Source organism: Odocoileus virginianus, chromosome 5 (assembly GCF_023699985.2).
Source record: "Odocoileus virginianus isolate 20LAN1187 ecotype Illinois chromosome 5, Ovbor_1.2, whole genome shotgun sequence".
Lineage (NCBI taxonomy): Eukaryota > Metazoa > Chordata > Mammalia > Artiodactyla > Cervidae > Odocoileus > Odocoileus virginianus.
The window spans coordinates 12500672-12568444 of NC_069678.1; the positions used below are offsets into that span (position 1 = coordinate 12500672).

The 67773-nt window shown below is 49.9% G+C and overlaps 3 protein-coding genes across 14 annotated transcripts; 1 reads left to right on the forward strand and 2 right to left on the reverse strand.

Moving 5' to 3' along the window:
* Positions 1 to 3734: 3734 nt before the first annotated feature.
* Positions 3735 to 5142, forward strand: RXFP4 (relaxin family peptide/INSL5 receptor 4). The gene has a single exon (XM_020912538.2). It carries the CDS (start codon positions 3846 to 3848, stop codon positions 4965 to 4967), a length of 1122 nt encoding a protein of 373 aa, XP_020768197.2. The 5' UTR covers positions 3735 to 3845; the 3' UTR covers positions 4968 to 5142.
* Positions 5143 to 8350: 3208 nt separating this feature from the next.
* On the reverse strand, positions 8351 to 49001 carry ARHGEF2 (Rho/Rac guanine nucleotide exchange factor 2). Of its 11 annotated transcripts, none has more exons than XM_020912448.2 (27): positions 48702 to 49001; positions 47209 to 47326; positions 41149 to 41187; positions 39485 to 39602; positions 38848 to 38887; positions 37597 to 37690; positions 23970 to 24114; positions 21775 to 21842; positions 21372 to 21435; positions 20599 to 20725; positions 20263 to 20372; positions 19967 to 20113; positions 19237 to 19487; positions 18905 to 19030; positions 18478 to 18595; positions 18032 to 18280; positions 16398 to 16474; positions 15756 to 15925; positions 13988 to 14055; positions 12653 to 12853; positions 12146 to 12265; positions 11948 to 12015; positions 11773 to 11808; positions 11517 to 11567; positions 10873 to 11319; positions 10446 to 10629; positions 8351 to 9811 (listed from the first exon to the last, which is right to left on the reverse strand). In XM_020912448.2, exons 1-27 carry the CDS (start codon positions 48851 to 48853, stop codon positions 9738 to 9740), a joined length of 3462 nt encoding a protein of 1153 aa, XP_020768107.2. In that variant the 5' UTR covers positions 48854 to 49001; the 3' UTR covers positions 8351 to 9737. The 11 variants fall into 11 exon arrangements, with proteins under 11 accessions (XP_020768107.2, XP_020768106.2, XP_020768117.1 ...); XM_020912447.2 differs by having other exon boundaries at positions 11948 to 12018; XM_020912458.2 differs by lacking the exon at positions 48702 to 49001 and adding an exon at positions 47906 to 47988 and having other exon boundaries at positions 11948 to 12018.
* Positions 49002 to 60521: 11520 nt separating this feature from the next.
* SSR2 (signal sequence receptor subunit 2) lies at positions 60522 to 67257 on the reverse strand. Of its 2 annotated transcripts, none has more exons than XM_020912459.2 (6): positions 67151 to 67257; positions 66403 to 66557; positions 65349 to 65447; positions 64123 to 64231; positions 62215 to 62292; positions 60522 to 61099 (listed from the first exon to the last, which is right to left on the reverse strand). In XM_020912459.2, the coding sequence occupies exons 1-6, from the start codon at positions 67181 to 67183 to the stop codon at positions 60989 to 60991; spliced, it is 585 nt and encodes a 194-aa protein (XP_020768118.2). In that variant the 5' UTR covers positions 67184 to 67257; the 3' UTR covers positions 60522 to 60988. The 2 variants fall into 2 exon arrangements, with proteins under 2 accessions (XP_020768118.2, XP_020768119.1); XM_020912460.2 differs by lacking the exon at positions 67151 to 67257 and adding an exon at positions 67063 to 67128.
* Between the last annotated feature and the right edge of the window lie 516 nt (positions 67258 to 67773).

Genomic DNA, 67773 nt, shown 5'->3' on the forward strand with positions numbered 1-67773 from the left:
TTGTCTTGACTACTGCAGCTTTATAGTAAGCCTTGGAATTGGGTACATGAGTACTTCAACTTTATTATCTTTTTACTAAATTGTTTTGGCTCTTTTACAAAATCATTTGGTTATTTGCTTTTTCACATGAATTTTAGAATCAACTTGTCAGTTTCTCTTTGAAAAAGCTGCTAGAATTTTGACTAGAATTGCATTGAATCTACAGACCCATTATGAGGAGAACTGACATCTTATTATTGAGTCTTCAAACTCATGAACACGGTATGCCTCTCTATCCATTTATTAAAATCTAGATTTCTCTCAGCAGTCATTTGTAGTTTTCAATATACCAGTACTGTACATCTCTTGTCAGATTTACCTCTAAGATTTTTATTTTTCAGTTTTGATGCTCTAGCAGCTTCATCTTAATATGGAAAATAAGAGATGGATCACCATCTCTGCTTTTGTAATTTTTCTGTAAATATAAAGCTATGCCAAAATACAAAGTTGAGAGAAAAAATAATTCCTTGCCTTGGGGAAAAAAAAATAAAGTTGAGAGAGAGCAACAGAGATTAGTTCAGAAGTTTGGTAAAGAACCCACCTGCCAATGCAGGAGACAGAGACGTGGGCTCAATCCCTGGGTTGGGGAGATGCCCTGGAGGAGGGCATGGCACCCCATTTCAGTCCCCTTGCCTGGAAAATCCCATGGACAGAGGAGCCTGGCGGGCTGCAGCCACAGGGTTGCAGAGTCGGACATGAGGGAAGTGACTTAGACACGCGCTCCTGCTTCCGCCACTTGGCAGTCCTCCAGGCAGCTCGTCTCTGTGCTTCAGTTCAGTCGCTAAGTCTCTGTCTCCACCACAAATACAGAGGCAAAGATTCCTTCTCTTTATGTTTTGTGGGCAAAGATCCATTCTCTTTATGCTCTGTGGAGGGATAACGCAGTCCTGTCCTCCTCCAATTCCTCTTTCCTAGGCTTTGGAGTGCAGGACAGGGATGTGGGGTTGAAAAGACATGTGGACTGCACAAGGGGAGGGTGTTCAGGTGACTAAGGGGGAGGCCCTTAGTTACAAGTCCCTTTTATGGAAGGGAGACTCTGTGATCTACCACTGCAGGTCCTTGGATTCTGGGATCGAAAAGGAGGCTGGAAAAGAATGGGTCTGGAAGGTAATATGAACATGCTGCTGCTGCTGCTAAGTCACTTCAGTCGTGTCCGACTCTGTGCGACCCCAGAGACGGCAGCCACCAGGCTCCCCCGTCCCTGGGATTCTCCAGGCAAGAACACTGGAGTGGGTTGTCATTTCCTCTCCAACGCATGAAAGTGAAAAGTGAAAGTGAAGTTGCTCAGTCTTGTCCGACTCTTTGCGACCCCACAGACTGCAGCCTACCAGGCTCCTCCATCCATGGGATTTTCCAGGCAAGAGTACTGGAGTGGGGTGCCAGTGCCTTCTCCGAATATGAACATGAGAGATGGAAAAATAATTTTTACTGAATCCAGTTCCTCCTCCTCTCTCAGCAGTTGTGGGTGAAGACCACTGAAAGTGGAGTTGTCACTATCCATCTGTGCATATCCTGCTGCTGTTTTCCTTGGGACTTCCCAGGGGCAGGGTCTGGCACTCTAGAAAGGGAAGAGGTTAGAGATGGAAAGAAATGCCCAAAGGGTTTTGTGATGTATTGGAAAGAGCTAGAGTCTAGCAGTCAGAAGATTTTATCTCAAATCCTGACTCTGACACTACTTCCTGGTACCCTTGGTCAAGTCACTTTCACTCTCTATAAAAAGAGGAGTTGAACAAGATGATGTAAAAGATCCCACTCACCTCAAAGAGCTTACTGTATTTCATGAGGAGAGGGACCATGTAATGTTTTTGTCTCCCCAGCGTCTAGCACAATGCCTGGCACATAATAAGTGTTCAAGAAATGCTGTGATTAGTGAATGAGTGGATGGGTCAAGGAGTGAACTAACCAGATACTAAAATGAAAGGGCCCAAAGGGAAGTTCTTAAACTCAGTCAGTTGGTGGCACCACCTCTCTATATAACCACAAGGGAGTGTTGCTAGTCTCAGATCAAGGGAAAGGATTTAGATTAGAAACACACAAAGGTTAAAAAAAAAAAAAAAGAAAGAAAGAAATGATCAGAGGACCGGATATTTAAAATGGAAAGCAGAGCCCTGAAATTGACCCAGCTTCTGTTTTCCAAATCGAGGGACAATAGGCCCCACGCATTGAAAGACATTGTAGCTGCCAGATCAGCAAGGTGATGCTGGATGGCTGAAAAGCAAACTCAGTCCTGAGAGAGGGAGTGATTAACACAAGTCACACAGGGGCAGTCCCTGAGGCTGGGAGGCAGCCCCTGGGGCTCACCTGAACTTGGGCTGGGCACCCTCTTCACACCCATCCCTTGCCAGAGAACCCAAACATCTGGACACCCATTCTGAATGTCTTTCACTCCTGGGTCTCTCCTATAGGGTTTCATCAAACCCACTGCTGATTGTCCTGAAAGGGTCCCTCTCCTCCCCCAGCACTCAAGGGAACTGAACGTCAAACATCTCAATTTGCAGGCAGAGGGCAAGAAGGTGGTTGAATATTTTTGAAAAAGCCTTTCTCCCTACCCTTCACCCCCATCACAGCAAATTCTGCAACGGGTAAGGATACAGGCACAAAAGGCGAGGACCCACTGAAGCACAGATCATGGGGAGACAGGACGAGGCATGGTGAGAGTATATCTCAGCATCCACAGCTCTGAAAAGGGGTTTGGGGTTTGGAGGAGACAGTGGGGGTTATCGCTGACCTCTGCCTCCACAGATTAGAGCAGGGAAGGGTGAAATGGCCGTGGGAGTGAAAGAGGTTAGCAGGACTTCTCAGCAGGAAGAGAACTGAGGGCATGCCCCAGGCATGCTCAGGTCCTCATAGGCTCCAGTCGGGAGGGAACAGGAAGCTGTGACTTCCTCTCCCCTTTTCCTCCCTGCCCTTAACCTCAAGGTCACTGGCTGCTGCAGTGAATTCCAACCTGTTTTAGTTGGCATTGTTCCCCAGGCACGATGATCATGGCTGCTCAACATAAGAAGGGAGTAACTTGCTCCCTCCTGCCACAGATGCCCCCAACTTTTCCTTTGAAATAATAATCATATTCATGCAAATAGTCATGTACAAGGGGCTTTTTCACAGATGTTACCTCATTTTGTCACACCCATTCTGTAAAGCAGAGACTTTTATCTGAAAATTTTAAGCAAGGAAACTGAGGCTCAGGAGAGTAAAGTAATTCACCCACAGTCACACAGCGAGCAGGAAGCAGCCCTGGGACTCCAGAACCTTTCCTCTTTCTCTCAGATACTATTCTGAATCTCTGCCTGTGTGCACACTCCCAGGCCCCTTCCTCCAGGCCCCCAGGGAACACTTTCTGCAGAGAAGGGGGCCCCTGAACACCAGAAGTAGAGGGGGTCTCCAGTTTGGTTCCTGTCACCCCTGAGATGGGGTATTTGTGGCCTCTCCCTGAAGTGGAGGTGTGGGACTGCCCTCCATAGCAGGATCATTCTCCCTTCCCCCTTCCCTCTCTTCCACACGGGGCTCTACACACACAGAGACGCACAGATGCATGCACACACACGTTTGTGCCAATGTTCACTTCTCCCTCACCTGCCCCACCCACCACCAAGACCGACAGAGAAGAGGAAGGCTGTCCTGTCCGGCCACAGCCCGCCCCTGAGGTGTGGGCGTGGGCTGGCTCTCCAGGCAGCCAGCAGCCCTGAGAGCAGCAGACAAGCGCTCTGACCCACAGTGTCCTGCTGAGCGCCTTAGGTGCCTCCTGCCAGTCTGGTAGGCACTCGCTGGCCCCTCCGCCCAGCACCACTGACGTCGGATGCCCTGCGATGCCCACGCCCAACACCTCTGCCCCCCTGCCCGCTTTCTGGGTCAACGCCTCTGGAGGCAGCATGCTGAGTGCTGCTGATGCCACGATGCCTGTTGGATTCCTAGCCCTGAGGGTCTCAGTGGCCCTGGCCTATGGGCTTGTGGGGGCTGTCGGCTTGCTGGGAAATTTGGCCGTGCTGTGGGTGCTGGGTAAATGTGCTCGGCGAGCCCCTTGCCCACCTTCTGACACTTTTGTCTTCAATCTGGCTCTGGCAGACCTGGGGCTGGCACTCACCCTCCCCTTCTGGGCAGCCGAGTCGGCACTGGACTTCCACTGGCCCTTCGGAGGTGCCCTCTGCAAGATAGTCCTAACGGCCACCGTCCTCAACATCTACGCCAGCATCTTCTTCATCACAGCATTGAGTGTCGCCCGGTACTGGGTGGTGGCCCTGGCTGCAGGACCAGGCACACACCTCTCACTCTTCTGGGCCCGCGTGGCCGCCCTGGCCACGTGGGTGGCGGCTGCTCTGGTGACGGTGCCCACAGCTGTCTTTGGGGCCGAGGGCGAGGTGAGTGGCGTGCGCCTGTGCCTGCTGCGTTTCCCCAGCAGGTATTGGCTGGGGGCCTACCAGCTGCAGAGGGTGGTCCTGGCCTTCATGGTGCCACTGGGCATCATCACCACCAGCTACCTGCTGCTGCTGGCTTTCCTGCGGCGACGGCACCGGCGATGGCGGGACAGCAGGGGCGTGGCCCACTCCATCCGCATCCTTCTGGCCTCCTTCTTCCTCTGCTGGTCCCCCAACCATGTGGTCACCCTCTGGGGTGTCCTGGTGAAGTTTGAGCTGGTGCCCTGGGACAGCACTTTCTACACTGTCCACACCTATGTCTCTCCCGTCACCACCTGCCTGGCGCACGCCAACAGCTGCCTCAACCCCGTGCTGTACTGCCTTCTCAGGCGGGAGCCCCGGCAGGCCCTGGCAGACGCCTTCAGGGAGCTGCGAGCAAGGCTGTGGCCCCAGGGTCGGGGCTGGGTGGAACAGGTGGCCCTAAAGGAAATGGGCAGGCGGTGGATGGAGAGCACCCCTCAGGAGGGTGGCCTTTCTACCATGCTCACCAACCTGGACAAAGGGACACCTGGGTGAAGGGAGCAAGTTAAACCCCCTCCTTTTTCTGGTTATCTGCCAAGTGCAGGATCCATGCATCCTAGGGAAAGAGAGGTTGGCCTCTCTGCCTTGATACAATGCCCTCAGGGAAAGTCTGATCTTTGATCCCCAGCTCCGCTTGTGGGGAAAGGCGGGCGGCCAGGGCCCAGGTCAGGACTGGGTACAACCAAGCCCAAGTCTCCACGTGGCAATGGGAATCTAAGAATAAACCTCTGGATTATCCACAAAATGTCTGCACCTTTCATCTCAGTTCCACCTCCAGGTCAGTGAGGCCAAAGGATTCTTTTCCCCTTTTCTGCCTTCTGTGAGAATTCCCAGGAAAATTTCCCTATGGGTTCTAGACTAATTGAGTCATAGGTCAGTAACTATGACCCTCTGTCCTCTCCATCTTCCCTCCACCTCAAATGGGGTGTACCCTTGTCCTTCTCTGGTGCTGAGGCCAAAAATGCCCTTCTCCCTTAGCCATCTCTACCTTCTTACCATCTCGTAGCACCCACAGAAACTTGGTGCCCACAGACACCTCCGAGGCAAAAGAGTGGTTCCCCTGCTGTCTGCAGGATCTTGCCGGATCCCTATCTCCAGCCAAGCCTGGAGTGCAAACCCCTGCTGCTGGCTGGGAGTACCTTGTCTCTCCTTAAATCAGGATTTGGAGGAAGTGAAGATAAGGACAAGCTAAGGACATGGGTGGGACATAGGGAGGTGAGATTCAGAAAGGGGTTGGGAGAAGAGGAGGCTGAAGGTTCGGATGTGTGCATGCTCAGTTGGGTCCAACTCTGCGACCCCATGGACTGCAGCCCACCAGGCTCCTCTGTTTATGGGATTTTCCAGGTAATAATACTGGAGTGGGTAGCCACTTTCTTCTCCAGGGGATCTCCCTGACCCAGGGATCAAAACCGTGGATTCTTCACCACTGCACCACCAGGATACCAGGATGGAAGTGCAGAAGGAGGTGTTAGTCTTCCTGCTGTCCCACGATCTTAGCTCAGAGCATCAACTCAGGTGTCAGAACACCTGGATTCACCTCCTAGGTCTGACACTATCCAGCTGGGGGACCTCAGTAAGTTAAATACTTCTCTGTACCTGTCTTCTCAACTTAAGTTGGGCTGCTAAGGATTTAATGGTGCCTGGAATAGCTATTCTTACACTCCATGTGGGCTTACCAGGTGGTACTAGTGGTAAAGAACCCACCTGCCAAAGCAGGAAACTTAAAAGATGCGAGTTCGATCCCTGGGTCGGGAAGGTCCCCTGGAGGAGGGCATGGCCACCCACTCCAGTGTTCTTGCCTGGAGAATCCCATGGACAGAGGAGCCTGGCGGGCTACAGTCCATAGGGTCACAAAGTGTCGAACATGGCTGAAGCAACTTGGCACGCACGCACACCCCATGTAAAATGGAAACAGAGATAAGAAAAAGGAGGAAATGAGAGGGGTAACTGGAAGACAGGGATTGGGAACCATAAAGATCTTTTTACACGTTCTGGAGTGAAATTAAAGTCACAAAAGGAAATGAGTGAGGGGGTGGTCCCTATTAAAGGTGTGCACTAAAGGGAGAGGGGTTCCCCTTTGGTTTCTATATCCACACATCCATAGATTTACAGCAAAGATAACAGTCAGCCATCAGAAGGGACTTTCGAGGTTGGGGGCAGCCCTTGGAAAGGAGGGAGGTGGCAGAGGGGACATGGAGTGGAGTTCCCACTGCCACTGCCCCACCGGACGCTCTAACAGGTCTTGTAACCCAGGACTCTGGCCACTCAAGATCCCAGGGCAATAGCTGGGCACAGCGCCTTCCGAGTGTGTGGAGCTACCTCTGGAAGCGGCACCCCCCTGCACCAGCTCCATCCAGTTGCTGAACAGAAAAGGCTCTAAAGTCACCCAATTCACATATTAAGCCATGCTAAAGAGATTTAATTAGCCTCTTGATGTTTAATTTCCTCTCTTTGATAATGTTTAAACTGGTATCAAAACTCCAGATCTGTTCCCAGCCAATTCTGGATGGAAAATCCTCCCCCACTCAAGTGCCCCTCTTCCCACCCCCTGCAGCTCCTCCAATGGCCCTGCTGGGGCTCCGGATATTGGCTCCTCTGGGGGCATCAGTGCTTTATGGGTTTTATGGGACCCGGAGGTAAATATTGACAAAGTTTAAACAGGTCCAAGTCAGAGGTGAATGAATGCATGCAGACTCCGCCCCCCCAAGGATGGGAGATGGAGGGGACGGTGCAATGGAAGGGAGGCACTACCGTGGCAAGAAGCTGGGATCTGCAGCACAAGCCTGACAGCTTTGAAACTGCCAGCAGGACCGACAGTAAGACTGTTTCCAAAAATGGGAACAGAGAGGGGACAACTGACAGATTGGCGAGAGATGTGACACAGGGATTAATCTTGGAGGAACTGTCGTGTCAGAGAAATTCGTGTCATGTTTTGGGATGGAGGCTGAGGAGGGGGTGTCAGTCCAGGGACAGCAGAGTTGTCCTGTGAGCCGAGGGCTTCTCCGAACTCAAGCTCTGGGCTCTGTGCCTCCAGGTTCCGGTTTCCTTCCGACCAGCACCCCTCACTGGACCTGTGAGAACACTGCAGGAGCCTGCATTCCCTTTCTGGTGGTCTTTGGATGCTAACATCCCCTTGCTCTGCCTTCACCGCGCGGGGTCCCAGCTGCTGAGCCATGGGCTAGTGTGTTGGAAACTTGGCGCCCTGGTGTGTTTCGGCAGAGCAACTGAGGAGGGGAAGTGGGGGACTGCGGCTGGGACTGGCCCTTCCCTGACTGCCCTCCTGGCCGGGCAACCCTTTGCAGCCTGGTTTCCTTGTCTCTAAAATGAGAACAATTGTTACCTCACAGATTCTGTGATGGATGAGAAAGCACCTTGTCAAGGCCAGATGCCAATAGAGGAGAATTACAGGAGTGGAGGGTGCTGGCTGCTCCCCCAAGCCTGCCCACACCCCATGTGATTTAATTCCTCTTTCCAGCTGAGATTGTGAGCCCCATTCTTCTCATCTTACTCCATGGGCTCCAACAGAGGTCTCTGCACTCTGCCAGCATTTACACAACGCTAGGCTCTCTTAGCCCCCCTCCCCCACAGCCCCAGAGCAGGCTATTAACCAAAAACAGGAAGCAAAAAATTAACCAAAAATAAGAACCGAAACCTACCTAATCTCTCACTGCCTCTCAAAATGCAAAGGGCAAGTGAGCAGCTCCTATGAGGGGAGAGGGGAACTGTCTTAAAGAGGTTACCCCAGGATTCTGACACTGTGAAGAACAAGGGTACAGTGAGGGCTGAATCTGAGGGAAGATGCTAAGCGGAACTGCAACTGTGCAGAAGGGGAGGGACGGGGGCAAGAGGCTGATGTAATTCTGAGCACGGCATGCAAATGAGATGAAAACAGGTTTTTTAATATTGGAACCCCCCAACAGCCACTGGGACCTAAGTGCCCCTTCATTTTTATCCTTGTGTTTGTGAGTATCACAGACGACAACAAAAACAGTTGGCACCATTTCTTCTGTTAGTGCCCTGGGTCTTCAGGGAGGCAGTTGCCCCTCCTGGGAGAGGAAGAGGCTCCTTTCGGAGGAACACAGGGCCCTCCCTGGCTGTCCTCATCACCAGCATCCTCAGAACTTGCAGATATTAACAGACAGCACTTCCTGGGGTTCCAGACTTTAATTTTCCCTGCTTTATCCCCCCACCCCCAACTTTCTATTTTTTTCCTTTTTTTAAAATAATCAAATTGGCAGAAAACTGGCTGGGGCTGGTGGCCACTGGGCAGGAGGTGGGGGATCCATTGAAAAACTCCCAAATTCACACTGAGGTTTCAGGTCATGGTTGCTGAGGTGGGGGGTGAGGTCAGGGTTTGGAGAGATTTCCCAACTCACCCTAAAACTGTTTTTCCAAATGACTGGGGAAGAGGTCAGAATTGGGGTCCCCCCATTACTATGGATGAGTGGAGAAGTCAATGCTCCCCCCATCCCTCAAGTTCTTCAGAGATTTAGAGATAGAAGGCTGCAATTTCTAATTGCCTACAATCTTCTCTTAAAAATATAAAACACGTGCAGTTGGCTTTGGTACAAAAAAAAGAAAACAACAACAAAAAAATCCATTCTGGTCCCTGTGAGTTTTTCCCTTCACCCTCAACAAACCATTATGGCCAACTCAACCTCTATTCCATCAACTCTAGGAAGCCAGGTTAAGTCCCTGGGGTTTCCATAGAAGACAGAGAGAAGGGAGAACAGCAGTAAGAGGTTGAGGGGAAGGGGAGAGGGACATGGCCCTGACCACAGCCCTTCCTGATGGGGCAGTAGGGTCTTATGGCTGCAGCCTCTCCTCAAAGATGGGTGTTGCTCAGGAGGGGTGTCAGGGCTAGAACCCAGCAGCTGCAAGGTTAAGCCTGAATAAACCCCAGTAGTGTTAAAGGACAAGGCCCCCTGATCCCTATGGCTTGGTTCCCATGTCCCTGGTCCTCTAAATCTCCCCTCTCCCTCCGTAACTAATAAACAATAAATAAATAAATTTTCCTAAAGTAGAGGGAAGAAGGCATGAAAAATCGGCATCTGCAGTGTAGCTACTGCATGCCACCAGGGGGCACTGTGGCCTAATTCCCCCAGCTTCCTAAATGGCCCCCACGTATCCAAGGATACCAAGAGCTGGCAAGGACAGTAAGCAGTTCTTTCAAATGTTCTCTCATCATTGGCAGATTGGAGTCCCCAAGGTTTGCCTCCCTCAGTAATGTTCTTCAGGGGACACCGGGTGGGGGGAGGGGCCCCCTTAGCTCTCGGAAGCTACAGGCTCCCCATCTCGGCTCTCAGTCTCTTCCGGGATGTCCTGCATTCGGGTGAAATCTGAAGGAGGAAGGGGCAAAGTCAGTGAGTGAACAGAGGCTCCTATGATCAGCTGAACCCCTACACAGATGCCTCCCTGTCTGTGGGCTGAGCAGCTCAAAGAGCTGGGAGGGGTGGCAGAGGTCTGTAATCCCTGGGTGATGGGAAAACTGTTCACAAAATGATGGATCCATACCTAGGTACCTTGTTAAATATAAATATATAAGATACAATGTGGTTAATAAGATACAAAATATTAAAATATATATATATTTTAAGATGAGTATTATATGAAGTCACAGTAGCTTTGGGTTATTTTGTATTTCCTGAGCCAACTATAAGAACTTGGAGGTCTTCGACATTTTTTCACTCTGAAAGTCTATTTCTGCTTGAAAAGGTTGGGAATCATGGACCTCCTGGAGCAGAGGCCCCTATGTTTTCTGCTTCTGAGAGATCCACTCCCTGTTTACCAGGAGGCAAGACAGGAAGCACCCTGGGCCCATCTCAAGAGTGACTGTGGACCTCAGTGGTTGGTTAGGGACCATCCTAAACATTCCTGGGCTTTCCGATGCAGGCTCCATTTAGAAACTACAGCCCAAAGGTCTGTGCCCAGGTTGCACCCCATTTCTAAGCCATGTCTCCGCCAGGACCTCACCTCGCGGACTATGGGGTGGAGACAGACGGCTGCTACCCTCCTCTTCGCTGCCAGTGTCAGGGTCACTGCTATCTTGCAGCCGTTCGTCGGGGCTGCCCAGCTCCTGCCTCTCTCGATCCTCAAAGGGTCGATGGACGGAGCGAATAGTCACAGGCAAATCCAGGCGGTCGTGGCCTCGGCTGGGCTATGGACAGCAGGCGGAAAAAGCAGGAGGTCCAGGAATGAGCACTGTGAAAACCTGACCCTCAGTACATCTACCACTGACTGATTTCTTTCTGTACCCGTCAAAATTGTTCAGCCCTCCCATCAGTATCCTAATATCCTTCAAGTCTAATGCCTGACCTCATTTGGCCTCTAATTCCACTCAGATTCTCTCCTGGACCCTGATGTCCACCCCAGGTTAGCTCACTACTTCAAGCGTCCTTACTTGTGGGGGTGTGAAACTCAAGTACAGGGCATCGCCAGCAGGGAGGCTCCGACGCCGCGGATCCAGAGGCCGGCGGGCCCAGGGGGCCTCAGCCACGAGTGGGGGTTCTGTGTGGCCCAAGGCGGCCAGCTGCCTGCGAGCCTCCTCAGCCTCCCGCTCCAGCAGGGCGCGGGCCTGCTCGCTCTCCCGGAGCCGGGCTTCTAGGCTGCCGGCCTCGGTCGCACGCTCCTCGCCGAGCCGCCGGCAGCGCCGCAGCTCCTCCTGCAACAGCGCGTGCTGCCGCTGCAGGAGTGCCAGTTCCGTAGCCTGCTTTTCAGGAGCCGCAGGGACACCCCCGACTCTGCCAGCCTCCCCATCCCGGGAATTGGCTCTGGTCAGCTTCTCCCGCCGCTCGGGGCCCTCAGGGAACCGGGCTTCCATCAAAGTGTCCTGCTGGGCCACAGCCGCCTGGGGGTGAAATGGAGATGAAGGGGTGTATCAGAATCCCATTTCTTCTGTCCCTCACTCCCCAGGGCCCAGGCTGTGAGTCCCATAGAACTCGAATCAGAGGAAGGCTTAGGCCTGTTAGGATGGTTCTGCTCTAGCTAAGTGGGCAGCTCTGGCCTGGCTTTTCCCATTCCCATTGGAGCGCCTGGCTCACTGACCTGTAGGCCATGCAGAAGTCCATAGAGATTGACCAATCGTTGCAATGCTTCCTGAGGACAGAGGAGGGGCGGGGGAACAGAGTCCAAGCTTCAGGATGGGAGAACTGACCAGAAGTTGAATAAGTGTGGGTGTGGGGACAATAAGACTGCAGGTATTTTGAGGTGTATACAGCACCCCCCTTCAAACTGGGCTCCAGTTTCTCAGCTGAGAGTAACCCCTCTTTCAGTCTCCCATACCATCGCAAGCCCATCTCACCTCCTGGGGAGATCTCAGCTGATTTCCATTTCGATCCTGCAGAAATGGGCAAGGATGGGGCATCAGCGGACACACGAGTCCCTGATGCCTGTCCCTGATAGCTGTGTCAAGGGTCTATAGGCCAGCAGTCCATTTCCCACCCTCTAGCTAAGTCCTGACACCTCCCGAAACCCACCTTCTGGCTGGAGTCTGAGTCGGCTCTGCAGAGCTCAATGGATCCATTGAAGGTTCTGGCCTCACCATCTACTGAGAAGGGGAAAATGATGCACTGGCCTCGCTCCCCCAGCGCCCTGACACCACTCAGACCTTGGTACCACCCCATTATCTTTAACTCCTCCCACGTGCTGCCGCGGCCCCCTACCCTGGCACTCACTGGCAGTGACTCCAGGACTCGTGTTACCACCGCTATCTGGTTCCACAGGCAAGGATGGTTCCCGGGGTGTCAAGAGCAGCTCCACTCCAGCCCCTACCAGCAGGTCTTTCAGGCCCTCCACTGTGCAGAAAGAAGAAGAGATGAGGACAGAAGGGACGGAATTCTGCAGGGGGTGGGAGGGGCTGCCATTCACTCAGTGCACAGGACATGCAGGCGTCTAGGGAAATGCCCTCTGCACAGGTAATGGGGTCTCAGTGTCACCACCACATACGAGGAAAAGGTCACTAAAGTGCCCAAGGGTGTGCAGGATGTGCAAGGACACGCAGGATGAGAGGTGGCAAACAGCAGCAAGGGCCATCTTCCCCCGCCATTCCTGGCATCCGGTACCCAACAGGCACTCGGGGGAGTTACGGACTGTGGGATGGACATCCCCCTTGTCTAGCCACGTGTCCCTGCTGTGTGATGGTGAAGAGGTGAGTCCAGATTCTTCCCCAGAAGCTCCCTCACCTTCACGGATGGCGTCCTGCAGTAGCCGCTCACCACGAGGGGATTCAAGGGACTCAGAGCGGAAGAGGCCCCTGGGCAGGGTGGGCAGGGGCAACCCGCTGCCGCCATCCTCTTCCACCTGGAAGTGGGTCATCTCGGCAAATAGCCCAACCTTCTCCTGCAGCAGCTCCACCAGCGCCCGGTCTTTCTGCTGCAGCTCCACTGTGGATAAGAAACAGGTGAGCACCCGGAAGAGCCACTAATAGTGGAGGGGCAGCCCCAGGGATGAGGAGCCAGGTATGGGCAGAGCGGCAGGACTGCATTTTGGGTTTTTTTTGGGCATTTATGAAAAAGAAAAGAACTTTTGTGGGGGAGGGAGGAACACATGCACTGTTGTTTTCAAAATGAAAGTAAAACAATGTGTGGCAGGGATTGCAGGCTGTCCACCAGTTTTCATCTCCCCACTTTTCTTTAATTAGTGAAGGTGTGCAAGTTTCATCTGGGCATGTGGCTGCCCAGTTACACACCATTTCCCAACCTGCCTTGCAGTTAGGCATTGCCACATGACTAAATTCTGACCAATGGATGGGAATGTCTTCCTGATCCGGCCTTAAAAGAAATGAGTATAAACTCTCCTTGTCCTCGACCCCTCCTTGCCAGCTGGGATGCAGATGTGAGAGTGGAAGCTGGAGGAGTGATGTGGACATAGAGATGGGGAATCTTCATGACAAAGAGGGCAGAGCCGCAGTACCGCCCTGCACTTCCCGCTTCTGGACAGTTACATAGAAATAAACTACCTCATGTGACCAATGAGTTTTTGTTGATTTTTTGTATAGCAGTTGGATCATACCCCCAATTAACATACGGATCTATGGTAAAAAAGTCAGTATCCTAACCCAGTTATTCCTAGTTTCCCTTCCCAGAGAAACCATAGTAATAATATCCTCCTAGAGATACTCCACACATATACACAAAACACACGGCACATATCTATCCCCAATATTTTCACACTAGTGACAGCATATACTTCACAGTGTTTTAAACCTTGCTCTTCTCACTTAACTACATGTTTTGGTTGTGGATCTGTATCAGCCCTCATACAGCCACCTCATTTTAAGATAGTATTCCCCTGTGTGGATATATCATATTGATAAATCATTTAAACAAGCTCTGTGGGTAGACTTATTGTTTTTTGTTTGTTTTTTGAAAATGTCATGTAATTTTTTTTATTAAACTTTTTATTTGGTATTGGAATTTAGCCGATTAACAATGCTGTGATAGTTTCAGATAGACCGCTAAGGGACTCAGCCATACGTATACATGCATCCATTCTCCCCCAAACTCCCCTGGACTTACTCTTGATACGTCGGAGGTAAGCCTCATCCTCTGTCTCAATCAGGGGGAAGTCCTCCCTGGATGGGCATCTGGAGGGATCACAGGTTGGGTGGGGTTTGGGGAAGGAAACTAGGTTACACACCAGGAATCTGCCTTCCCTCCTTCCCAGACGTGCTCTATACTTCCCTGATAAGACTTCGTCAGCTCCACACCCTGGCTTCATCCACTCTTGACCCTCTCCTTTTCCTAACACTGATGACCTGAATCTACTGGCCAGTACCTCTCCGAACGTCACCCAGAGAGGCAGAAGGACTACAGGTTTTGGCATTAAGTACACTGGACTGATTCTGGCTCCACAATTTACCAGGTGGTAACCTCTCTATTTCTTCATATGAGAAACAGGGATGATATCTTCCTCACAGTTTGTTTTTTGTGTAAGGATTAAATGAAATAATGTACTAGTGCTTTGAACATGGCATAAGCTCAATAAAACAATTATCATAAATAATGTTTTCACAACTACAAATATTAACATTATTAATAAAGAGGCCACTATAGATCTACTGTCAATGAGATAGGAACTTTGGTCTTGTTTTCCCAGAACAGGTAATTTCATATTTTTGCACAAATTTCTGAAAAATTTGTTCAAAAGTCTAAATTGCAGAAGTGAAAATATATATATACATAGGTTTATATATTATAAAGTAGAGAAGAATGCATTCCATGAAAAGTAAAAGAAAAAAAAAATCATAAACATCCTAATTGAGTTTATTTTTCAGGCATTATTCTTGAGAATGCACTTTCTTTTCTTTTTTCAAGTTTTATTTATTTGTTTTTGGCCGTGCTGGGTCTTCGCTGCTGCACAGGCTTTTTCTCTAGGTGTGGCAAGCGGGGGCTATTCCCTAGTCACGGTGTACAGGCTTCTCACTGTGGTGGCTTTTGCTACTGTGGAGCATGGGCTCTAGGGCGTCAGGCTTCAGTAGCTGCAGCACGTGGTCTCAATAGTTGCAGTTCCTGGGCTCTAGAGCACAGACTCAATAGTTGTGGTGCTCGGGGTTAGCTGCTCCAAGGCATGCGGGATCTTCCCAGATCAGGGATTGAACCTGTGTCTCCTGCATTGGCAGGAGGATTCTTTACCACTGAGCTACCAGGGAAGCCTGAGAATCCATTTTCAACATTTTATATGCACTTTACTTTTTTTCAGTATTGAAGGCAGCTCTTCATCTGAGCCACCAAGGAAGCCCCTTGACTTTTTTTTATCACAACAGACACATACTCAGATCTGATGTGTGTCCAACAGAAGCCAAAGATTTGTTGCTTTAGCACACAAAATGATTTCTTGCTAGCCTCTATCGTATGGAGTTTGAGTCTTGTTCCTTTGATCACTAGTATCAATGCTTTCATTATCCTCTTTTTCTTTTTTTTCATTATTCTCTTTTTCATTCATTTTTAGAAAATGAAGGTAAAAGACAATACAATCCAAATAATGGCCCACTGCCTACAGACTAAGATGTTAATGGAGGTGAAACTGTACTGCTGGTTGGTAGGCATGCCGGCACGCACCAACTTAAAGTATTCCTCTGGCTTGTCAGCTCAAGGTGCACTCAGAAGGCGGTTGGGGTCGTCATTGTGTACTGGGCAAGACAGCATAGATGACCCTGCCTGCCTTGGGCCATCTTGTCTCTCTCCTGGCCTCTCCTTCACTTCTGAACCCTGGGTTTTGTTCCCTGGGAGTGCCGTGGTCCGGGGCCCCAAACTGCAGGAACCACAAGTCCATGCACACACTCACACTCGCACACTCTGCTGAATGACGCGGATCCAGGTGCTCCGGTCATCCCGGGATGCCGTGTGGACCTCGTACATCTCCGGGGGTGCCGCACTGATCAGAAACATCCCTTTCTCCTGGTTGGCGATGTCCCGGACGATGAGATTCTGCAGTGACACCACCGAGGGCTTGTCCTGCCAATTGGGGCACAGGAAAGGATTAAAGCTGGGAATCCTGACCCCTGAATATTTGAGTCTTTAGTCCTTCTGGAGTACCCAAAGGACTGAAGAGTCCGCTGAGAATACAAGTTAAGAGTCCAGGCTCTGGTGCCAGCCAGAGTGGACTTAGAAATGCTTGTGACCCTTGATAATTTAATTAACTTTAAGCTTTACTTTTCTCATCTACAAAAAGAGGATAATCATGTGCCTTCCTGACATGTGTAAAAAAAGTCACTGCATATAGTAACAATATGCATTGGCTCTTTTTATTTCTTCTGATCTGATCACATTTATAGGTGTTGGCTCTTCTTATTTTTCCTGATTATATTACAGTAACGGTTACAATAATAGCTATTTGATCTTGGAGGATTTCCTGGCCGGGGTAGGAAAGTAAGAAGGGTCTGAAACACCTGTCTGTGCTGAGAAAGAAGAAGGTGGAAGGTCTCACCAGGACAGGAAAGATGTACTTCTGGTCCTTCTCTTGGAGAAACACCAGCACATCTGTCATCAGCAGCATGAGCACATCTGGCAGGAGGATGAAGGCAGGAGAAGAGTCAGCATTAGAGGATACGAGCAGCTGTTTCCCTTTCCCCAGCCTCTCTCCCTCTGGTTGTTTCCTCCACCTTTGCAGACCTCCCGCCTCTCCCCATGCTTACAGCTCAGAAATGGTGGGGGGTGGGGGGGAAGGCATGTGTCATTAGATAAAACAGTTTCTTGGGCTAGAGATGCCTATAAGCCATCACCCAGTGGCCTTGAGTAAAAGCCTCTTTATCCAATGGATGCAGGTTCCTTAACCTGTGGTCTGCAGACACCTAGGGTGTCTGCTATCAGGTTTCAGAGGCTCTGTAGATCCTCTGAAGTTCCATAAGCAATTTTTACATATTAATCTACCACATGTGTGCTTTTCTGTGTGAAAGGGTCCAGAATTCTTGTGAGGGTAAAACGATTCCCAGAGCCTTTCAGTTTCATGTTGAACAACTATCATAAGATCTTTTTGGATATTTGGTCTAAGAGTCTCCCCACCCCAGCATATTCCCCACTTCTTATTTTGTGCTCCATGGGGAGGGGAACAGTTGGGTTCCTTATTCATTTCTCCCACCATTGAACAATCCCAATCTCCTTCAACAAAAGCAGGCCCTGCTTTCATTTGCCTTTTCTGCCCCACCTTCCAGGCTCTCACATTCTACAGGGTCCTGTGCTTTAAGACTTGGGGGAGACAAAGGTCAACCCGTGAAAGTCAGATGTCACAATCAAGAAAACACATGCATCCTCTGCCCTTGGAGATCTAAGTTGTGGGCACACAGAAGGGGAGGGATTTTGCTAAAGGTTTCAGAAATAAAGCTCTTCAGCCTTGCTATTTTTAACCCCCCCATGGTTTATATTCTTAGCTGCTGCGTGGGAGGGATGGGAAGGAGAGAAAGGGATGGAGGAAAGGGGCTGGCAAAGCCTGCAATACTCAAGCCTCTGGAGTGGGGACTTCATGACACGGGACAGAGGTGCAGGCAAACTCTGCCCTCAGGCAGCACTCCTCACACCTAAAGCTGAGGTCTGCAACTCTTCTGCTTTGATTTAGGTAGGCGAGCCTCGGCCAGTACAGTCTGGGAAGAGAGGCTGGGACAGCGTGCCCCGCCCCAACACACCTTCCCGGCAGTCTTTTCTCTGCTCCACTTGGCCCGCCCTTCCCTGGGCTCCGCCCCCTCCAAGGGCCTTCCTCGCTGTGTTCCCAAAGTGCCTGCCCATTCCCCAGCCCTAGTGGCTGGGACGCCAGCTGCTAGAACCAACTACCCGGATCTAGTCCTCCAAGCCTGGAATTTCTCTGTTTTTCTCATCAAAATCGGTAGCTTTCTGGGCACACAAGGACTAAAGGAATGAACAAATCCTGACAACGAAGTTTTTGTGTCGCCCATGAAGTTAAATCCAGAATTCTGACTTTTGTTACAACAGAGCTCACATATTTTCCTCCCACTGGGTCTCACCCTGGGGTCTCGGGCTACATTAAAAAAGGTCCTTCAGGCTTGGAGGCTTCTCCCTCTTTATATCTGGCCATGGACTCTCGCCCGGTCTGCCAAGCTGTCCACTGACCTTTGAAGCGTCCGGTCGCCGTCTTCCAGAGCAGGCAACCATCGTGGATGAGCTTGCGCCGCAGGAGCTCCTCTCGGCCAAAGGGGCCCTTGCCAGGAACCGGGGCCTGGGCCCGAGGGTCCATGCGGTTGTAGATCTCCTGCAGGCGGGCCCCTTTCTCCAGCTCATGCACATCCTGATCTACGTTGGACAGCAGCTCCTTCACCAGCCCCAGGGCCGTGGTCAGGTCCTGGCGCTCCTCCTCCATCCCTGACACCGAGGTCGGCGTGAGGAAGGGGTGGCCCAGCCAGCTTCACACCAGCCCCCATCCCACTGATCTCAATCCCGCCTTCAGAGGCTGCGCAGGCTTCCATATCCGACCCTCTTCCTCCCGGTGGTTGTCCAGGGTCTTCCTCACCCCTGACAGCCCTCTCGAGTCCTCCTCCCTCCCGGACTTGCCCTCTCACCGTGGGAATGCTGCAGGATGCGGTTGATGAGCACCGGGTACTTGGTGATGCGCTGAGTCACTAGCAGAATGCACTCTTGCACCCCATGCCGCTTCAGCACCGCCGAGCGGGTCACTTTCTACAAAGCAAGAGTCAGGGCTCAGGGCCAGAGGGGAACCCGAGGGGAGGGCAACAGAAAGGACGCTGGGCTTGGAGCCTAAGCCCTGTGCCGGCCTGCACTTGGTCATTTACCTCATGCCGGCTGGCGTAGGTTAATGTCTCTGGAAAACGGGGCTGACAAGGTCACAGGTTTACTGTGAGGACCCAAGGAGTGAAAGCACTCGCTCTACCACTCCGAGGGGCTACAGACGGAAACACGAGCAGCTGGGTCCACTAGGGCTGGGGCACTAGAGGAGGCGGAGGGCGGGTCTTGGAGAGGTCTGCTCACCCGGATGAACTGCTGGAAGCGTTTGTCTCGGGCATACAGCTCCTTATAGAGTTTTAAGGCCTTGGTGTGGCGGCTACAGAATTCTGAGTAGGTCTTCCGCATCTGCTCTGCACTGGGACCTGAGAACTAGAAGTTGGGGGAGCAAGGCTGGGTCAGCATGTCCCCCAAAGTCACATATCATCCCCAGTGCCCTCTTGCCGCCTGACAAATAGGCTGGCTTCCTGCCTCTCCAGCTCTCTCTGCCCCAACCCCCAGAGTCTGGAGATGAGAAATGCCCACTCTAGTCACACCCCTGCCCAGGACTGCTGCCCAGGGGTCCTGGCTTTTCTCACCTGGCTGATGAGTAGGTCCCCCAAGCGATGGATGACGAAGTTCCGGGTGCTGCCGGGGCACAGGGCCTGGCGCCGGCGATCCAGCAGCTGGCTGAGGAAGCGTGTGTGGATGTCAGTGAGCTCGTCCACACAGGGGAACAGGCCCTGGACCACTGCCGGCTCCAGCTGCAGCTCTTCCAGCATGCCCGTGCGGAAGAGGCGGGTCATGATCTTCAGTGTCCGCACGTGGTGTAGCTCTGTCTGGATCAGCTCTGTGGGGACGGTGGAATACCCGGCTTGGCCACAACTGGTGGGGCCGAGGCTAGAGACCTCAGGCTCATTAGAGGTTTTCAGTTTCCCTTCCAGGCTAATATTCTGCATTATTATGATGATCTTAGCTCATTTTTCTAATCTTTTATCTTTATGCCTTGCCATCTCAAGGCATAAAGGCAACAACTATGTGTTCCCTACATGTCTAGACTTCTCACAGTCCCCAGCACAGAGTTGCGCATGGAATGGGCAGAGAGGAAAGACTAAGAATTGATTGGAAAGAACTGATTAAGAAGGGCCTTAGAGGTCAACAGCCCCAAAAGGTGGGGACCTTGTAGCTACTTATGGGATCCCTGGCAGGATCTTGAAGGCCAATGGGATAAGAGGAAAGTGTCTTGAGAGGTAGGGGCTGGCAGAGGAAGGACACAGAGAAACAGGACCGGTGACAAAAGAGAAGTCCAGGGTGGTCTTCCTGGCTCACCATAGATGACATCCTGCTGCTTCATCACCTCCTTTTTATGCTGCTGCAAGAAGCTGCTATCCACCGCAAGGCTCCAGGAATCAGCTGAAAAGTCCTTCTCATCCATCTCAAAGTCACTCATCAGCTCGTTGTAGATCACCTCAGCACCTGGATGCAAGTGGGGGAAACGACTCGGACCCCAAATCTCTTCCCTGGGTCCTGGGCCCTTCCCCGGATCCCTTTCCACCCTGCCTTTCCCAGGCCAGCTCCCACCCGCCCCTCACGCCTGGGTCCCCCCCAGGTCCAGGCACGGTCACCTTCGTCGATGAGGGACTCCACCGACAGTGTCCGGTTCCGCATGTTGAGGGAGTCCGTGGACTGTGAGAGGATCCGGCGCAGCCCCAGGGGAGACTCGTCATTGAAGTGTCTGAGGGGAATGGAGCCTGGCTGCATCACCCGACTGACTCGGGTGAGAGATGCCTTCCCAGGTGGGGGAACCAAGACGGGATCCCAGAGGCAGTCACCCAAGTTCTCCTTACCTGCCTATCATTCTGGACTCAGGGACGGGAAGGACCTCTCAGCCGTTCCCTCCCACCTGTGTCCACCGCCTCACTCTGCCTGCCTGGTTCCCACGTCCCCAAGTAGAGGCTCACCCAGCAATGTTGGTGGTGGAGACGCTTTTGGCTAAAGACAACGAGGAGCGGCCACGGCGGGAGCCGAGCAGGGACTGCCGGATGTCGGAGGGGTAGATGGCTGAGCTGGGCCGCTCCCGAGTGGTAGCTGTCGGAGGGGATACCAAGCAAGCAAGCCTCAAACCTGCTGCCTTCCCAGGATTCAGGCCTCCCAGGCTCCTTGATTAGAAGGAAGGCCTCCTCTCCCACCCCACCTTTAGCCCAGTTCTAGTCAGAGAAAGGATAATAATGCTACCCATACACTTGGGCAATACTTTTAATGGTTACAAAGAGCTTTTCTTATCTCTTCCCCGCCACAAGCCTATAAGCAAACTGCAGCTCAGGATGGTGAAAAGACTTGTCTGGGGTGACTCAGCTGGTGGCTGAGCACAGACTCACTCTAGTCTTCCTGTCTAAGCACCCCACTCTTTCTGTCACACCAAATCTTTCTGAATTGGCCCTTAACAACTTCTGCCAACATCCCCAAGTGCCATGTAAATAGCTAATCATAATAATATAAAGTGTGAGCAGACTCAGATGACCAGTCATCCCAAGCCTTCAACCTCATTTGAATTCTGCTGTTCTGCCCCCAGGCCCACAGGTCTAGATCTCCCCTGTGGCCCTGCCATCAGCTTCCAATTGAAGGGAGGAAGGTGCTGTGCCAGGGAACGACCTCAGGGGCACAGCAGAGCCCATGGGCCGAGAGGCCTGGGGGTCCAGGGTCCTACGGCGGCTCCTGCACCCTCACTACTCACTCTTACTGCGAAGTGAGACGGACTGCAAGGCAGTGTTGTTCTTCAGCAGGGCAGCTTTCTGTTGCTGGGAGACAGAGAGCAAGAGAGACACCAAGAACAGCTGTCACCCAAGGGTCACCTCTGTAGGCCCAGGACAGGAGCTGGGTGGCTGGCCCCCTTGGGAGAAAGCTGGCTCGATGGCTAAGGGCATCAGGCTGGCTGAACCTGGTGCCAAGGGGATGTATCTAGAGCAACAGGCTGGCCCCCTCTGGGGGGGCCTGAGGCCTAGGGCGGAGGGTCTGGGCTGCCCCGTGGTGAGGAGAGGGGTTGAGGAACACAGGGTGAAGAATGAATGGAATAGGCGTGAGGGTACCACACACTCACTACCCTCTCCCCCCGCCCTCTGCCCTCCCTGCCAGCTCACCTTCTGCTTGACCTTGGTACAGTTGGCGAGGGTGTCTTTACAGCGGTTGTGGATAGTCACATTGCAGGCTGGGAGGGTGGGGTAGAGAGGGTGACGGGAGGGCCGGGTGGTGCAGGACAGGACACCCACATGCAGACACCCATGTCCCCTTGGCCATGCCGCCAGAGACTCGCCCCCTCCCCAAACCACATCCCAGTCCCTCTCCTCCCACCTCCCCCTTCCTTCAAGCAGGAGATGAAGGGAGGGGGGATAGGTGTGGACCACAATTAAGCCACAGGAGGGGGACAATCCTGAATCAAAGGTGACCTGTGAAGTGGACTATAGGGAAGAAGGGGTTACTGGCTGCCAGAGATGAGCTCAAGAGGCACAAAGGTGGTTGAGAATGACAGATGGCAGAAAGGACGCCCACGGAGCAGAAGGTGGTATAGGAGCAGCTGGGATGGGGGCTAGGGGCAGGGGGGGTGAACATCCCCCGGGCAGGAGGGAACATGCCACATCTAGTGGATCCTAGCAGACGCAACGATCCTCACCGGACAGATGAGGAACCTGTCTCCTGGAGAGCTTAAATCATTTGCCAGAGGTCACTTGGCAGAGCTGGGGTTTAACTCAGGGGTGTCTGGGCTCTACCCGTGGAGCCACGTGTCTGCCCGTGAACCCTGGCTAGGCCTAAGCAATGCAGAGGCTGATGGATCCAGCAGCAGAGTGGGGACTGACCATGCCTTGCCCCTGCCGGCCACGCCTGCCTGCCTTCTGTACTGCTCAGCTATGCTTGCTATGACTCCAGTCTCCCTTCCGGGCCCGGGGAGTCTTGTTCTCCAAGTAAGGCAAACCCACAGCTCCCACACTCCATCTGCTTCTCCCTCATCACCCACCCCACCTTGCCGTGGGATAGGAGAGGAGAGGAGAGGGGGGTAGCCATGCCTGGGCGCTGGGACTACCGGCTGTCCTGTCCCTCTCCCCGATGTGCCCTCAGCCCTTGGCTGGCTCCAGCTTCCCCTCCCCCGTCCAACAACACCGGAAACTCTGCTAACTCCTTCAGACAATACCCAGCATCAGGCTTACTTCCACAAATACAAGGCGAGCAGGGTGGGGCAGAGGGGCAGACAGAAGTGGGGGCCGGGGGCTGCGCCCACCCCACTGGAGCTCTCCTCTACCTTCCAGCACCCAGTGTCTCTGGATCGAACCTCCGCTTTCCACCTGCTCTCAAAATAGCACTTGCTGCCCGCCTCCCCAGTTCCCCTGGCAACAAGCTTCCAGATTGGGAATTTTGTCAGGTCTCTAGAGGGATCTAGATTGGGGTTCCCTCCTCACCCTCATAAACTCAAGTTGAACAGTGAAGAAGGAGGGAGGCCTCACTGGTTCTGTCTGGGGTTCCCTGCCAGGTTCCACAGAGATTTAGAAGCTAAAGCTTTTGCTCCTCTGTTCCGCAGTGGGCCCCAACACGTCTCATCCTGCTCAAATCAGAAGCAGCTTTTTGCCATAAATCTGGGGGTGGATGGGTGGTCAGCGTGGGAGCCCTCTGTATAGGCATTTTGGGGAAGGAAGAAATCTCGGCTTGTACTTAATACAGGGCTATCCTGAGATGTGGCTGAAGGTCAGGAGTTCTAACCGCTATTCCCTCAATATACACATTGCTGCCATATCCTCTCTTTCTCACTACATATCAGTCGGGCTAGAAATTTGAGATGGGTGTTCTTATCCCTAAGCCTTCAGAGATTTAGAGATTTCAGCCTCCACCCACTCAACAGAAATGTAGGGGGCAAGGGGACTCTGAAGTCCTGAACACCCAGTTCGGCCCAGGAAGATCGGCAGAGCAGCTGCAAGGCTGGCAGCCTCCCATCCAGTTCCCCATCCACCCCCCCTCCCCAGACACACAACATTTCTGTTCCTTCTCCAATCAGTTCTCTGACCCTCAGCAGCTGTTCGGGGAGCTGAGGGAGACCCAGTGGACGACAGCTGCAAGGAGAGCCACCCTGGCCTTCCCTCTCACATTCCCCCCGAGTCCTGCTCTTGCCATATTCTGACCGCCACTACTCCTAGACGTAAGGAAAGGGAGAAAGGGATCCAGCATCCAGCCCTAGCATTTGGGGCTCAGAGAGAGTGAGCCTTATGGATCCAGGGTAGAAAGGACAGACAGAAGGATCAGGGTCAGAAGGCACTGAGGCACAGTGACATTCAGGGTCCAAAGAACTTACTTGGACAGATGAGGGCTTCCTTGGCTGTGATGCTCTTGTTACAGGCATAGCACATGGTCATGCCCGAAACGGAGATGGTGGTGAAGAGGTGCCCATTGGTGTAGCGGGCGTCCTTGGCTTCCTTCATCTTCTCCTTTTCCCGGGTCTGCAGGAGGGGCGAGAGAGACAGGAAGTGAGGCTGGAGGATGCCAGGGTGCCTGAGAAGTCCAGAGAGGCAGGCGAGGGCAGAGGTGAGTGAGCAACACCTTCCTGGGGTTGCCAGAAACACACCACTTCCTGAGGCAGAGGCTGCCACGGCGTGTCAGAGGTAGCTGTCCAGGAATGACTGGCCATCCCCAAGGGCCGAGCCGGCCCCTGACCTACCTGGCCCCTGCGGCTGGGTTGCCTCCTGTTGCCGCTCATCTCCACGGCTCTAGACCTCCGCGTCCTCACTCCACCTCCCGGCTCTAGCTCTGCTCGCCCCCAAGCTGCTGTACTCTCTTCTCTGTGCCGGGGGAAGATGCGCAGAGAGGAGGGGAGAGCAGGCAAAGCAGAAGGTGCCAGCTCACCAGCGCTTTCAAATCTATGGGAGTGAGCTCCTCTTATAACCATGACAACCGGTGGTGGCGCCACTGTCTCCGTGGCAGTGGCAGTCACAGTGGGGGGGCAGGAGATCCCCTGATCAGATTGGCTGAAGGGGGCAGGATGCCGCCGCTGCCCCCCTCAACAGGAGGTCAGGATCCCAAACCTCAGAGGCCTCCCCGTCTGCTCAGCCCAGGGACACAGGGCCTCTGCGGGAGGCAGCATGTCCCCTGCTAACCTCAAGGAGGAGGAGCCTGTTTCACTCTCTTCACTTGTCCTCTCTGGGATCTTTAAGAAAGGAAACTTGGCCATCAAGGTCTCATTCCTGGCAGGAAGTCTCTTCTGCAGTTTAACTTTTATCCTTCTCACACTCCCCTCCAAATCCTAGGATCACTCCCTTCTTCCTCCTCACCCAGTTAGTCTAGGAAGTCCTTTCTGGCATCCGCCCTCCATCCCAGCTGCAGCGTCAGTTCCTCCTGCTCTGCTCTGTCGAGATGGGGCACTCTCTGGGCTCTCTGCAGAACCTCAGAAGTGGGCATTTCCCACCAGCTTTCTCATCTCCTGCTTCACCCCCCTGACACCCACCTCTGCAGGTCAAGTCCTTCTCCCTGACCCCTTTCTGTCCTTCCTCAAGGCCTCTGAGCTTTCCCTGAACCTGAGGAGATGAGAAGACGGGACACCGTGCTTTACACCCATTCCAGGATCCTCCTCAGTAGTCACCTCAGATCCCTGGATTTTCCCTCCACTTAGAGAACTGAGAGCAGCAAGCAGAGATGACAAGGCCACTCCTTGCAAGGCTTCCCTGCCTCTCTCAGAAACCAAAGAGTGAGATCTTGATGGCCGAGGGTAATGAGCCCCAAGTCAGATGATGCTGTCTGGGGCCCTGGGACAGCCAATCAAAACTCAGAGAAGAAGCCGCAGTCTGGACTTGGGGGTGGGGGGCCCAGTCCTGACTCTCAGCTGAAGTCCCTCTAGCAGCGAGGAGGTGGGGGAGGGGAAGAGACGCACTGGCCAGGGGTGAGGATGGAAAAGGGAAGTGTGGAGGGACAGGATGAGTCAACAGCGCGGGGGCCAGAGGGCACTGGGCCGTGGTGCCCGAGGGTCTCAGGGCTTCCTCGTGCCCCAGGATCCCTCTCTCTCCCGCCGACCCTCAGAAGTACCAAGTGTGTCTGATAGTGAGCAGAGCCTAGAGGTCTTGAGGTCACGCCCCACCAATCACCCACTTTCCCTTTCTCCTCCCCTGCCAGCCTCCCGTTCTCCCTCTAACACCCTCTCCTTCCCATCCCCTGGCCTCCCACCCCTTCCCCACTCTTGCTTCTCCTCGGCTGCCCTTGGCCTCGCCCTCCCCTCCTCCTATCGTCAGGGGAGCTCACCAACCTCTCACTCTAACCTCCCTTTTTCTATTCTGGTACCTACCTATCTGGACCACTAGAAAATTCTCTCTTTGGTCTAACCGCCATATGCCCAGCTCCAAATTATAGCTCTTTAGGAAATCTAATCCTCCTCTGAGTAAAATGGCCTTATAGAACCTGGGAGACTCCCCTCATAGCTCAGTCGGTAAAGAGTCTGCCTGCAATGCAGGAGACCCAGGTTCGATTCCTGGGTTGGGAAGATCCCCTGGAGAAGGAAATGGCAACCCACTCCAGTATTCTTGCCTGGGAAATCCCCTGGACAGAGGAGCCTGCGAGGCCATAGTCCATGGGGTTGCTCAGACAAGACTTAGTGACTAAACCACCACCACCACCATAGAACCTCAAAGTCCAAGTCCAGACAGCTCACTGCCCTACACGCTGCCTTCTCTTCTCCTCGCCTACCCTCCCAACCTTCTCCATGACACAAACAGAGAAGTCTAGGGAAGTGTTATGTTTGAATTAAAAGTAAGCAAACAAAAATCCATGACCATGTTAAAAAAAGCAACATGGGGAGGGGAAAATTAGGGGTATGGGATTAAGAGATACAAACTACTGTGTATAAAATAGATAAGCAGGGAATTCCCTGCTGTCCAGTAGTTACAACTCTGCAATCTCATTGCTGAGGGTTCAGTCCCTGGTTGGGGAACTAAAATCCACACAGCATGACCAAAAAAACAAAAACAAACAGATAAGAAGCGAGGATGTATTGTATAGCACAGGGAGTTATAGCCATTATCTTGTAATAACTTTAATGGAGCATACATAATCTGTAAAAATACTAAAACTAATATAATATGGTAAATCAACTATATTTTTTAAAACAGTGACATGTCTGAATCAGAGTCAACTCCAAAATGGGCAGTCCTGCAGATCTGCTGTAGTGCTGCCACGACAGCGGCCCCCTCTCCTCCCCCGACCTCTGCCCTCTGCCTTCCACCCTGAGGCCTCCAGGAGCACTCACCGGGGAAAGAGGCGGGGAAAGAGGGCGAGAGGGCTGGGGCAGCCAGAGGACAGGGTCTCCTGTGGACCTCCCCTCTCTGGCTACAAGGGCCCAGCCTCCTCCACCTCCCAACACTCACCCGCTCTCCAAGGGACCCTCTGTCTAGGTGGGCCAGCAGCGGGCAGCAGCCACAGCAGCAGCACATCCCAACACAGACGCTGCCCAGCAGCGAGCGGCCCTGGCACTGCCTAGTGCTATTGTCCTGGAGGCAGTCTGCACCCTCCCCAAGGAGGACAGAGGGCCGGCACCCCGGGGCTGCCTGCTCCAGGGTGAGGGCCGTGTGTGCTTCTCTGTCCTACTCTTTCCAAGTATTCTTAAGATCACCCCTGTTACCTGCCTGCCCACCAGCCAGCAGGACAGCCCTTCACCTCATGACCCCATCTAGCCACCAAGAAAAGGGCCCATCACCCCCCAGCCCACAACACCCACTCGCAGCCTCAGAGGCCCTTCCTGCTTGCTTCAGCCCTCTACTGTCCAGTGTCCAGACTCCTGCTTTCTTAAAACCCTCACAGAAAGCCTTGCTACACAGCCTGCATCTCCGCCACTGCTGCATCAAGGATGAAATGCATAAAGCACGGGAAAGTACAAGAACAACAGCTGGAACATAATAGGCACTCAACATGTGTTAGCAAAGAAAGGAAGTAAAGGATGGATGGATGGCCAGACACCAGGACAAGGGGTCCTAGCAGCACCCTCACCCCTGCTCTAGGAATCCCCTCATTCTTTATCACAGCTTTGGAGCTTTCAGTCTCCCCTTCCACCTCCTCTCTTTCTCTCTCTTTGGCTGAGTCATGCACTTGCGAAATCTTAGTTCCCTGACCAGGAATTGAACCTGTACCCTGGGCCCTGGAAGCATGCAGTCTTAACCACTGGGCCACCAGGGAACTCTGGTCTCCTCCTCTCCTGTTATTCTTCCTTTACCTCCTCCGGGAACTTCACTCCTAATTCCTTTGAATTTAGGCTCAGATGGTATCCTCTGAAAGTCAGGAGAAGACTTTCCTTTCCACTGTCACCCCAGACTTTGGTCATTTTGGAGAAAGAAAGACTAGGCAAATGGCAGAGGGCATTGAGGCTGCTGGCTCAAACACAGAGGCAGTCTCCCCTTCCTCTGTGCCGAGAGATGAGGAAAAAAGTGACATACGCAAGGCCAAGGAATGCCAAAGCCTGGACTTTGGCTTCCTGTGTTCCCAAGTGGGCAGCAGAGGGTGGCGGAGCTGACCCAGAGGAGAGAGGGCCTCTCCAAACAGAGCCTAAGCTCTCAGTATCCTTGTTCCTCCATCAGGTATGTCCAAACCAAGACCTCTGGAGAAGTCACATGATGCTGAGGATGACCTCTGCACCTGGGCAACAGGCAGCAGCCTCCTCCCCAAGGTGGTACAGTCTCTGTCCAGGCTGTGCTTGGTGGCCAGAAGGTCCCTGGAAGGTTCTACTAGGTTTCAAGTCATCTGTGGCTTAGACCCTGGACAGCAGGGTTTCAGAGTCATAGGCTGCAAAGGGCCATGAGTCCTGAGGGATGGGTTCTAGGGCTGGGAAATGAGAGAAGGGGTTCCTGGCCATGGGACTGAGAAGAGGGCTTGGGGTGGTCTCAGCCAGGCTTTGCTTCCTTTATGAGCTTCCATGGATAAGATGAAGGCAGGAGGCTGAGGAGAAGGTGGCCAAACAGAAACGTTAACACCAAAGCCAGAAACCTAACACAAAAAGACATCGCTGAACACACAAAGGCACTTAATAAACGCTCGCTTGATGAATGAAGATGAGATACCGGACGGTGGGCGTGGGCACACGAGTGGAGCAGAAGAGGGGTGCTGAGGGCCATAGGGAATAAAGTTGGGCTGGAGACCGTGAGACTCAGGCATCCTGAACCCCAGCCCGCACCCCCACCAGGCCACACCTGTCGGGTCAGGAGAGAAAGACAAGCAGAGATGGAGGGGGGCAGTGATGCAAACAGACGGGCATTTGTGCAGGCGAACAATAGCTGTGCCAGGACTCCCTGCCCTCCTGGCACAGGGCAGGCCGGCTGAGTTGGGAGGGGGGCAGCTGCTGCCTGCAGCCCCTCCCCCACCCTCCCCCAAGGAGACATAAACAAACCCAGAAGGGTCCAGACAGCGCCTCTCAGCCATTTCTCCGACCAGCTCCAGGAACCATGACCAATCTGCTCCCTCTCGTTCCTAGATGATACTTCAAAGGAGAGACTGAGCTAAGAATGGAACTACTTCCTCACGTCCAGAGTGCAATAAGCCCCCTACTTTGGTGACCATCATTCAGAACAGTGACCCAGAGCATCTAAGGACAGGCAGACTGACACAGACACCCACACCGACACACAAACACATCAACACACAGGACAGGACATGTGCACACAGGGGATTCACTCCTTCAGATCTGCCCTCCCTAACTCCCAGGTCAGGGGTTCCAGGAAAGCCAGAGGGCTGAGACGGAACCCCTCTTTAAATCCCTCGGGCAGCCCAGGCACATCCCTCTGTAGGCGCCATCCCACCCCCTGGAGTCACTCATCCACTTCCTTAAGCATTACGCTCCCTTCCCCCATCCTTGCTTCTCCCCTCCCCCTTAGCTCTTTTCCTAACCTCTAAGACCCCAAGAATCTTTTCCTATGCCCCGCAAAGCCTCAGCCTCTCTGGAGACCCCCCAATTCCTCAACTTCCCTCCCAGACTGCCAGCACCGCCAGTTCCCTCGGGGGCTCCCCCAGCCCTTGTCTCCGGTTCCACTCCCCGTCCTGCACACAAAGCCAGCCACCTCTCCAACACTCAGAACAAAGAAATAGTCTCTCTCCTCTCCACCACCACCACGCTCCAAAGCTGGGGTCCTTTAGATTCCAAGGGGACCCCCTAGCCTCCAGAGCCATCCCTGGTCCTCTGGTCCCTGCTTCCTTCTAGGCAGGAAAGGACTCTTTGTTCTGAGAGAGGAGATAGTTAAGGTTTGGGGGAGGAGGAAGGTGGGAACAGAGGAGGAAAGACAGAAAAGGGACCTCTGGGGTTTGGGGCCTATGGAGGTAAGAAGTAGAGCACAGAGAATGAGGGGGTGGAGGACTGAAGACAGCCTGGAAGAATAGAAATAGAGTGAAAAGAGAAAGGAGTCATGGGTGGTGGTGCGGGAGCTGCACAGACTCTAGGAGAGTGGGAAGGAGAAAGGGGCAGGTTCCACTTAAATTCCTTCTTCAAGGAAGTACTGAGGAGGAAGGCAAGGAATGGTGGGGGGTGGGGGCTATCAGGACCTGCTGTGAGGCATCCCCCCAAATAGGTAGCAGGGAGACCATCTTCCTCAAATTATCTCATTTCCAGCAGGCCCCCTCTACTTCCCACCGCAGTATAAAAAGAAAGGAGACAGCTGGTGTGCTTGGGGGAGGGGGAAGAGGGGATCCAGGGTTTGTTGGCTAAGAACCAACTCCCCTCTTCTGTAACCACAGTTTTCCGGAGGTGGCCCTCCCCTTCCGACCAGCCCAAACTGACAAGCACCCTCCTCCAGTGGCCTCCCTGCCCTCTCAGATCTACCCACTCAGCCCCCCACATCCCCACTCCCAATCAGATTCCCAACACCCCCCAAACCAAGATCAGCCCCAGGACCCCAGGATGGAAAAAGTCAAGCTTCTAGATTCCCAGTCCTCCCAACGACCCAAAACAAAACAAACACTAACCCCCCCACAAGGCATTAGGACCCAGTTATCTGGCTCCCCAACTCCTCCCAATAACAGAAAAGGGACCCCAGTATCTACCTTCCCAGAACCCCTGTCTATAGCCCCTCACCAGTGCCCCCACGGCTTTCCTTTTTAGGGTGGAACCAAATTTCCGTGGTTTCATAAAACCTCTCCTCCCCCCTTGGCTCTACTCCAGAGTCTCAGCTCAAACGGTTGAAAAATAAACAGACTTTCATAGCTGGGGCCTGGCCTGGCGCAGGGTTGGGAAGAGCCTGCCCGCCACCCCGCTGTTTCACCGCACTTCAGCCGTCACTCCTCTGGGCTGTTTGTCTCAGGCCCTACGCAAACCCCCAGTTGCTCTCCTGTTAGCAGCATCTTATCCCAGCCCCTCTAAAGAAAAGTTCCAGGACAGAACCTCTCCCAAGTTGGTCTCTAGATAGGTGGCCAGGCCAGGAGCTAGGAGGGAAGTTGGGGAAAGGGGTTCCATCATCTCTGAGGGCTCCGAAGCAGTACTGCCCCCATGCCGAAGACAGTGATGGTGATCAGCATAGGCTGCCTGCCAGGGCAGAACACTGGGATTGGAAAGAGGCCAGAGATTAAACCAGCTATGGACTGGGTCTTGGCCTTTCCAATAACGGGTATACTGTGGCTGCCTCAGGCAGCTGGGAGGTGCTGTTTGCATGCACCACCTTCCTCCCAGCTCTCACTTATTCACATACAAGTCAGCTTCATCATTTCCTGGGGGCTGAAGTGTGGACAGGTCACAGTCTTTGGCAGTGGGCCTGGGTACAAAGGCAGAAAAAAAAGGATACTTGGAAAGGAGTGGCCAAGATCTGGAGATAGGGTTGGGGGACTAGGCTAACTATATACCCAGACTCTAGAAATGACAGAACAGTCCCAAGATGAAGAGATAACAGCAGAGGTGGGGAGGAGGGAGGAGGGCACAGCGCCAAGTGGGTCAGCCTAAAGGTTTCAGGTTATTTCAGGAAGCTGGTGGGGCAAAAAGGGATGGGCGACCCTGATATTTCGGGAACTGGGGTGCCCAGGAACCCTCCTAAGGATGGAAGAAAGGATCCTAGCTACACAAAGACCTCTGCTCCTTTCACCTGAGGGTGATGCCTTGGGGGGGAAGTAAGCTGTCCCTAAGCTGTCCTGACCCCAGTCACCCGCACACCGGCGGGGAGAACTGAATCACAGCTGGAAAGTCCATCGGCGAGGAGAGGAGGAGCTGACTTTTGTCTTGCACGGGTGGTGATGCGGGTGGTGTTGGTGGTGGGAGGAAGCTGGGAAACCACCCCCTCCCACCCCTCGGCCGGATGGCGGGGACAAAGAGGGAACGACGGAGCCAGCGACTGCAGGGGGGTGGGGGGGTTATACAGAGAGCAACCTGGTGGGACCCTGGGAGAGGGGGTCCCCGAGAATCTTCACCGGCCCCACCCCCGCGACACACACACCTCCCTGTTCCCACTCCGTCCCTTACCGGAGCAACTTTCTTTCACGCGGCCCAAAACACCGAGTCCCGCCGGATCGGAAGCAGCCCAACCCCAGGTCCGCTCTCTCCCGGGATCCCGGCGGAGAATCAGCACAGAGCTGGAGCCGCGGGTCGCGGCGACGGCTCCCCCAGCCCCCTCCCCACTCACTCACAGTCCCCACCCACCGCGTCCCGCCGCTTTCCCGGCCATCGCTCCGCCCGATTTTGGCGCCCAGAAAGCAGGCGGGGAGACCAGGGAGCGCCGCGCGGCTGCCGGGGATCGAAGGGCACCCCGAGGACCGCGGGCGGGAGGGACAGGGGTTTCAGAGCCCACCTTGCTGGCCAGCTCTTTGCTCCGGTCGATCCGCGCCCGTGTGAGGGATTCGATCCGAGACATAATCCGATGGAGGGGCGCCCAGGAGGATGCGGCGCGGACCCAGGCGTCCAGCTATTGTGGGGGGAGGGCGGGGGAGGGGTCTGCCCCGCACGCGTCAGTCTGGGGGACAGGAAGTCTGACTCCCCTCGCCCGGCACCCAGCGCCAGTTCCTCAAACCCGAGTCTCCACCCCCGCCCGAGCTCAGGAAGGGGGGAGGCGGGGCAGAGGGAGGGCGGGGTGCCGTGCGGACGGGACGCCTCGGTCAGTGGAGGGGCGGCTCACAAGTACGCGGGGCCGTGGACGGGCAGTCAAGCGCCTGTGTGTGCCTGTGTGTGTGTTGGGGGGGGGTCTCTAACCCCAGACGCCGCCTCGGCTGCAGTTTTCCTAAAACCCTCCCTAACCCGCCCCATAGCCTCCACCCCACCTTCATCTTCCCCTTCCCCTTCTCCTCCCCCAAAGCAGTCCATCAGTCTAGAAAGACCCGCGGGGCCAGAGGATTCCAGCCGTTCCCAGCTCTCCAGGGAACCCGGACCAGTTCCTTCCAGGCCTTCGGGGGCCCATCAAAGCAGGCCAGAGCTGACCGACCCCTTTTACAATGGGGGCAGGGGTGGGGAGAGGGCGGAGAAATCAAAGGGGAACTAAAGGCTGGGTTTTAGTTCTTTATAAGGCCTGGAGGAAGAATCCGAGAGGAGAGAGTCCTTCCCCAAGTCCCCATCCTCTCTGGGGCCTTCCAGGCCGGCACCCTGCCTACCCCCTTCCCTCCTGCTTCTGCCTCCACTGACTGCTGGGGCCAGGGGTTGTGGGACCAAGGCGCTGAGGAAGTCCTTCTTTGTGTCTAATCCCAGTTCTCTCTGTTGCAAGTTAGGCCAGAACCAGAAAGCCCAGCAGCCAGCCTGCCCCACTGGAGAATGGCCAGTGTCTCCATGAGGGGGAGCGTGGAGTGGGACACACTTTCTGGAAACTCTGCCCCAGCCTCAGGCAACCCCCACCTTTTGGGGGAAACGCCTCCTCCTCTAGAATTATAATCATTCCACGTTGCCCTTCATTTCTACGTCTCAGAGCCTCTGTGTCTCTGGAGCAACCAGAAGCACAGAGAGTCCTGGAACAGAGCATCTTAAGTTTATAGGGTCCTGCCTGACGCTGGTCCCCAAAGGTGTGGAGGAAGGAAGGGAGGAGAGGAGGCCCAACCCAGACCCAGCGGCTCCCTGCAGGGCTTCAGCAGCAGGGTCTGGCTGCAGGTTTCAAGCCCAGCTCAGCACTCTTGTAGGTGCCAATTTTAGCCTCTGCCACTATTTTGGGCTCCACTGCCTCACCACTGGCTGAGCTCCTTGGGCTTCTCACCCCCACGCTGCTCCTCTGACTTCCCCTCCTGCCTAGCAACTCCTTCACCTCCTTCTTCACCCATTCCCCTGTTTAGGATCCTTATATAGCAAAGACCAGAAGAAAAGGAGAGAAAACAACCATGCCCAGTTCGAGGCTGGCTGGAAACTAGAAAGCAGAAAGGACTTCCCAGGGCCATCAGGGAGGCTGACCTTTCCAGGGCTGCACCTGCACGGGAGGTCTACAGGAAGGCCCTAGGAGCTCCCCAAAAAGCAGTGGTCTTGAAGCTCCTAGACCCATTACCCCAGACTTACCTCCCCCCAGTGGGCGGCCAGGGCTGAGGAATGTACTAAATTTAAAAACAGACAGCCAGAAGCCAGAATCCTAGCCGCAAGGCTCCACCCACTGGGGGCCCAGAGACCAGGGGTAGGCTGAGACCTCGGCTTTTCTCCCAGGCCTGGGGTAGGAGGGTGTTGCAAGCTAAGGATGGAATTTTAAAGGGCCAAACTCCAGTCTGGATCTGCAGTAAACCCAGGACCTGAATCCCAGAGTTATGTGAGGGATCTCAGTCACCAAACTCAACTTAGAAGGTCTCTATATGAAGGAAGAGGACCTAATCTCGTAACCCTCTTCTGTCTCCCACCCCAATCTTCAATAAACTTTCCACCCATTTGCTCTTTGTTACCTTCCCTCTTACCCTTCCTCTTCTTCCTCTTAAGAGGTGAATAGTAAGAAGGGGACTTAGGGAGTGGGTAAAGGGAGTCAGACTACTTTTAAGAACACCTGTGTTTTTAGCGAGCTAGGCCTGCAGCTTGACTTAATTTCCACTTTCTGTATCCTCTGGAATAGTGAACCCTTTTCCTTTTGCTTTGGCATCCCCTGACCATTCTTCCAAACCATTTTCATCTCAGTCCCTGCTCCTTCTATCCAGTGATGCCTCTCAGATTTTCTAAAATTATTTTTTTAGATACACAGAAACAAAAGCCAATACTAATTTCTGCCAGAATCTAAAAGTAACCACCCCTTCTTTAGCTTATTTAATTTGATAGAGAAGTGCCTGCGTGCTCAGTCGTGTCCGACTCTTTGTGACCCCATCAATCGTAGCCTGCCAGGCTCTTCTGTCCATGGGAGTACCCAGGCAAGGATACTGGAGTGGGTTGCCATTTCCTTCTCCAAGGGCGCTTCCTAACCCAGGAATTGAACCCATGTCTCTTGTATCTCTTACGTCTCCTGCATCGGCAGGCAGGTTCTTTACCATTAGCGCCACCAGGGACGCCCTAACTTGACAGTTAAGTCCCCCACATTTCAGGGGTAGGGAGGCCGTCCCAGAGAAGAACCTGGTTGTCAGGGTCTTGTCCAGTAGATGAGCGGAGAAAGCCACAAAGATACCTGGGCCCAAGTCCTGTGGTGCCCAAGAGGTTTGTTTTTCTTATTACTTTGGACCTTGTGTATTGTGGAGGGGATGATTAAGGCATTATTGACTCCAATGGCCATCCATCAGAAATGGTGGAAGAAGGGGACTTCCCTGGTGGTCCAATGGCTAAGGCTCCATGCTCCCAGTGCAGGGGGCCCGGGTTCAATCCCTGGTTGGGGAACTAGATCTCACATGCCACAGCGGAGCGTTCGAATGCCACAGTTAAAATATCCTGCATGCCGCAACTAAGACCTGGCACAGCCAAGTACATAAATACTTTAAAAAGAAGAATTGGTGGAAGAAGTAAAGAGAGGAAATAAACTGTTCCATAGGTTTACTGACAGAGGCAGAGGCAACAGTATATAGTCAAAGCTCTAGGTTCATAATACAGCTCCACCTCTTACTAACTGTGGGGTCCTGGGCAAGTGGCTTAGCCTCCAAGTTACCTTGCCATAAAATGGAAATTAAAATACTTATCTTTGCCAGAGTGTTATAAGAATTAAATGAGATGAGGACTTCCCTGGTGGAGCAGTGGATCAGAATCCGCCTGCCAGTGTAGGGGTCACAGGTTCCATCCCTGGTCCAGGAATATCCCATATGCCTCTGAGCAACTAAGCCCATGCCCCTGTGTCACAACTACTGGAGCCGGAGCACCCTCGAAGCAGCAAGTCACAACCGCTGAGCCTGTGTGCTGGAACTGCTGAAGCCCGTGCGCCTGGAGCCTGTGCTCCACAGCTAGAGAGTAGCCCCTGCTCTTCACAACTAGAAAGAGCCCACATGGAGCAGTGAAGACTCAGCGCAGTCAAAAATGAATTAAAAAAAAAAAACATGAGATGAGCTCTGTAGAAGTGTTGTTGTCAACTCTGCATTGCTCGTCAAGTAAGAAGAAATAAGCTACTTCCTTCTTTCAGTGCTTGACTGAGCTTCTCTCCAGCCACACCTCTGGTGTTTACCTGCTTATGGCCCCTATCCTGAGCTAGGAGGAGGGGAAAGGAAGAGATTTAGTGACTCAAGAACACACATTCATGGGGGTAGGAGCAAGATGAACCAAGAGATGACAAAGAGGGAAACAGGTAGACAGGACCAGAGCGCTGGTGAGGAAAGGAGACGGGGACAATGTCCTGATGATGCTAGTCCTTCCTGCTGCTGGCCTGGGCTCGCCTCTGCCCACTTTCCCCTTCATCCCCTCACCAAACTGCCAGGCCAAGGGTGGGCAAATGCAAACCAACTGGGATCTGGATGGCCCCTGGGCAGCATCGACTTCCCCTCTTATTCACATCGCAAGAAAAGAGGGTGATTCTTCCATCAGGCTCTCCTACCCTGCACTGAGAGCCTGTGGGGTGAGGGGCCCCAGGGCCAAGGTCTCAGTATTGGCTTTGTTCCCTAGAGAGCTCTGCCCCCCACCAAGAGGCAAGAAGGAGCCTCACTGTGCCCAGCTTGCCCTGGTCTCAGACTGCCTGACCTCATGCTTCAGCTTCTCACTATAGCCTGCGGTGAGAAGGTGCTAAGAACCTGGTTTCATTTCTGCCCTCCCTGCCTACCCAGAGGAAGGAGAATCCTGGCTAAAAGACTGACAGAGAAGAGGGCCCAGGCCCTGCAGGCGGGTGAGAACTTTACTGGGTAAGAAACCTGTGGTGTTTCCAGGTGAATATGATGATGTCTCGTCTGGGGTTTTTCTCAGTGTTCAGAAGCTACCCCGGTGGGAAAATACATGCATACTGGGGTAAGCCAGAAGAGGAAAAGGGGGATGGCTCATTCTGCCAGTAAATGAAGAAAGTAGAAATGAATTCAAACAGTAGGCAGAGGTCCCAGTTTCACCAGAGCCTGGGGGTTGGTAATATGGGAGAGCAATGTGCCTTCATCTTCCTGGGGTCAGAACTGCACACGGCCCCACATGCGTGCTGTATGTGTGCTTCCATAATCATACACTCCTGGCTTCCACTCTGCCTATGGTCTAATTTCAAGTCCTTCAGCTGCTATATCCACCCATAAAATTATGAGTGTAAAAGCACTTTGCAAAGCCTAATACTCTCTGAAGAAGTAAAAAGTGTTGCTGTAATTATTATCATCATTATGTCCAATGGCTAAGATTTCTGCTGCCCACCTCTTAGCTATGTGGGGCCTAAAGAGAGGGAGGGCTAGGGCACTCCTTAGCTTCTGAGGTTCCTGGCCCTTCTCTTCTTCCAGCTGTCTACAGCTGGCTGCTAAGCTAGAGGCATGGGGAAAGCAGAGGAAAGGAGATTTACTGGGACATAGGGAGGGAGCCTGAGAGACATAATGTGTTCCCTTAAAACTTGACCCATTGCCCTGTGTCTCTGCCTACTGGGGGAAGCTGGGGCGGGGGGCAGATGGTGAGGTGGAGAGGAAGGGAACTGGGGAGGGCAGTGGGGCCCAGGCTTCCCGCCCCCCTGAGCTCCTACCTTGGCCTTCCCAGTCATGCCCAAGATGAAGCTGAGTGTCCGTCGCAGGGAGGAGCCTGCCCAGGTACCTGAGCCCCCTTCCAGTTGGCTGCAGCTGCAGAGAGAAAAAGAACAGGTGAAGAGATGGAGCTAGAGCTGGAAAAGAACAAGATACTCCCAGAGATATGGTGGGTGAAGGTGCCGTAACCAGGGGAGAGAAGATGGAGATTCAGGGGGAAGACTGAGAGGAGGATGGGGACAAGGGAAGGAGGACTTAAAAAGAAGAGGCTCCCACCCCCTACCTCCTGGGATTTTCTGGCTATGGTCACTACAGTTTCCCAGGCCCCTCTATATATGAGGGAAACTCCAGGCTCCTCCCAGATAAATACAGACTCCCCCCCTCCTCCCGAATCCAGGACCAATCTCCTTCATACTGCTTCCCAACGGAAATGATATGGGGTGTGGTGGGCTCTCCAAGAGAACGTTTTTCCCTTACAAAACAAGAGCCCTGTGTACGACCCTCTCTGCTGTGTGGAAAGGGCCTCTGGGCCTACCGCCAATAAGGACTGAATTTCCTGGGATTTCATCAGCCCCATCCCATGAGCTAATCCCAAACCCAGAGCCAGGAGGATGTGTCAGCTAGAGATTTTCAGGACCACAAATCAGAGCTTGATATCTTAAAGGGCCCATTCCCAGCTCACACACCCACACTGTCTCAGAGGGCTGACCCACTCTAATCAGGCTTTGGCTGCAGGAGCCAAACAAACAGGTGCTGATTCGGCATGCTTATTTACATAGACACTGAAAGCGCCCAGCTTCCACCTCGATCCTTGAACTACACGCCTTCAGCCCCTGCCCTCTCCCCTAGGGCTCAACTGCCCATGCCCACCTCTTCTTAGGGCCACTCCCCATTGGTTCCTGGTCACGGTCTCTCCCTAAGATTGTAGAGCAGCCAATCTTCTGACCCTGACAACAGCCATCGACCTCCACTCTCCTGTTCAAGAGACACCCTGGGGTCTAGATACTCCTTTTCTTTCTCTCATTTCTTCCTCATCCCATGGAGCTACCAGGAACCTTCTTTGCCTTCCCTGCCCAATGAGAAGAAGGGGAACTCTTTGCAGTCCAGGGAGAAGGATATTTGGAGGTCTTTGATCAAAAAACGTTAAGGGGAGTAATGTTGCAGAGACCCTTGAGGCTACAAAATTCCTGGCCCAGTCCCATTGCCTCTCCCCCATCCAGGCCTTTGAGAGGCTCCGAATCCCCCAAACTTACCTTTGGCTGAGGTCAGCAGCAGAAGACTGGGACAAATTCCCTGCCAACACAAAAGGAGCCGTGAGGTGTCCAGCTAAAGCCAGACAAAGGCGCTCAGAGCTGCCTCCCCCACCCCCTCCACCTGGATCAGGTTCCCAAGCTGCAGGTGCCTGTGACGCCATTCCTGAGGGCAGGCGCTGGGGAGCAGGGAAGGCGGTGTCTGAGCAGAGCAGAGCTGAAGAACCTAGAAGCCAGGGTAACAGGGCCCTGGGGGGTTGTGTGGAGAAAGGCTGGCGGGGCCAATGTCACAGTTCTGTTCCCAGCGACTGGGAAGGGCAGAGGATTCACTCTGAGCTCCCAGTGCCTCATCCTGAAGACAAGGCACGTTGCAGGTAACTGTCCTCCGTTTCTGGTGAAAGGGGGACCTGGAGAGCCTCTTTCTGTCCTGTGTTCTCCTTCCATGGAAGGAGAACCTCAGAGTACCAAAGTCTTGAATTCAGATCTCTCGTTTGCATAAAGGCATTTTGGAGTTTCCAGGGGTGTGTGGTTGAACACAACACAGGACCTCTGGACCCCAAATTTACAGCTGGCTCTGAGGACTGGGGTGAGACTGGCAGAAGAAGGGGCCACCACTGCTTTGCTCCCCACTTTTACTCACCAGCTGGGTCTGAGCAGCCCAAGAAGCAATTGATGCCACTCATGGATACAGACTTGGAAAGCATACCAGTGCCTGAGTGGTCCAAAGGGCCAGCTGGTGGCTGACTGGAACCCTGATCCTAGAATCAAGTTAAGAATCTTCATGCAAAGACCAAGCTTCAACCATCTTCCCCCCAGGCTCTTCACTTTCCCACAGCAAAAGGCCCTTCAGGCCTTCTACCCCTCCCTGCTACCCATATCTGGAGCATTCCACTTGAAATAGTTAGGAAGTTATTCCTGCTATTTAGCAGTCATCACCCTGTTGCAACTCAAATCCAGGCTGCCTTAATATAGAAAATATCCTAGAAAAGATTTACCCTGAATGGTTTCCAAAATGACAAACTCAATCTACAGAGGTCAGGCAGATAGTGAAACAAACAAAACAAACAAACAAACAAAGTGGGGCAGTCTGGTTTTAAAACAATAGGGAATAGAAATATTCATAAACTGCACACCCAATCTTTCGAGCCCTTTTTTTTTCCCTCAACCCTACTTGGAACATTACAAAAACTGGCTATATATCAGTCCATAAGGCAAAATTTAACATACTTCAGATAATCTCTATCAGAGAGATCATAGGAAGCAATCCTGAAGTCCCTTTTCACAACAGACTGGATAAAGAATCTATGGTATATTTATATATAAAAGCATTATATATACAACAATAAAAATAAACAGACTATAGTTCACCCAACAATACAGATGAACCTCACAAAGAATGCCAAGTGAAAGAATGAAGACACAAACAATTTATATACATAATGGTTATATTCATATAAAATTTAAAACAGGTAAAACTAATTGATATTGTTTAAAGATGCACATAAATGTGGTAAATCTATAAGGAAAATTGACCTTGAAAGTCAAGAAAGTAGTCCTCTCTATCAGGAGAGGGCTGTGAGTAGGGAGGGACCCATGGGGGCTCTGGGTTTGGTGGTACTCTATTTTTTTTTTAACCTAGAGTAGTTACATGAGTGTTTGCTTCCTAATTATTCATTACATTGTACAGATATGTTTTATATACTTTTCTGTACATATGTTATATTTCAAAAAAATTTTTTAAATATCCATATATTTAGAAATTTTAAAATACCCTTCCAAATAAACTTGGTGATCAAAGAAGAAATCACTATGGAAATTTAAAGATACTTTATAACAACAATAATGAAAATACTACTCAACAAAACTTGTAAGAGATCGTCAAAATGTATCTCAAGGATAATTTATAACTTTAAAATGCTTATATTGAAATTTTTTAAATTGAAAATTAATGAGCTATGCCAACTTAAAAGGTTAGAAAAAAGAACAACAAAACAAACCCAAAGAAAATAGAAAAAAGGGTATCATAAAGATAAAAGCAGAAATCAATGAAGTAGTAACAGCATAAAATAGGATCAATAATGCCAAGAGACAGGCCAATAAAATAGACAAAACTTTGATAAAAGTGATGTGCAAATAAAGGCAGAATGAAAAAGTGGATCAAACTATAGAAAGAGTAAAAGGTGACTGGAAAGATAATGCTATCTATAACTTCATGCCAGTGATTTTGAAAATGGAAACAAAATAGATAAATTATTTAAAAAAAAAAAATATATATATATATACATATATATATATATGACTTACCAAAACTGAATCTAGAAGAAATAGAATGTCTGAATGGTCCTATTAAAGAAATGGAATCAGTAGTTAATCTTCCCATAAACAAAACACATAAGGCTAAAACAGTTTTATAGTTCAAGGAATAGATCTTTCAAGCAATAGATCACTGATCCAAACTCTTCCAAAGAATAGAAAACAAAAACAAAAACTTTCAAACCCTTTCCTTGATTCTTAAGCTACACATAGACAATATGACAAAGGAAAATTATGGGCCAATCTCTCTTATGCAAAGTACAAAAATTCCAAACAGTATTAGCAAATATTAGCAAACTGTAATAGATTTTAAATAGCCTTAATAGCCACAAATTATTTACAGCCCCTACCATTATGAAGGACTCTGTCTCTTCACTCTTTGTATCTGGGTGGGCCTGTGACTTACTAACATGAATAGAATGTGACAGAAGTAGCATGATGTGATTTTTGAGACTACACCTCAAGAAACCTTAAAGCTTCCTCTCTTGCCCACTTAGAATGATATTTCCATGTGATGGAGAAGCCATATGAATGAGAACCAAAGTACCAAAACAGGCAACCTAACAACCCACAGGCATGAATATCACCATCCTTGACCATCAGTCCTTTTCAGCCACCAGATAACTGTGACCACATAAGTGAGGCCTGATAGAACTGGCAGAAGAATACTCAGCTGAGCTCAGTCCAAATTAACCATCCATAACACTCTGAGGGGGAAAAATGGTGGTTGTTTTAAGTCATTAAGTTTGGGGTTGATCTATTATGCAGCAATAGATAATTGATGCCACAAATGAATTCCAGTAGTGCATAAGAAAGAGAATCCATCACGAATGAGTTGGAATGATACTAAAAATATGAGGGTGGTTTAAGATAAGGAAAATCTTTAAATGTAATTTACCTCATGACATTTTAAGGAGAAAAAAACATTACCAACTCAGTAAAAGCAAAAAAAAAAAAAAGGATAAAATCCAACATTCACTCATTGTAAAACCAAAGACCAATAGAAGGAATCGTCCTTAACTTGAGGAAGTGAAGTGAAGGTCACTCAGCTCAGCTGTGTCTGACTCTTTTGCAAACCCATAGACTATACAGTCCGTGGAATTCTACAGGCCAGAATATTGGAGTGGTTGGCCGTTCCCTTCTCCAGGGGATCTTCCCAATCCAGGGATCAAACCCATGTCTCCCGAGTTGTAAAGCAGATTCTTTACCAGCTGAACCACCAGGGAAGCCCCCTAACTTGATAGAGTATCTTTTAAAACCTTACAGCCAAAAATCAATTTAAATGGTAAAACATGAAATGTACTCCCTCTAAAATCAGAAACAAGACAAGGATAGCCATTATCCCCATTACTGTTTAGCATTGCAATAGACCCCTAGCCAAGCACAGTAGGACAAGAAAAAGAAATGAAAGAAAGAAATTATTGGAAAAGAAGAAAACAAAGTTCATTTAAAGATGACATAACTGTCTACTTAGAAAAGCCAAAAAGAAAATCCACAAATTGTTATAACTGAAAAAAAGAGAGTTTAATAAGATGAATAACTATAATTAATTCAACTACATTTCTATAAACCAAAAATAATTGTAAAATGTAATTAACACAATTTCTTTATATAAGAAAGCATTTATAATAGCAACAAAATCTATAAGGCACATAGAAATAAATCTAACAAAGATTGATAAGACCTGTATGAAGAAAACTAATACTTTGTTAAAAGACATATTTTTTAGAAAGCCCAACTAAATAGAGATATCATTTTTCATGGATAGGAAGACTCATTAGAAAGAAGTCAGTTTTTCTTAAATTAATCTTTGAATTCAATATAATTTCAATAAAAATTCAGCAAGAATTTTAGCTGATTCTAATAAAGGACCTAGAATAGCCAAGATAATTTTAAAGATAAGTAAAAAAGTTGGAGAACTTAAATTACTACATTTTTAAGATTTACAGTAAAAGCTACATTAGCCAAAAAATAGATAAATAAATAAAACTTGTAAGAAAAAACTCATCTATGGAGAAAGGAATGGCTACCCACTTCAGTATTCTTACCTGGGAAATATGGACAAAGGGGTCTGGCGGGCTACAGTCTGTGGGTGTGGGGTCACAAAGAGTTGACTAGGACTGAGCGACTAACACTTTCACTTTCATAATAAAGCTACATTAATTAAGATAATGTGATACTGGCATAAAAATAAACAAATAGGTCGATGTAACAGAGAACAGGCCCCAGAAACAGACTCACACAAATACACTCACTTGATTTTCAACAAAGACACCACAGCAATTCAAGTAAGAAAGTTTTTTTAATGAAGAAAATGTATATTTTTATGGGGGGAAAAAAACCAAAATTTTGATTTCTTCTATATACAAGAACCTAGATAAGTCACAGACCTAAACATGAAAGCTAAGTCTATAAAGCTTCTGGAAGAAAACATTAGAGAAAAATCTTCACATTCTTGGGGTAGGCAAGATTTCTTAAACATGACCAAAAACACTAAGCACTAAAAAACTGATAAATTGGACTTCATCTAAATTAAAAACTCAAAAAATTAATTAATTAATTAATTAATTAAAAACTCATGCTTATTAAAACACAGTATTAAAATGCAAGTCAAAGGCTGTGAGAAGATATTCACAATACACATATCTGGCAAAGGACTCAAATCCAGAATACATAAAGAGCTCTTACAAATCAATAAGAGAAAGACAAGCTGTTTTAAAAATTGAGCAAAAGACTAGAACAGACATTTCACAAAACAATATATTTGGATGGCCAATGAGAATATGAAAAGGTGCCCAATAAAATTTTTCAACAGGGACATGAGAAGTAAAATCAGAATGAGACAATTCAAAAACACCCACTAGAATGGCTAAAATTAAAATCTTGACAATAACTTATAATGTAAATAGATCTGAAAAAGAATACATATCTATCTATACATGTACAACTGAATCACTTTGCTATACACCTGAAACATTGTAAATCAACTGTACTTCAATAAAAATTAAAAAATTTTAATTTAAAATCTTGATAAAAAAGTATAATATACCTAAGAAAACATCTAATATATATCTATAAACAGTATGAAAAAAATGATAAAACTTTATTGAAATACATTGAATGGAGAGATATACTGTTTTCATGGATAGGAAGAAGCAATATTGTAAAGATGTCCACTTTTCCTAAAATAATTTTTAGATTTAATGCAACGCCAACCAAAATCTCAAAAGTTTTTAATACATAAGTTATACTTCAACAAATATGTTCTTTTTAAATTAAGAAACTGTTTCTTTAAAGACATTATAGAGAGGAAAAAGACAAACCACTTTTCTCAATCTTTGAGAAAAGATCATTGCAACACATATAACAACAAAGGATTAGTTTCAGGATATATAAAGAACACATTCAAAACAATAAAGAAAAAACCTTCAAAGAATCCAATAGAAAAGTGGGCAAAAGATAGGAAAAGGAACTTCACAGAAGAGGAAACACAAATGACCAAGGCATAGAGAAAAAAATGCCAATCTCATTTGTAATAAGGATAATTCAAATTAAAACCACAATGAGATTTATAACCACTAGATTAGCAAAATTAAGAAATCTGATGATTCCAAATGTTGGAAAGCATGTGAATCAATGGAAGCACTTATATAGTGCTGATAGAAATAAAAAGTTTGTTATTATCTCATAAAAATGAACACTGTGTACTCTGTGACCCAATAATTCTACTCCAAGGTATACCTCAGAGAAATTCTTGCAAATGAGCACCAGAAGATGGATAAAAGGATGTTCATAATGACACTCTTCATGATAGCAAAGAATGGAAATTATACAAATGTCCATCAACAGAAGATTGGAATGAAAATAACGGACTACATTTGCAACACATGGATAAAAATTAGAAACAGAATGCTGAGTGAAAATGCAAGTTATAGAAAATTTTGTAGAATATAACATCAGTGTTTTTAAAGTTAGAAACAAAAAAGAAATAATATATTACTAGGCAATGCTTTGTGCAAAAACTTTTTTTTTAACTACTTTTAAAAAGTAAATGAGTGATTAAGAAAATTGAAGACAGTGATTACCTCTGGAGGGGAGGCAAGGGAATAAAAGAGAGGCAGACACAAGCAAAGATAAATGTGTTTGTAATGTTCTTGTTCTTGAGATGGGTGGCTGATTGATTAGGCATTCATTTTTCAATACTACATTTAAGACAATGGAAAAATACAATACAGAATATAAGCAACTCTGGCAAACTGGAGGATAAAGCTCCCATCTAAGGACATCTGAATTTTAGAAATCGTAAACACTGTGCTGGCCAAACAAAATAAATTTTGAGCTAGACTTGGCTCATGGACTGTCAGTCTGCAAGTCCCAGTCTAGTTTAATGAACTTCAGACTTTTAGTCTATGGACACTGCAGAGGACTTAGCACCAACTTGCTGCTGCAGGAAGAAACAGACAAACAAACAAAAAACAGACAGACAAGGAGAAATTTAAGGGAAGTACTTAAAGATTAGATGAAGAGAGGAATGAGAGAAGGAAGGCATAAAAAGAGAAGAAGAAAAAATAACACTAGAGAGGGGAGAAAAGAAGGAGACACATAATACCAGGAAGCGGCAGCCGGACAGAGAGAGAGGTGGAAGAGGGGGGAAATGAGTTTGAAAGGCCCGGAGGGGAGAAGAGGGGAAAAAAAACCACTGTCTTCTGCATATTAGCCACAGTACTGGGCACTTCAACACTTTTCCCCAGTAAAACAATCACAACTTGAAAAGACAGGTTTTAGTAGCCTGATTTTCAGAAAGATGAAATGCATTGTTCACCTAGGAGTCAGTGTGACTCCCCAATGCTGTTCTTTCTACTATACCACAAGGAACTGGGCTGGAGGGAAGAAATGCAGAAATGCTGATGGAGAAGAGTGTGACCTGGGAAAAGACGGGGTTTGCCGCTCCCCTGACAGACTGTAACAGCCCCTTCTTCTCAGCCTCTCGCCTGAACCACAGGCACGAGGGCCATGAGGCCGGTGGGTACACTGGCCAGTCAGAGTATGTGCTGGACAGGACGTAACCTTAAGTCACTGAGCTTGAGGCGTTTCTGTGGACAGCTGTCCCTCATTATCCATGGGGGACTGATTCCAGGATCCCATGGATACCAAAATCCAAGGATGCTCAAGTCCTTTATATAAAATGGCATAATAGTTGCATATAACCTATGTGCATCCTCCCATATACTTTAAATCAGCTCTAGATTAATTATAATACCTCATGCAATGTAAATGCCACATAAATTAGTTGCAAACATAATGTAAATGATATGTAAATATTTGCCAGCATGAGGTAAATTCAAGTTTTGTTGGAACTTTCTGGAATTTTTTTTTCAAGTATTTTTGACCCATGCTTGGTTGAATCCATGGATGTTGAACTTGTGCATATGGAGGGCTGACTATACTCAGGGACTCTTAGCTAGCAGACCCAGAGGTGTCTCTAAAACCTCCGTGTATCCTCAGCAGTCCCTAGGTCCTGGTTTGAGATCTTCCCTGTGATGTTCCCTGAAGCCAGAAGCCTGAGCAATCTCTACATCCTTTCTTACTTGATGGTCCTGTAATTATATTGTTAGAGAACTATTGTGTTTCAGGGTTACCAGATGCCTAGTTTCATCCTACAAATAGTAAGTTCATCTCCAAATCTGCGAAATGTGGGGTCCACAGAAAGAAGTAGTTATAACTAGGGGAACAGGGGCCTTTTAATGAGAGAGGGGCAGAGATGCCCACATCAGCACAGAGACACAGAAAGGAGGGAACAGAGGGTCTCAGAGAAAGAAACAGAGGCAGGATACCAAGAGTGGGGGACAGAGCACACAGACCCAGGGAAGCAGACAGAGGGGTATAGACACCAGATTCAGATTTGGTCAGATGAAGTCAAAGTGACCCCTGGGCACAGAGAGCCTCAGCAGCTGGCAGAACAGAAGAGGCCCAGAGCGGCGGCTGGACAGGCAAAGGGGCAGGAGAGGGGGAGGAAGGTGGGAGCTTCCGTGGGGATTTGTTTGTCCATACCACGCAGGAGGATTGGCCACCTTGGTGCTGCAGCTCCAGAAAGGGGTCCAGTTCCTCTTGGCTCCGCAGTAAGGAGGGCTCCTCGGGGCCTGTGCATCCCGATGCCTGCAGTTTGTTCCTGAAACACACATTGCCGCCACTGCCCTCCGTACACAGTGGCTGGTGACGGGCACCAGGGAGAAACACCGCCTCAGCCCAGTCCCTGTTGCTTGCCCCCAGCCCAGCCCTTCCTGTTGGCATAGGCGCGGGCCAGACCCAAACTGGCCTCCCTTTCGGGCTGGGCTTCAGCAAAGCTGTGGCGCTGGCTGCGGGCAAGGATGACCCCTGCTGGTCAAAGGGCAGTACTGCGCTCCAGAAGACCGCCGGCGGTCAGCGCGGAGGGAAAGGGGATGGGGGTTCTGAGGCGAACCTTAGCCCCTCCTCAGATAAATGGTGTGCCCAGGGCTCCCTTCCTTCTCAACCCAAGGGACAGAATTAGTGCCTGATCATGAAAGGTGAACCTGGGAGATCCTGAGATGTAGCTGGCATCACAAAAGGCACCTCTGACTTAGACGAGCTGCTCTTAGGAAGGTGCCATGAGTCCTGAAGACCAGGCTTCTCACCCAAGTTCCCTCCCAAGCCAGTTCAGAGGCAAGGGTCCTCTCCCCTCATGCCCAGCCAGCCCTGCCCAGGAGCTCGAGAAGTTCGGTCTACTTACCAGGCTAAGAGAATTTGTCCAAGGGGACCATTGCCAAAGCAGAGAGACAGGCCCTTCCAAGGCTGGCAGGCCCTCACAGGCACCACTCACACTGAACCCTTCATGCTGAGCCCCGGGCCTTCTCTTTCTGGCTTCCTCTCTGTCTTTGGGGAAGTGGTCAGGGTTTTTCCAGGAGAGGGGAAGAGCTGGGTCCCTCACTTCCGGTTTGTCATGCATATATAGAACCCTGAGCAAGAGGAGCTCTTCCCCCACTGTACGGCTGGACTACGATGTCTAAACATCATGGGCCTGCCTCAGCCCACACCATCAGGCAGGCAGCAGTTTGGGAAAGGGGGCTAGATCCCATGCCCCAACCCCAGGAGCATGTCTCTCAAGAAAACTCCCAAAGCTCTCTGGGCCTGTTTCCTCATGTGTAGAATGAGGCGATTGGGCCATATGATCCCTGAGTCCCTTCCAGCTCTGATTCTGCTGTATGTGATATGAAACCCAAGTGAGAGGAGGCAGCAGTAAGACCCGAGTGTCCTGCTACTCACCTCCCCTCCACACCTCCCCCTCTCCATTCTCACCCACTGCCCTGGAGACTAGTAGAAGGAAGGAGCTAGGATGCTAGGGAGAGCCACGTGTTGAAAGGCAGAGTCCATTCTCCCCAAAGGCCCACCACAGGCCTGGGTTCAGACTCTCCAGACAAGAAACTCGGGGCCCAGGCCTCTTCAACTCCTGTCATTCCTTCCCAACCACTTTCTCCTGGGTCTAGGACTTGAGAGAAGGAGAGATAGGAGGTCCCCTGGTGTTTTACCTGCTCAATGGATCCTGGAGCTCCCTGCCCGGCCCCCAGCTATGTCTTTTGAAGGGGTCATATTTGTGGCTGTGGGCACGAAAAGCGCCCGACCTTCGGAGGGGTACAGCATGGAAGGCTTCACCCTCCTTATTTTTCCCCCTCCTTCTCATTCTCCTCCTCCTCCTCCTCTTCTTCCAGCTGTGCTCTGGACTCGACCGCAGAGAGGCAGCGGTGAGTGTGGCCTCGGGGCACCAGGTCTCCACCTGCGAGAAACACCTCTGGGACTTCTCTGTTCATGGGAGGCGCACACAGGCCAGTCTGGATCAAGAAGACAGAGAACAGTGAGCAGAGTTCTAGAACTCTGAACCTTGGAACTAGGAAAGTGTCACAGTCAGCCAGGCCTTGAGCATCCAGTCACCCACTCCTCCCTTCCCCAAGGCACAGAACTGGAGGATGGTTGGCTCAAGATCACACAATTAGCTGCATAGTCAAGCCAGGAACTTGGTTTTTCTGACTCCCAGTCTAGTGTTCTGTCCAGTACATAATGACATCCTCATTCACTCATTATCATTCCATTTGGTGAGCACCTATCTGACAGGAAACCATGCCAAGCAAAGAGAAATAGATATTGTTCTTACCCTCAAGGAATTCATTCTGGTGAGTGCGTGCATGTGTGCGTGTGTGCACGTAGGCAAAAGCACAAATCACAAACAACTGGCCAGAATTTGCCAAATGTCGCAAGAAAAGTTTCAAAAAAGAAGGCTTTGTGCTGAGTACATATAACCAGTTGGAGGACTCGGAAAAGGGAAACAGAAGGAAGTAAATAGCCTTTGAGATGGGCCTGGAAGGGTGGAGTGGTTAGGATTTGGCCATGTTGGAGAGGGAGGAGTCTAGGCAAATAAAACAGCAGGGAGAAAAGGTGCATGAGTGAGACAGTATTATGACTTCTTCCTTCTAAGATTCTGGTCATTTGGGGAGTAAGACAGCTATTCTGACCTCTCCCCATGGAGCAGAGAAAGGGCCCCCAAATTAGCCATGTTGAAATTCCTTCACTCTGTCTCCCAGGTGGGCATTGTTCTCACAGCCCAACACTCCTGGAGGCCGTCAGGGCTTGCCTCAGTGTGTCTCAGAGTTAAGAACCCCAGGAGCTCTTAGAGTTGAAAATGATAAGCCCTGCTCCAGAAACAAGTACCAAATACCAGAGTACCAAGGTGGCGGAGGGGCGGGAAGGCAGCTCACATCAACTGCGTCTACCTCTGCACTCCCTCCCAGGCCCCATCTCTGTAGAACTTCTGCTAGAATGAGTTTCCCAGGCTCCTCTTCTCCCAGGAGAGAAACAGCTGAGATGCTGGGAGGACCCAGGAGGACCAGGAAGAATGAGCCAGAACTTGCCCTCCTCCCAGGCTTCCTGTGAGGGCGTCAAGCCTTCTGCAGGTTATGTTATTGCCCACCCCTGACACACACACACACACACACACACACACACACACTCCTAAAGTCCAGGTTGTTGGAAGATCATTCCTTCCAGCTACTTCTCCCTCTCTCACCGCAACCTGCTGCCGCTGTACCCAGAAGCACTGAGATGGTGCCTGTGCCCCGCTGCACGCCTGTCTACCATGGGGAAGGGAGGACACAAGTACTCAGGCCTCTGCAGGGGGATTCTGCTGCTCTGCCAGGTGGGTCTAAGAATAGAAAACGAGAGGCCGAGGAGACCAGCCCAGGCCTGGTGGCTCAGCATATCTGGAAGCCACATAGAGGGGGCCTCTCGTCCAGCCACTGGGACACATCTCCTGTGTCCCCAGACTTGGGCCTCATGTCATCTGATGTGCCGTCTGCAAACAGGATGGCCCGGGGACTTCCCTAGTGGTCCAGTGGTTAAGAATCCACCTTGCAAGGCTGGGGACGTGGGTTCGATCCCTGATCAGGGAACTGGGATCCCACATGCTACAGGGCAACTAAGCCCACGTGCCGCAACTAGAGAGTCCATGCACCACAACGAAACATCCACATCCCATCTTAGAACAAAGATCCTAAGACTCGACGCAGCCAAATAAACAGATATTTTTTAAAAATAAAATAAATGGGATGGGCAGTTCTGCAGGGAGCAGGACAGAGCCTGAGAGCCACAGCATGATTCCTGCCAACCAGGGGTCTCAAAGCTGAGATTTGGGGCAAGGGGTGGGAAGTACTGATAAAAAAGTATTGAGGGAAGCTGGGAGGGAGGAAAGAGTAGGAACTGGGAGTGCCCCTCACAACAGGCGCTGGGAATAGGACAGAAATGGGCATTGAGGGGGCACCATGAGGACCTTGGATCTGGCATTCAATGACCTCACAAAAGAGAAAAAGCTGTTAGACCTACACTCCTTGTACCTAGCTTCTATCTGCTCCTCCTGGCTACATTTTGCTCGCGGGGCTGGATTTGACTAGATGAATGAAAAGCAGTGAATGGATGCCCTTTCCTTTCCCTCCATCCCTGGAGATGCTTCCTGTTGGAGGTGGTACCTTGCTGCCTTGGCCTGGTGGACAGACATTTTAAATCCAGAGACCTTCATGTCCTGGGATCTCACCCTTCTTCCTCCAACTGAGACCACCTTGAATCTGACCTCTTCTCAAAGATCTACCTTCTTTTTAGCCTCTTCTGACATGTCATTCATGGTCTCTGCTTTCTGTGAAAATGGAATCCACTGGACTCCTTCTCCCTCATATCTTCATTCCATTCTTTGGAAAGTTTTTTTTTGTTTTCTAAATTCCACTCCTTCATGCTATAATGTCAATAATTTTCATTCTCTCCTTCAAAGAGATGAGGTTTAGCAAGGCTTCCTCATCCCCCTCGCAGAGATATTCTGCCCTCCGCTTTCTGTGACTGTGTTCCCTTCCTTGCTGCTCCTTCCATCAGTTCTCTCCCAGCCACTTCCCATCTTTCCCAGGGTTCCCGAGCTCAGGAAATGGTACAAGGGAGCGGCCAGGGCTAGGGCTCACACAATGGCTTTATTTAGCTCCTGAATGAGATCACATCGTGTCACATCACTGCTTCCGCTGAGCAGAGATAGGAGAGTCTGAAATAGGTCTGGGATCAGATGCTGGGGATGGGGGCAGGGGAGGAAAGCCAGAAGGGGCCCTCAGTTACTTTACTTTTCTCCCTGCCTCGGATCAGATGCTTTTCCCACCAACACAGACCATCAGCATCTCCTGATTTCCCCTCTGTGTGTAATCTCCATCATTTCCCTAGTCGCCATTGATTCGTTAGATATTCTACCGTGTGCTGAGATGGAGGCATGTATTATTTTAATAGAGAGAGATTTCTCTTATTCAGAAGTCTGAGACCATAATTTCCTCAGGATGCTACAGTGGCTTTGAAGTTCGGCAGATTTGCTAGCTCTGCCACCTTCAAAGCCATGTGACCTTGGGCATCTCAATAAATAACCACATGACATTGCTTATTTCATGTTTTTGAGCTCTGGAATCATCTGTAAAATGGGAATGATAATACTACCTTGCAAGGATATTGAAAAACTTGATGACAATGTAGGTAAATACAACTAATACTGTGCTTGGCACATATTAGGTACTTAGTAAATGCTACTATTGTTGTTGTTGCTGTTATTTAGAGGCAGAGAGAAGGCAGAGCACTGAGAAATGGAGATCTGGAGAGAGGAAGGCTCAAGACAGAAGCACTATATGATGGTTACCTCATTGTTACCTCTTAAAAAGAGAGAGTGAATAAATAACCCACAGGCTGACACTAAAACAGCTGTGATGGGAACTAATGATCATAAAGTACTTCCGATATAAAAGAAGCAAACAACCAGAGCAAGAAGGACCTTGATGAACCTGCACTCTTCAAAGAGAAGGGAGGGGCGATAGCCTCTGGTGATTTTCAGCAGAGGTTGGCAAACTATGGCCTGTGGTCAAATCTGTACTATTTTCTTTCTTTTTTTTTTTTATTTTCTTTTTTATATGCTTGGGGGGGAAAATCAAAAGAAGAATACTACTTTGTGACACATAAAAATTATATGAAATTTAAACCTCAGTGCTCATAAATACAGGGTTTTCTTGGAACACAGCCATGCTCATTCATTTACATATGGTATATGGCTGCTTTTGCATTACAACAGCAAAGTTGGTAGTTGCAACAGAGACCATATGGCCTGTAAAGCCGAAAATATTTATTATCTGGGTCTCTACAGAAAAAGTTTGCAGACTCTTGATTTAGAGAAGCTGGGCCTCAGAATCTCAGGAAGCAGAGAAAAAGTGATTAAAGAGACAGTAAGGCTCACGGCTCACCAGCCAGGCATCTGCAACCAGCTTAGGGAAGAGGGACATCAAAGACCCCAGCTCATCCATTTCCTAAATAGCATCTGAGCCTACAGGGGTAGAGGCTTAACCCACAATCAGTGCCTGTATCATCTTGTGGGACCCTCCCAACCATTTCTTGAAATAGATGGTATTATTCCTATTTTGCACCAGAAGAAACAGGCACCACGGAGAGGGACGGGCACTTGCTCACGGTCACAGGGCTGCAGGAGGTAGAGCTGAGTTTTCACAGCAGATCCAGTGCACTGCAGAACCTGAGTTCTCCTCTGAAACCAGAAGGCAAGCTCCCAGTGAGCGCCAGTGGCTAGCTTTGAAAGAAGTCTGGGGAATTCTCTGGCAGTCCAGTGGTTAGGACTCCATGCTTTCACTGCCGAGGGCACAGGTTCAATCCCTGGTCGGGGAACTAAGAGCCCACCCCACAAACTGCTCGGCCAAAAGGAAAAAACAAAAGAGAAATCCAGCACTGTTGTTATTCACTCCTATTCTCATCCTCATTTCTGCCCCCTCCACACCAGCCAAAGAGAGAAAGCAGCTTCCAGAAGAAAGTAGATGGGAAAAAAAAAAAAAAGAAAGTAGATGGGGGTTAAGTTAAATTTGTCCTTTCTACTCCCTCTGGATCTTAGATATCTGAATGAGGTGATGGGTGGTGGGCAGGGAGGGCCCTGCTTCTGTTTGCTGCCAGCAAACACTGAGGGTAGGAACTGCTCAGAGCAACCCCACAGCTGGGCACATGGGATGCTGGGCAATGCTGTCGGGCCCCTTCACAGTCTGGGTGGCTTCCTGGGTCTGACTCTGGGGTCCTAAATCTCCCCAAAGGGGAAATAATGGGGAGGACCTGAACAAAACTAGAAAGTAAAGAATGGGGAGGAAGGGAGAGGCCAGGTGGCATGATCTGCGGGCTTCTCCTCCAGGTCTCCTAGCCCTGGGGGACAGGGTCATAGAAAACCCTTTGATGATTCAAAAATGTAATACACCTGCTTCTTCTCACATAGAAAGTAAATCATTAATCCAACAGTATCCCACATAAAAGACTACAGCAGTACTTCAGGTAAAGAAGGCTTCAGTTTAAAAAAAAAAAAGAAGGCTTCAGTAACCACAGTTCCTTCCCACCTCTCCCTGCTCCCCGAACACCCCATTCTACAGCAGGTCATATGGCACCCAAGTCTCTAATACCCCCTCACCTCGCCCTGACTTGGCTTCACCATTGCTCTGTTTCTCAGTGTGAGACATAAGACATTTTGCTCTGTGCTCAACATTGTGTAAGTGAGGGCTTTTCAGGTGGCTCAGTGGTAAAGAATCCGCCTGCCAGTACAAGAGATTTGGGTTAGATCCCTGGGTTGGGAAGATCCCCTGGAGAAGGAAATGGCAGCCTACTCCAGCATTCTTGCCTAGAAAATCCCATGGACAGAGGAGCCTGGTGGGTTACACTCCATGGGGTCGCAAAAGAGTTGGACAGGATTTAGTGACTAAACCACAACAGTGCCATAAATTTAAAAGATGCTTGCTCCTTGGAAGGAAAGCTATGACAAACTTAGCATACTAAAAGCAAAGATACCACTTTGCAAACAAAGGTCTGTATAGTCAAAGCTATGGTTTTTCTAGTAGTCATGTATGACTACAGTGCCCACCATTGTGTTTGCACGTAGACCTTTCTGGGTCCTGCCAGACGCTGATAGGTGCTAAAGAAATGTGTGCTGAATATGTTGTTCAGTCACTAAGTCGTGTCCAACTCTGTGTGACCCCACGGACTGCAGCATTCCAGGCTTCCTTGTCCTTCACTGTCTCCTGGAGCTTGCTCAAATTCATGTCCATTGAGTTGGTGATGCCATCCAACCATCTCATCTTCTGTCATCCCCTTCTCCTCCTGCCCTCAATCTTTCCCAGCATCAGGGTCTTTTCCAATGAGTCAGTTCTCTGCATCAGGTGGCCAAATTATTGGAGTTTCAGCTTCAGCATCAGTCCTTCCAATGAATATTCAGGATTGATTTCCTTTATAATTGACTGGTTTGATCTCCTTGCAGTCCAAGGGACTCTCAAGAGTCTTTTCCAACACCACAGTTTAAAATGCAGAATCTTAATTCCCTGACTAGGGATTGAACTCATGCATCCTGCAGTGGAAGCCCAAAGTCTTAAGCACTGGACCATCAAGGAAGTCCTACCACGTCTCCATAAAGGTCAGCCATCAAGCATCTGAAACACCCACCCCAAATCACCCCCGCCTCTTTGATATGTTAGGCTCACAAAGCAATCAGGACTTTTGCTGCTTTGAGCTTCCTAGTATGACCATCTTCTTTCTTTCTTTAAATAGATTTGCAAACTGAACCTAGGGATCCTGTCCATTCTTTCTGCTAGGCTTGTGTGCTTTCTCTACCAGAGGTTTGCTGGGACCCAGGCTAGATGATGTGTGGGTGTAAGGGAATAAAAGGGGCAAAGCCAATCAGTCCCTTTCCACCTCCTGTCAGTTTCTTGGCCCGCCTCCTGGGTGCCATGCCAGAAGGGTGGGGCAAGAGAAGGGCTCAGGTCCAGAGGGACACACCTGAGAAGACTTTGACCATAGAGTCCCAAGGAATTAACCCATTAGATCCCAGGGAACACCTAAAGGTAGTGGGTGAAGGAGGAAGCCTTTAATCTGAATGGATGGAGTAGTCTGGAATCTGGAAGCCTCTGAGCCTCAGATATGAGTTGGTGGCCCTTTAAATCTTACAGTTAACTCAGATGGATGAAGAGAGTACTGTCAGGCCTTAGAGGAGGGGACCCTGGGTGAATTAGGACTTGAGATTTTAAAATTCTAGCCATTCTTTTTGTCCATACCTCTTGAGTAAGAAAAAGAGACTAGAAGACATCATAATGGACTTTGCTGCCAGATGAACTTGAGTTTGAATCCCTCTTAATTGACAAGGGTTTACTATTTAACTGGGCTTCCGTGGTGGCTCAGTGGTAAAGAATCCTCCTTTCAATGCAAGAGACCCAGCTTTGATCCCTGGGTTGGGAAGATCCCCTGGGGAAGGAAATGGCAACCCACCCCCGTATTCTTGCCTGAAAAATCCCACGGACAGAAGGATAAACCTCACATTTAATATAGGGATTGTGATATGCCAACCTCATAAGGATTGTGAGGATTAAGAATGCACAAGCAAGCTTTGGCATCACTGGTTGCAGAAGTAGTGCTAATTAACTGTTGGCCATTTTGGTGATTTTCTATTTGTACACCTGTGCACACTCACACAGACACAAACAGAATGCACCTTAGTTAAAAACGGGAGCTGAATACAGGAGGCTGGTGGAGAATTGTTCTGCTTACTTCCTGGGGGTGCTGAGGGGTTCCTGAAGATCCCTATTTCTGGGGAATGCCCACTCATGAAAGAAGGACTCGGGGAAAGGGAAGAGGGAAACTCACCAGACTCGAGAGATATCCCAAAGATGGGAGACCCTTTCTTGCCCTTGATTGAAGAACTTCAATATGGGAGGAAGTCCCGCTTCAGGCAGCCCCTCTGAGAATCCAGTCCAGTACGTTAATGGGGGTGCCTCTCTCTTGGTCCTTTTAAGGGAATCGCTCATGGTCCAGAAGTTTGCTTAGGAGACAGGGGGGACTCATTCCAGTCCAGACCAGCTGCCTCTCCAACAACTCTAGCCCTTCCCTTCCCCGCCCTACTTCAAACACCCTAGACAGTGCTGTGCCCCGGACTTTAACCCCTTCGGTGCCAACGCGGGTCTGGAGGATTCCTGGGTTCTCCTGTCCTTGACATCCCCCAAAAGGCAGCCACTGGATTCAGTCACAGGTGGAAACAGATCTAGGAAGCCAAGCTGGGGTCACCCTGAGTGGAGAGTATGTGGGAATGACATCCCAGGGAACCTTCACCCACCCGCCAGTGGAGACAGGGTGGAGCTGAGGGGAAAAAGAGGACAGCTCAGGAGAAGGCCCACGGCTGGCACCCTACTTCACAGCAAGGTCCTAGTGGGGTCGGGGAGGTCCTTCGCTCTCTCTCTAGTCTGGTTTCCAAATGCTGGTCGTGCCCTTTAAGAGGCAGGTTACAGTAGGGGAGGAGGACAGACTGTATTTTCTGTGATGAAAGTGCAGGGAGGAGCGCTGACAAGGGCAGCTGCATCTGAGCAGGCCCTCCTTCGGCCAACAGGAGCAGGGTGAGCTGGCAGTTCGGCGCACTCAGCTCCACTCCCAGTGTTGTGGATACCAGGCACAGGATATCTGACCAGTTCTCCACCCCCTTCCCTGATAACCGCTTCTGGGGGTGCTGACTCACTTTCCCTGCTTCCCTGGGGCAGAGGATGGCGTGGGCAGACACTGGACTTCCTGAGGTACCGGGGAGCCTCCTCCCTGCCAGGCCCATGGTCTAGTGAAAAGGACATGCTGCATTTGGAAGAGTTTGGCTGCCTCTGCCGACTCCCTAGATGAGGGGCCTTGGAGAAGTTACCTATTCTATTAGCCTCATCGCCTCCTCTGTACAATGGGGCTAGTGAATGAGAGGTGTACCAATAGTGGCACTTAAACGCTGGGTCCATAACAGTTATGATATAAATAATAGTTATTCAGTAAATATGCTTCAATAAAACTGCCACTTGCTGTAACCTTGAATAAGCCCCTCCACTTTCTGCCTTCGCTGATCTATTAAATGAGATTAAATTACGTGATCCGTGGTCTATCCTTGCTCTCAAACTGTGAGAGGAAGAGGGCAGCTGTTGCCAGATGTGGGAACTGTGTGCCCTTTCCTCCCCGTGTGAAGCTGTTACTCGCTCAGTCGTGACGCTTTGCCACCCCACAGGCTGTAGCCTGCCAGGCTCCTCTGTCCATGGGATTCTCCAGACAAGAATACTGGAGTGGATAGTCATTCCCTTCTCCAGGGAATCTTCCCGAGCTAGGGATCAAACCCAGGTTTCCCACATTGCAGGCAGACTCTTCACTGCCTGAGCCACCAGAGAATTCCTTTTCCTACCTGGCTGGGCTCCAAACCATATGAGTGACTAGTTCTTACTTCTCAAGAATACAGGGGAAACAGCAACCTGTTTTGTGGTGGAGGATCCTCAGAAATCCTAATTAAACAACCCTGTGATTGTACAGATGAGGACACAGGCTCCAGAAGGAGGCATGAGGTCAGCCAGCCAGTGGGCGGTGGAGGTGGGCGGGGACCCAGCGCTGGAGCGTCTGTGGTCAGTGCTCCTTCCACCACCCTGAGCTGCTCTCTGCGGGAATCAAGCCTTGAAAACTCCCATCCTCTCACCAAGCAGTTTCACTATCCCCAGCTTTTTGGGAATCCTTATCCCCATTCCCCATTGACTTCAGGTGAAATCCCAAAGCCTAGGATGTAAAAAAAGGTATAAATCTCGGCTCTGGCTCCTCCTGGTAGTGGGGCTGGGTGTGGGTGAGCGAGTGCCAGCTAAAAGTTTGCATGACGTGGGAAGGATAGAGGGCTGGTTTCTGGGGGTGGGGGGGATTTGGAACCCATTGACAGCTGGGTTACCATCTCTTTTGCCTTTCAGGGAGGAAGTTCTCAGGTTGGGTACCCAATCTCCAGGAAGGATGTGAGGTGGGTGCTTACTTTCTCTCTCCTTTGCAGACCTGCACAAAATCTGGAGGTCAGGGTTCTCATCTTCCTACGGTGGTTCTCACTAGAGTGAAGCACTATCGGCAACTCATCCTCCATTAAGTTATCTCAAGAAGAGGGCTTAATCCTAAAGCAACTACTCCAGCTAAGTCTAGCCATCTACAGATTTTAGAGGCTCTTCTATTCTCCAACGCCACGACTTAAGGGAGGCTCAAATTCCACCCTGACTCCAAGGAATTTGGTCTCTCAAGAGATGAAGTATCTGGTTTTGGCCTTTTTTCAAGGTGCCTGTGACCCTGCCTTCGCTTGCTTCTCTTGTCACCTGGGTCAAACCTGGGCTCCCCCCAGTCCTCTGTAACAAGAGCCAGGAAATGAAGTGGGAGTTCCGCAAGGAAAGGTAAAGACTGCCCCAGCTTTCAGAAAAGGAGTACCTCCCAGCACTCAGACTGGGGAAGAAATCTCATATTGCCTTCCCAAGTTATGAAGTTTATCCTACCCTCTAAACCAGAAACCCTCCTCCTACAAGTTAACTCCTCACTCTGTTTCCAGTAGACACCACACAGGTGGCAGTGTGTTCCCGCCTCCAAAGACTAACATCTTATAGTGCTAAAGAGGAAGACAATACATATCAAACTAACTCCCTTTTCCTTCCCTATACTTGTTCTCAACCCTAAGCTTCTGATTCACTGTCCTTTCCCCCATTCTCCTGAGCAAATCCCAGGTCTCCACCAGTAACACAATGAACAAAAGCAAACACATCCTCCTCGCCTTCTGACCTGGCCAGTCCTGGGGTGTCCAAGCCGCAGGCCCTGAAGGAGGGATGTGAGCTGGTGGAGGGCTACTCCGTTCAGAGCCTCCCGTTGTCTCCATGTCCTTTTCATCCTTCAGCCCAGAGGCTCCAACTGCTGGGCGAAGGAAAGGTTAAACCAGTTGAGCAGCCCTCACTGCCCCCATACCCCACCAGAATCTAAGCTGAGAAACGGTGGCAAGAACAAAGCGGGTGTTTGTTGGGTTTCTCTCCTGCCGGGGAGGCTGTTCTCGGACCACGGCATTCCTGGGTTGGACGGAGTCAGCTCAGAGTGGCTTCTCCCCACTGCTGCTGCAGCAAAACCCACTGCCTTTCCACAGGCTGTGCTTAGGTAATAACTCGGGGGGTTCAGTTGCTTCTGCCTGGCCTGAGCTCAAAGCAGAGGCATTAAAATAAGCTCAAACTTGAGAAAAGCTAAGTCTTAAACACAGGAAGGGCTAGAATCAGGTGTAATCGATAGCTTTTCAAGAATAGTCAGTGAAGGGACTTCCCTGGTCCAGTGGTTAAGAATATAGCTTGCAGTGCAAGGGACACAGGTTCAATCCCTGGTCGGGGAACTAAGATCCCACGAGGCAAAGCAACTAAGCCCACATTCCACAACCAACACCGGACACAGCCAAATAGTTTTTTAAAAATAATGAATTCAATTACGCTCAGATCTCCTGGGGATAGAACAATTGCAGACCATCTTTCCCCATTTTCCCTCCTCTACTGTGGAGAGGGGCTCACAAGCAAGGAAGATTTAGGGGACTATATGGTGACTGGAACAGAGATAAAGAGTCTGCCTGCCAATGCAGGAGCCAAGGGTTTGGTCCCTGGGTCGGGAAGATCCCCTGGAGAAGAAAATGGAAATCTGCTCCAGTATTCTTGCTTGGAAACTTCCATGGACTGAGGAGCCTCGCAGGTTATAGTCCATGAGATCGCAAAGAATTGGACATGACTGAGCATGTGGTGACTGGTGAAAATAGACAGGGAAACAAGGGGCAGAAGCAAAGATGTTCAAGAAGGTGGATGGGTAGAATACCTCTGGGGAACAGGACACACACTCCCTAGAGCAAAGAGGCAGGAGTTCAGCTCACCTGTCCAGGAGCAAGAGTAGTCAGGGCATGTGTACCAACAGCAACCTGAGTTCATCCAGGTGATGGGAAAACAGACACATCAGGGTGGCATTTGTTTTTATTAGAAAACCCCATTTGGTAAGAACTTTCCTAAGCCAGTACAGAGACTGGGTAGCCTCCAAGAGTCCCACAGCTTTCATCTTATCTTCCACCCTCTTTTTGAGAGGGGTGGCGGGGGATGGAGTGGTGTCAGGCAGTCTCCGAAATGCCCTTTCCTGGACCCCTGAGAGTTCACATCGCCAGCAACATACCCCCGGCACCTCAGTGCCGCAACACAAGGCCCCGAGGTCAAGACGGCTGCCGAAGGCATCCCTGTTTGTCCGGCTTCATGATGGAACTGAAGAGGTGCTCAGACTCCCAGGCCTGGTCCTCTGCTCTGGTTAGAGCAGGATAGGATCCAGGAGAAGATGGCCAAGGGCTAAAGGAGAAGACACTGCATTTGAGATATCCTTTGGAGTCTGGCAAGCACCTGGATTTCTTGGGCAGGGAGGGCTGTGGAAGCCCCACTCAGTTCTTCTTGGTTTTGGGGGTGTCATATTTCCTCTTGCTGGAGTACCACAGCAGCAGGGGGACGCCGATAGAAGGGAGGGTCATGACCCCGAAGGCTGCCCAGTCCAGCTGTGGAAGACAATGAAGGCCTTGCTTAGAAGCCTGGATTAGGGCGCAGGAGGCAACTAGGACGGAAGGGTCCAATGAGAAAAGGGAGCAGCCAGCCCAAATAAGCAGAGCGTCGGCAGGAAGGCTCCTCTCTGGCCACTCTGGACACAGAATGGCTCACAGAAGATCAACCTTTCGAGCTATGAAACCAGAGGCCTCACCTGACCCAATCCAATCTGGAAGAGAAGCTTCTCTCTTCTAGACAATTTGAGGAGGGGATGTCCAGGTGTTGCCCTGACAGTCAAGCCGCCAGCAAACTAGCCCCGGCCCACACCGCCAGCCTCTCTCCTCCATTCCTCTGCCTCACCTCCTGCCCTCCAGCCTTCCTCAACTACCTGCTATTCCTGGACTCCACCACGCTTTTTCTCACTTCAGAGCTACTCCTTCTTCTTGGGGTGCCTCCCCTTCCTCACCTCCTCTGTAACTAGTGAAACCTCTCTCCCCCAGAGAATCCTCCCTGAATCTCAACACCAGGTTAGGTGTTCCCGCTGCATCACCTCCTAGCCCTGTGTGTGACTGCCATCACAGCGGTCTTCCTCCACTGAGGCCTCTATAAGCCCATAAGATCTTCAATGGGAGGGACTGCCTCTTGCGCTGGTTTCTCCAAGCAAAGCACAGAACTGAGCACGTAATTTGGAACCTCATAATTATTCCCTGAAGGAATGAATAAATGTATCTCCTTATTCAATACTTTAGGCAAATGTTCAAAAAATTCTCTCCTGGACTAGAGTACAACAAAGTCCCCATTTAACCGCCCGATGCTCGGGGACTCTTTGAATCTAAGCAGATACCCTTTTCATCCTCGAATTAGACCCAGGACTCCAAGGTGGGGCTTTACTCAAGACTGAGCAGAGAAAAACAGCAGTTTTTTTTGGTTCTGGCAATTGTGATCTCATTGCCAAAAATCTCTAGCCATGGTTACATCACGATGTTTGATGGCTGTGTATACCAGACACCAAAAAACAGATATGACAAGAACCAACCAACTATACATATCTGCTAAGGAGGCCAAGAGGTCTCAGAACAAAAAGGGTGTTCTCCTCCCAGGGGAATGATGAGAGGACTGCAAAGCTTACAAAATGGGGGGAGAATCTTCTATCAAACTCGCGCTGAGCCAGGATTCCTCCCTGTCCAGGTGCGCTGGTAAAGCCGATCTGAAAAGAAGAAGAGAAGGCAAGTCTTCAGCTCTTTCTCATCTGGGAAAAGGGCAGTTTTTCAACCAACCCAGTTCTAAGCAACAGAGTCTTAGTTCCCAAAGGCCCAAGAAACATCCAGATGAGGAAAAGTTTTTGAACTAGAGAAGATGACTGGTTCTTTCGTGTGTTGTAAAGATGAGTAAATTAAGAGCCAGGAGACACATGATGAGCATCTACTAAAAAAAAAGAAGAAAAAAAAAAGGTAGGACAGGTATGCTGCTGTAATTAAAGCCAGATCATTCTACCTCAGCCTCAGACTCTGGAGAGAGTTGCTCACCACCACTGGCCCTTCTGCCCTGGCAATCATTTCCCATTTCTCAAGTGGAAACACTCTCCTGTAACTCACAAGCTGACATTAGGCTCCAGTGAAATAATGAGGATTCCGTAAAGTCTCAAGCCCTACCCAAATGTACATTACGAGAGGAGGGGCTGAATCTGCCCCACATTCCTTCGTCTTGGAGAGCAGACCAAGAGTTTGGAGCACATGGCAAACAACTTTGTTCTAAAGTGGCAGCTGAGCCTTTAAGTTTGTGTCTTTTAACCCATCAAGGACCAGGTGGAACCAAAGAATCCCAGATGAGGTTCTTAAAGCACACAGGATGGAAGATGTGAAAACAACATAACCAGAATTACAAGAATATAGTCCCACAGGCTCATTTTAAAAAGATAATTCAGAGAGTGCATTGAATGTTCGAGACTCTTGGATTTCTCATAGTTCTATGGTTGACTATGGTAAGTCCCTTCCCTACTGTGCACTCACTGAGGAGCCTAAAGCCCATGTGCATTTATAATTCATAGCCTAAGCTTTCTGAGGCCTACGACAGTATCTTATCAATCTTCATTGTATTTTCTATCATCTAGCACATTGTGGGGGCTCAATAAATGTCTGCTGACCTTTACATCAATCAATCAAGACTGTTTACATTCGACTTCTACCCTATATGGGAAACAGAAAGAAATCTAAGACACAGACCCTCACTTCAAGGAGTTTATAATTAAACTGGGAGGTGGGGGTGAGGGAAAAGATCTAGATATAAGAAAGAGAACTACTGAAGATAGTCAATAATTAAATGTGCAAGTGGCATGGATTTTAAGAGCTACAGAAGTTTTGATGCAGTCAATGAATGTTTAGTGAAAGAATGAGTAGGAAAGAGCAATATGAATTGTAAAAGCAAGAGACAGAATCAAGGAGATGCAGTTCAGAACTGGGTCTTGAGAAGGTGTCAGATAATGAAGTGGAGGAGAGAGAGTACTTCAAACAGAGAACAAAGGCAGAGTGGAAGGAAGGAGCACTGAGACACAGGAGGTGCTTGGCCTCATTAGGACAGAGGATCCTGGTGGGTAGAGAATCGAAGAGAGACGCAGAACACAGCAAAACTACTGGAGGGTATGCAAGGAAAAGCGTGTTCTTGATGTGAGAAGCGGGAGAATTCTAAGCAAGGGGAAGACACAGACACAGCGGAGACTGGGAATCATCTGACGGCAGTGTAAAAGGTGGGTCAGAAAGGCAAGGATGGTAAAAAACCAGGTAGCACATGACACTGTACAGAATAAAAGTGAAGCAGAAGGAAGGGAATCAGACAGCACTCCCCTCCTGTTCATTTCAACTGCTTGATTTTGAGACTTCATAACATAATTTGAAATACGCTCCTTCCTACAACAATATCCCAAGTTTCTGGTCCTTCTTACCTTCCTCAGAATTTAGCACCTGCTCTGGAGATTTTCTGCACGAGATTTCAAAGGAAGGCAGAGCTGAGGCCCAGCCAGCTAAGCGTTTGGGTGACTCACCACAACAGGCCCATCCTCCTGGGCCAGGTATGTAACAGTTGCTGAGGTGAAGTTGAAATAACCAGCCTTGAGAGGTCGCAGGACCACAGTGTGGGAGACGTTGCTAGCACTGACTCAAGAGTTAAGGAGGGAAAAAGATGAAGCTACAGTTGTAACAAACTTTCAACTTAGGGACTAAATACACCATTCACAAAAAGAGTTGCTAACACATATAATATTTCATATCTAAGATACTCTGCAAAAATAATAAACACAGGCTTTTTATCTAAGCCTAAAGTGGGTGGAATTAGATGATATCTTTTTAATCAAGTTTTAAGAGGTCTATGACATACTCAATATTGAAATGTTATAAAACAATACAGGTTATAGGTGAAAAATTAGTCACTTAAGGTCACAGAAACCTTTTCGCTGCCTATAACTGAAGGAAATTCTTGAAAATACAAAACAAAAACAAAAAATACAAAGAGAACACTTACCCTTGTCAGAAAATCTAAATATACTTTTAACTCACAAGGGAAAAAAGTAATCTAAATCAAAACACTCAGGAAGGAACTTCCCTGATGGCCCAGTGGTAAAGAATCTGCCTGCCAATGCAGGGGACGCGGGTTTGACCCCTGGTCTGGGAAGATTCTGCATGCCGCGGAGCAACTAAGCCTGTGTGCCACAACTACTGAATCCAGATCTCCCTAGAGCTTGTGCTCCACAAGAGAAGCCACTGCAATGAGAAGCCCATGCACCACAACAAGAGTAGCCCCCACTTGCTAGGGGGGAAAGCCTGCATACAGCAACAAAGACCCAGTGTAGCCAAAAATAAGTAAATAAACAACACATTTTAAAAACACTCAAGAAATTACCAGTTGATCCAAATAAGGGGTTCATTGAATAAGAAGAGCCTTTAAACAGGTCACCCAGGTCTTCCACACTAGCATCCCACAGAATTTCTTTTAAAAGCAACTTAAAGATCATCAACCAGCCACAAACATCTGCCTACATTCTCCCAATATAGAATGTTTTAGGGCTTTATAACCTAAACTTCAGGAACCTCCTTCCTCAGGCCCACCCTAAATCATGCACACTCAATTCTCACTAGTCTCTCTTACCACATCTTACCCAGAGAGGTGGCAAGAATGGCCATATACACTTAGACTGATGTGACCCTACTGCTTTGCTGGCGGTATCCCTCCCAACATCCCATTAGCCTTCATCAGCCAGTGTCAAGAGGATACGGAGCAATCCGGTCCCATTTGACATTGAGCATTCCAGAGACAATGCCAAAGTCTTCTGGAGGGAAGGAATCATCAGATAATTCCACATCTAATGCAGCACTAGAGAATGGAGGAAACAAAGAAAGGTTAGTAAGTAGTGGTTATAAAATTAAAGCAGTTAGCAATCAAATCTGTCTGCCTGTCCTAAAAAATCAGAACTACAAAGGACAGATATGAGTCACATAGTTACACTGAAGAATCTCACTCAAGGCCTGGATTCTGGGCACCAAAATAAAATACTCAAAATACCTAGGAATGAATGGGCCTGAATCCATTTTTGCCCTAGTTTTTTCTCATGTGTGTGTGTGTGTGTGTGTGTGTGTGTGTATGTGTAAGGAGGGGAAGAGGAGCAAGATGCATATGGAAAAGAAAATTAAAGGGAATAAAGTAAAAGAGAGGACTTTCCTGGTGGTCCAGGGGACGCAGTAATGAAAATCCTGCAGGCCATATCTAAGACCTGACATGAAGCCAAATAAATAAACAAAAAGGAACTTCTCTGGCAGTCCAGTGGTTATGACTCTGTGCTTCCAATGTGGGACACTCAGGTTTGATCCCTGCTCAAGGAGCTAAGATTCCACATGCCCCACAGTGTGGCAAAAAAAAAAAAAAAAAAACCACAACCACAAACCCAACCAAACAAAATAAAAGGTCTATTTTTAAAACAGTGAAAGACAACAAAAATGCCAATCTAAGAAAGGAAGCTGGAACTAAATCCCTAAGGTAACAAAGGATCATACATTTTCTGCCTTCTCATTTTCTTCTATTTCACCACAATTCTTGCTTCTTCCCCACCCTGAAACTCTTTCACGTCAAAAAAAGTGGAAGATGGTTTCTTGTAGCTTAGATAAGAATATGTCCTCTTCCAAAAGCAGATCCAGCACTATATTCATTCATTCACTCATGATATCTGCTGCTGAAAATCTCCCAAAGATAAATCACTGCTGGTGTCTGTTCCCAGCTAGGAAATTTAAAAAACCTGAAAAGGGCCCAACCTACAGTTCCAGTGCCTCCTTACCTCGAGCCAACATTGTAAATGTTGTACTGTAAGGTCAGGTCTCGCCCCTCCACAGCGTATCTGTTCAGCAGTGATTTGGAGGCCAAAAGCCTGGCTCCTTCCTCTGCTTGAGTGACAGCAAATAGAGCCAACACCGCGAATGCCAGCAGCCTCATCTTTGGAGAAAAAGGCAAAGCGAGCAGTCAATCCAAGCACGAAAACCACCAAAAGCTTCCTGACAGCTCTTTCTTTCAAACTCCGTCAAAGCTCTTTTGAGTTTGTCAGAGGCAGCCCCTTCCAACATAGCGGTCTCTAAGCCACCTGGGCCCTGGATGCTCCCTAACTGGCAGGATCTTCTGAGAGGACTCCACGTGCCCACGCTCCTTGGGCTGCCGGATTCGCCCGATCTCGGACCCACAGCAGCCTCTAGCTTTCCTTCACGCAGAAGCACCCCACGGTTGCTACCTTCCCTCTGGCCCTCCTCCACCAGCTCCCCTGGGATTCCACGCCGCGCTCGCGGGGTCCCCTCCCACCCTCCAGCCTTTCCCTGGGATCCCATTCGTCCTCGCCCTCCACATCCCTTTGTGGGGCCCTCCGTGGCCCCAGTCCCCTCCCATTGGCAAGTCCATTCTCGCCAACACTACACGTCCTCCCGCCAGCATGCCCCCTCTCCTCCCTGACCTCCCGGAGCTAACTCTGAGCCGCTGAGTGTAGTGCGGACACAAGATTCCCCTGCTCCCACTCGCGACCCCAGTGCCTCGGGACTCACCCTGCCCGTCCCCCGAGGCCTTTCAGGGGCCATCAAAACCGGAAGAGAGCGTCAGCACCCGAAAGACCGGAAATAAGCTCTGGCCGGAAGCTTGGTTGCTCTGCCCGATGCCTACTGGGAGTTGTAGTTCTTAGACAAGCCCCTCCTTTGCCTTTGTAGTGCCCGCTGGTCTCTGGGATGCGACCGCTCCTAGAAAAGAGTTGTCTGTGCACCCTCGCTCTCTCCCCCCACCCCTTTCATTTCTTTCTTTCTCGCTTTTATCATTCTGCCCTCCAGAATGACTTTTCAATCTAACTTGCCGTTACTGTGGACACCCAGCTCCTGACTAAGTGTTTTGTGGAACTGACAAATCTAGAGATTAGGGTCATCTGTCTAAAACCTATCTATCTAGTGTACTTCCGAGCTGGGAATTACAGAAAAGCTATTTCTCTTGGGGCTACCACCGTTCTTTGTATTTCCAGTCGAGAAATTTGATCAGCCCATATATCAAATAAGTCATCAAGCCCTGAACTTTCCTTAGAAGCCCTTTGAAGGGGATTTCAAAGGGCTGCGTAGGAACCTGGAATGTTAGGTGGGTGAATCGAGACAAATTGGAAGTGGTCAAACAGGAGACTGCAAGAGTG

Coding starts and splice junctions, on each gene's coding strand:
- RXFP4 (XM_020912538.2), top strand. CDS start 3,846: ATGCCCACGCCCAACACCTCTGCCCCCCTGCCCGCTTTCTGGGTCAAC.
- ARHGEF2 (XM_020912447.2), bottom strand. CDS start 48,853: ATGAGAAGGAGGGGGAAAAATAAGGAGGGTGAAGCCTTCCATGCTGTA. Junction 38,888..39,484: donor GGGCTGCTCAGACCCAGCTG/GTGAGTAAAAGT, acceptor TTGTGTTGGCAG/GGAATTTGTCCCAGTCTTCT. Junction 18,281..18,477: donor CATCCTGCAGCATTCCCACG/GTGAGAGGGCAA, acceptor CCTCGGTGTCAG/GGATGGAGGAGGAGCGCCAG.
- SSR2 (XM_020912459.2), bottom strand. CDS start 67,183: ATGGCCCCTGAAAGGCCTCGGGGGACGGGCAGG. Junction 65,448..66,402: donor ATTTACAATGTTGGCTCGAG/GTAAGGAGGCAC, acceptor TCCATTCTCTAG/TGCTGCATTAGATGTGGAAT. Junction 62,293..64,122: donor AGGAGGATGGGCCTGTTGTG/GTGAGTCACCCA, acceptor TCTTCTTTTCAG/ATCGGCTTTACCAGCGCACC.